Source organism: Epinephelus lanceolatus, chromosome 5 (genome assembly GCF_041903045.1).
Source record: "Epinephelus lanceolatus isolate andai-2023 chromosome 5, ASM4190304v1, whole genome shotgun sequence".
NCBI lineage: Eukaryota > Metazoa > Chordata > Actinopteri > Perciformes > Serranidae > Epinephelus > Epinephelus lanceolatus.
In genome coordinates this window covers 37358662-37426330 of record NC_135738.1, presented here as the reverse complement: position 1 = coordinate 37426330, position 67669 = coordinate 37358662, and the positions used below count along the sequence as shown (strand labels likewise).

At 40.8% G+C, this 67669-nt stretch overlaps 3 protein-coding genes, 2 long non-coding RNA genes and 1 pseudogene across 5 annotated transcripts; 3 read left to right on the top strand and 3 right to left on the bottom strand.

Moving 5' to 3' along the window:
• Positions 1-3455: 3455 nt before the first annotated feature.
• LOC144463518 (P2X purinoceptor 7-like) lies at positions 3456-5297 on the top strand (annotated as a pseudogene).
• Positions 4823-11024, bottom strand: LOC144463517 (uncharacterized). Its single transcript, XM_078168187.1, has 11 exons — positions 10663-11024; positions 9497-9620; positions 9120-9357; positions 8709-8985; positions 8421-8598; positions 7448-7524; positions 7185-7365; positions 6573-6821; positions 5916-6087; positions 5688-5836; positions 4823-5456 (listed from the first exon to the last, which is right to left on the bottom strand). The coding sequence occupies exons 1-11, from the start codon at positions 10954-10956 to the stop codon at positions 5275-5277; spliced, it is 2121 nt and encodes a 706-aa protein (XP_078024313.1). The 5' UTR covers positions 10957-11024; the 3' UTR covers positions 4823-5274.
• A 22023-nt stretch (positions 11025-33047) lies between these two features.
• On the bottom strand, positions 33048-34323 carry LOC144463612 (uncharacterized). The gene is made up of 3 exons (XR_013491672.1): positions 33916-34323; positions 33723-33793; positions 33048-33422 (listed from the first exon to the last, which is right to left on the bottom strand). It is a non-coding gene; the product is annotated as an uncharacterized LOC144463612 (long non-coding RNA).
• Positions 34324-35725: 1402 nt separating this feature from the next.
• Positions 35726-36598, bottom strand: LOC144463611 (uncharacterized). The gene is made up of 3 exons (XR_013491671.1): positions 36512-36598; positions 36079-36235; positions 35726-35835 (listed from the first exon to the last, which is right to left on the bottom strand). It is a non-coding gene; the product is annotated as an uncharacterized LOC144463611 (long non-coding RNA).
• Positions 36599-46599: 10001 nt separating this feature from the next.
• LOC144463610 (uncharacterized) lies at positions 46600-47724 on the top strand. Its single transcript, XM_078168378.1, has 3 exons — positions 46600-46871; positions 47005-47122; positions 47259-47724. The coding sequence occupies exons 1-3, from the start codon at positions 46649-46651 to the stop codon at positions 47359-47361; spliced, it is 444 nt and encodes a 147-aa protein (XP_078024504.1). The 5' UTR covers positions 46600-46648; the 3' UTR covers positions 47362-47724.
• A 675-nt stretch (positions 47725-48399) lies between these two features.
• Positions 48400-56363, top strand: LOC144463609 (uncharacterized). Its single transcript, XM_078168377.1, has 3 exons — positions 48400-49752; positions 54942-55112; positions 55281-56363. The coding sequence occupies exons 2-3, from the start codon at positions 55020-55022 to the stop codon at positions 55560-55562; spliced, it is 375 nt and encodes a 124-aa protein (XP_078024503.1). The 5' UTR covers positions 48400-49752; positions 54942-55019; the 3' UTR covers positions 55563-56363.
• The last annotated feature ends 11306 nt before the right edge of the window (positions 56364-67669 follow it).

Here is a 67669-nt window from a genome sequence, read left to right as displayed (position 1 = left end):
TGTGCAGATTCAATCAGCAGAAACTTGTTTTCAAAATTTGAAGTTTTTTTGAAGATACAGAAGATTGATTAGTTGGTTTGTTTGTGTCGTTGTATCTTCTACATGTCAACGTGATGAGGGCACACAGTAGGCCAAGAAGCCTTGTGTCACATGAATGCAGACAGCACCGATGCAGACTTTGTGGTCATCACAACCAGCTGTGATGAGGCCTCTTGACGTGCACACAGTCCTGGTACCCGAGGCTCCTCACACACAGACAGTCCAGTCCAGGTGCAGCAGCCAAACACACAGACTGCAGCGACTGTACATGTGCCTGTGCATCACCTGCCACAGCTGTGTGAGGTCAGCCCTACTTTCACGCTGGTTTCCTCAGAAACAGCCTCCATGTCGCTGGCCTCACCTGCTGCACTGACTCAACCAGAGTCCACCAATTACTAATGTTTTTTTTGTTTTTTTTAAAATTTGATTTATGTGTGGGTGAAGATGCTCTGTCATCTGATGATTTATGTGGGCATTTTGCCTTTGATTGTTCGGACAGATATGTCTGATATCCCCCCTAGATATGATGCTTTGGGGCGTGGGGATGACACGCAGCAAAACTGCATTACATCTGCGGCTGCTGCAGCAAGGACACAGTCTTGTACATGGGGCTCCTACACTACCCACAAAACCACCAGCCGCCCCAACTACTGAATACTGTAAATAAATAATATGGAGAAAAAAGGTCATATTTTCAGGCAGTGTCTGTGTGTAACACTTCAGTGGTGTGAAGCTGAATTTGGCAGCTGCATCCCTCACTGACACACAACCAACAATAAGTTATGCTGCAGTGGTGCTGCCTTTTTAACATGGCAGCTAGAAGCAGTGACGACCAACCTGCAGCAGGAATTACACTAAGATAGAATTAATAAAATTAGTTCTTACAGGTGGTAAAAGAAATGACCTGTGTGTCCCAGAACAGGACAGCACAGAAACCCCCCTCACCCAGTATATTAGTAATATCAGCATGTATGATGTCTCTGCTTTTTGCCAGCACACTGTGCCAGATGTGTTACATTATTACAAAAAAGTTTTATAGCGAAGTATTGGCAAAGCTTGACTCACGTCTGAATCATCTTGACTTTGTGGATCATCCTGTATTATGAGGAACCTCTAAATATAATCATTTGAAGAGACACAGTTAATAACTAGCTGGTTGAAATATCCATCATGCATGTAAGGACATAACAGATGACTGTTACAATATGGAAACATTATATCACTTTCTTAAACTGACCTTTAAATGTAATATATTGAACTTATGTGTGCTGGCAAACTGTCTGAGAATAGCTTGTGAAGATACTCACAGTATCTTACTCACTCGTTCCGTAGGGAACAATAAGTTACTTATATAACCTACCTAAACTGTCCATTTTATCTCTAGTTAAGCTTCAATTTGAGGTACTGCACTGAACATGCAGAGATCATGTCAGAGATCAACCACAAGGTGGAGGCAGATACTTAGTCTTTCTCCAGTTTAACTGTCGGGGCTCCAGTGTGTCTGTACAGACCTGTTATTGAGAGTTGAAGAAAAAAAAAAGTCACTTTGCCACAGGAGACAATAAGCGTCACGGGAAATGTGTTCTATAGATATGAAGTAGACACATGTTTTCCATTTTCTGTGGGTGGCAAGAAAGGTACTAGACGACATCATAGTGACAGAATACTGGCTGATAGCATCTCTGCTCATCATTCACCTCTTGTGTCTTTGTGTCTGTTACCATCCTCTCCCTCTTCTTCTCTCTCACACCAACCAAAAAAAATCACACTTAAGAGGAACCAGCAAATGCAACTAAGAGCAGCATGTTGATCACATGATTTTACAATGTGTTTAAAATGTCTTGAAAGTGTCTGAATCCGACCGGACCTCTTTGACCCCTGCGGTGCATCACTCCAGCAGCGGAGTCAATCTCTCTTCCTCTTTCTCTCTGTTTGCTTTCTTCTGTCAGAGCACGTACAAAAAAATGAGGTCATGGGGAGTTTACATACAACTATACCACCTGTGTACTGTATCTATGGGTCGGAGTTCTGTAGTTGTTTTGTCTCAGAATAATTTGATCTCACATTACACTGAGTCAATGCACACACCCAAAACCACACAGGGGGTTTTAGTAATTATTTTCCCATTGTTCTTGTTTGAATACTCATCAGTGATGAGTGATGACATCACAGATCTGCTCTAGTTCCACAAAGATTGCATTGCAGATTATATGACTTTCATTATTTTTTTTTTATCAGGCAAAATGAGTCTAAACACTTTAATTTGCCTAATGAGGCTGTAATTTAAACAGCCCACTTGCCTACTACCATTACTCAAAATTATATGTTTCCCTCTGCATCGTTCATATGCATCAGTATGGCAGTCTTACTCATTTACTCAGGTACAAATTTGTGGTGCAGATTTCTAATAATATGCATTATATATCAGTTAAAAACACAAGATAAAGATGCTTAATGCAAAAATAAACTTTGTTTTGTGTTAAACATAAAAAAGTTAATAATGGACCAACCTATTTTTAGGGCTTGGACTTTTAGGGTTTCGATGTGTAATCAATAAATGCAAAAACAGGCCATGTGTGATATGTTTCTGTGTTACAGGGTAAGTAATTGTTTTGGTCAAAGCATTTTAGAGCTGAAACTGGGACACGACTTTATCATTTTCACACTAGGCAGTGATATTGTTACAACAGTTTATTAGCAAAACAGAAATTATCTATGCTACACAAGGCAACCATGCACCACTGTTCAAAATAATCATTAGCACATATAATCATTATTATACTGTAGTTATAATCATAAATAGACTTAACAAACTGCCATCATTATTACTACCAGTTCTAGTATCACAGTGTACTGCAGTTCTGCATGTGGTTTGTGCAAGTGGTGTTGTCGTACCTGTTACGGCTGTGTATATGTTCTGTGTTGCTGTCCCTTCTCCCACCCCTGTAGATCTGCCCAGGTGTGCTGCATTACTTAACGAGGTGCAGCACACCTGGCATGGAGGAGGTGTTTAAGAGCTCCTGTGCCAGCAGCAGAGGGGAAAGGCTCTGGTGTGGGGACTGCTGGTCCTGCTGCCTCTCACAGAGGGATTTTGTTGTCTTGTTTGCCTGTTTTAATTCTAATAAATCCCATGGATTTGAGTGTTTTAAAGGTCCCATATTATGCTACATTTAAAAATAAATAATATTTCAATGAGGCCCCCAGAGCATGTATTTGCCGTTTGTGCAGGAAAATTCCTCTCAGATTAGGCATACAGCATGTACCTGAAACCTCCTGATTCAGCCCTATTCTGGACAAGCTGTTTTGGTGCACTGTGGCTTTAATGCAATGAGCTGCTGCTTTCCACGCCCCCTCCCTCCCGAAGGCCGTGCCCCCACCAACCCGCAACCATGACAACCCAGTCAGAGTCTGTAAAGATGGCGGCTAGAAGGAGCGCGATAGTTCAAACTGATGTATTTGACCCTGAATCTGAGGTTGAAGAGGGAGAAGAGCAGCAAGAAGAACAAGAGGAAGTAGTGCGAATGCAGCAAGAAGTTTCTGAATGGTAAGTTTTGATATTTTTAAACGTTTTTGACAATGTTTTTTCCAACGGAGAATAGTGTCCTTTTGTTACGCCTATTGAAAGGGTAAAGGTTCAAAACGCCAATACAACGCGATATTGCCTCGTTTTTTCTTTTTCTTTTTTAACTTTGTATATAATGTATACGGCTCTTTCTTATGCCCATTGAAAAGTACAAAACCTGAAAACGCCAAGTGTTTCTCAGAGAAACAAAAAAACAAATCTAATGCTGGAGAACAACACACAATTCTAATGTTTGAGCAGACGAACCTACGTTACGCTCCATTACCCACAGGCTTAGTTATTACAACGAAATAATGACACTATAATTCAACATTGCGATGTTTTATCAATATATTATCTAGTTGTAATCATCCACCTCTACTCATTTATCAGAATTCAAGGCAGTCTGCTGTGTTTGTAGTTTGCCCTGCTTCAAAAACCAGCAATTTGTCCATACATACTCTCGTGGCTATCTTACAGTAATTATTGTAGCTTACATCTGTTTTATGATTACTGCAAACGCTATTTCCACTGTTCTCTTCAGTCTCAATAAACTATCATTTCTAATTCAAAATAATGTGCTTTTGAAATGTTACTGAGTAGCCTACAATAATCCAGTTTTGCATTTTCTTGTTTAATATTTATTTAATATTTTTATGGTGTGTATTACAGGTGCTCATGTGGAAACTGTGCAAAAATGCCTACAGAGCAGGAGAATGTCTGCTGCCGGGAAATACCACAGGTAATATTGTTTTGGCCACAGTTTGACTTATTACATCATTTTATTGTTATCCACATTAACACTTACCTTATACATTTTACCCTAGGTTCTAAGACGGATGCAGCGGGTAGATGACCATATGACCTGCATGTTGGACCACCCTGGTTTAGAGCCTGTTTGCCTGAATCCCTACTCTTTACAGAGGGAATTCAACCACTACAGAGCAAATTATGGCCGTTTACAGATCAGGGGAATAGAGAAGTAAGTTGGCTTGTTTTATCTGTATGATCTCTGTCAATGTCCCCCATGAAAAATTAAGTATTATTGTATGACATGAAAAATATAAGCATTATTGTGTGACTTCATGCTATCAAGTCATATTTCAGTGGGCATAACAGTCATACCACAATAGTATAGTAATAGCTAAAATTCAAAACCATCTTGTTCATACAATATAGCTTTGTTTGCATTCATATATATGATCTTTGAAATGAAACAAATTTGTTGAGTGGTGCTTTTATTTGCAAAAGACAAAAAAGCAGCATCAGTGTTCTTTTTCTCACAATCACAACATAAATGAGTATAAAAAAAGTGATCAAATCAAACCAAAGTTATATAAAAATAGAAAACATGCAAATATTTTAAAAATCCCAAATAGAAAACAAAATGAAAATATATATACAATATTTACAGGAGATTACAGTTCAAAATAAGATGTTAACTAAAAGTTGCCTTTGGGCTTTTAAGGACACCTGAATGTAAAAAATGTTGTAAAATAATTAATGTGTTACAACACTTGGTTTTTTCAAGCGTTTCAGGTATGTGGGATACCGAAGCTTTGTTGGATGGTGTTGGGGCTTCCTTGGACGAAGGGTACGGGTGGTTGTTCCAGCATGTGTGGTGCTACGTATACGCCGTGAATTTCCGGATCCAGAAGGCAGATACGTAGGATTCAAGCTGCCCCCTCTTGATTGAAGCGAGAGACATAGCTTGCGATGACCTCCTCCTTGTCTGGTCGCACATACTCTGCTCGCAAGTCTCTTGGGATGGGAATCTTCATTACCTCCTCCTTGTAAGGCGCCGGGTCCACAAAGACTTTTTCGAAGATCAGGTCCATCAAGTCCTGAACATAGTCTGTGCAATATTTAGATAAAGCACAAGGGGGGAAAAAAAGCTTACATTTTATTTGTGTGGGCACATGTGACAAAAACAAACATTTTGAAAGTTATTTGCATTTCACTTTACATGATTGTTTTCTTTTTATATTCTATAAATAATTTATTGTGTTTTGTAAGTTATGTAAATAAGATGGCTAAAAGTTTGCATTTCTGTATTTGGATACAAAATAAAGTATTTTAAACTTACGAAAAGTTGGCTCAGTCTTAACTGGTTTAGCCACACACTCTCCCTTCTTGGCCTTTGGGAAGTGCACCTTGAAGACTGGTTCTCCAGCAGAAGTTTTGGCTTGTGGTCGGTCAGCATTCTCATTGTAGTAGAGTACAGCCAAGTAGAGTCTAGAGATACAATAAAAATGTTACATTGAAAATAATTTGCACATGCTAAAATTTATCGAGTTAGCTCCGTTATCTTTACCTGCACAGCATTCCAAGAAAAGGAAAAACCACGTTCTTGGGTGCAAAACGAAGGATGACACTGTGGAAAGCCTCCACAGATGATGTTTGGTGGTGGGGACTGATTTTTTCCACAGCTTTCAGGATTCGCTTGTTCAACATGACCTTCTCCAATCTGAAGAATTCTGGTGTTCCTAAATAGGCGGGGAAAAACATAATACCAAATTAATTACATAGTCTTCTTTGATTACTGTAACATTTCAATTAACAGTCTATTTTCAGATAAACCCCTGGTCTGTTATTAGTCCTATGTGACTATGTGTTTTTAAGCACAGAAGATGGCTCCAAAAACAATTTTCTGACCGGCAAATGCAATACTTTATTATTTCACACTGCAGTATAACAGCGATAATATTAAATGTAATCCAATTCAAATAATCACTTTGATAGTGTTTCCCATCTCAATTGTGAAAGAATATTAGTGTAAAAATAATCAAAGAGGCCTGTCTTATGTCAATGCCTGTGCCAAATACAGGCCTATTTCCTTTAGTGACCACGAAAATAGCGGCCCAGGATATTGTTTTTCAGAATTCTTTAAAAGACAAAAAAGGAATGAATGAATACAATTTTAAATTTAATAATACACTTAATACTAATGTTTTCTATGCATATAACAAACCTGCTTTCAGCCATTTCTTTTTGTCCCTGGTTTTGCGCAGTTCATGTTGGCAGTTAGGGAAAATGGGGTCCTCATGTGTGTGGATATTCTGCACATGGTTCAGGATGGAGTTCCATTTTGCCACCCTCTCAGGTCCAGTCGTGGATGATGCTGCAGTCCAGTAGATGTGATTTTTGATTGAACGCATCCACTTCCGTAACCTCTCACAGTCTTTCATCTTGGCGTACTTGTCTAGTTGCTTTGAAATTCCTGAAGATCAGAAGAAATACATTCGTCTTCTGTAATAATAATCACAAACATAGGGGCCACTGAATGATCACTCGCTATGCAGAATTTATTAAAAAAAAAAAAAAAAGTGAATCACACTTGTAGAGAAAAAAACATTCATGTTTAACAGTGCAACAATGTTACATTATGGACACCTGATTGTGAGAAGCATGAAAGACAATAAGTGTAATCATGGAATTTAGCTGCACACATACCAAAAAAACTGCTGTGTGTGTTTAGTGGTGACTGCTTCAATGCACTTTCTAGAATTCCAAATTTATCACCTATATGGTGAGCGTGCTTCTCTATATTTGCTACACTGTAAATCATCATCAGGAATAATACCTTTCTCAATATGCCAAACGTCAAAGAATTGGGTGATGTTGCTTTCCCTCAGGAATTTCTGGATTTGTGGATGACGGTCAGTAACAATACAGTCCAGAGTCACACCCCGTTCATTTAACAAGGTCAGGCTCCTCTGCAGCCCCTCTTTTCCCATGTGGTAGCTTCCACCAACCTCGTTGCTCTGTCAAATCACAAACAAACATTTATATAAAACTTGTATATAAATATGAAAACACATTAAAACCTCATTCAATCACACTCACCTGAACCAATTGAATATCAATAACTCTGTTGGTTTTGAGGTCCATCATGGTGTAGCTTCCAAACTTTGCGGAGTGCCCTAGGAAAACATTGTTACAATCTCTAAAATATAAATCATAATACATTATACTACACACCTTTTTGGGGGGGTAGAAATTTGTTTTTACTGTACCTTTCCCACACACACCCATACCAGTAGAAGAATTTGTGAAGTTTTGTCAACATCCATGCTCATCTGACATCATCTAAGAGTTTATCACTAACCTCATTAGTTGTGTTTGAATTTTTTTTCAAGTGGGCCCTGTCACATTCACACTTTCATACACAATGTGTATATTTCGATGGTGGGAGGAAACCAGAGCATCTGGCGGAAAGCCGCACAGACATGCAGAGAACATGTAAACACCATAAAGAAAGGCCCTAGTCCAGATTGGGAATCAAACTTGGCACCTTCGGGCTGAGACAACAGTGCCAACTATTATGCCACCATGTTTGACTAGACGCTTATTTTTCACAGAACTGCAGAGTACAGTTACTTAGCTTCAAATGTACTAAAAATATCATAATTTCATAAAAATGCTGGCATGTTGCTCATCTAAAGTAATCAAAGTGTCCTTCAGCTCACACAAGACAAGACTTTTGTAAAAAAAAAAAAAAAAAAAATGCCATCAACCTTTTCTTTTTGCTTTGTTTACTGAGATCGATGCAGCATGAACGTACATACACAGACTTATAAGTATGTATGCATGCGGCATCAGAAGGAGCGTGCAGACAAAGCGCAGCAGAGCAAACAGCTAAAAGCACAAGTTTGTGGTGTATTTTTGAAACGTCTTCGCATGTGCAAGTTGACAAAACTTCTAGTCCTAGCAGCATGGGAGTGATGAGATAATGACAGAAAATTCATCTTTGGGTGAACTATCCCTTTCAGATAAACACATCTCCCATTTTCACAATTTCAGTACAACATAAAAATACCTGGAGAGTCAGCCCTCATGTCACCGCCAACAATGGCCTTGCCCTCCGTGCTGAGACGTTGTAGGATGTCATTCTGTGAAGAGGTCCACTGGTGTACAATCGCTGGCTCAATGAACATACGGGCATGTCGACGAAAGGTGTCATATTGGAACACCTGCAGTTGCATAGCTTTGAAGATCTGAATTTAGATAAAAACAAAAACATTTTTGATGGTAAATAAAGATCTGCTATATTTACTGCTATTTGCCATGTTCTACTGTGAGGATATACATTTTGTTTTCCTCTAACCTTTTCAAGTTTGAAGAAAGATGCTCCACTGATGTACACCGCTGCAGAAAGTTCGATGTTCCCAGCTGGAGTACTCCCTAGAACAGGCTGACTCTTCCAATGCCGGGTGAACTGACAATGTGGACACAGTTGGTCCACGGTTAGGAATGTCCCAATCGTCCTGGTCCGAACCTCACACACACACTTGCAAATAGGGCACAACTCAAACAGCTCCATAATGCAGGACTCATGCACAATATACTTCTTGGTCTTGTGCGGGGCGTTTGATACTACACCACTTTCAAGAAAGAAAGAAAAAAAGAGGAAAAAATTAACACATAAAGACTGTAGCTGCCAAAATATTCACTCTTTGTATTTACAATGAAGTCGCATAATATTTGGCATGCATGTAAGGACATTAGAGCAACTTACGACATGTCTGTTGAAAGTGACAGTGAGACAGAGCTTGCAGGATCATAGGTGACATCCTCCCCTCGTGACTCTGCCATTGAAGATGTGCCGTCAAATGGATCCTCCTCTTCCTCCTCCATTTCCTCACGAGGTCTTTTTGCCGGTCTCTTTATAGGTGTGGAAGTTAAAAGGGGGTTGGTGGCTGCACTAGGAAGTGTGGATGTACAACTGTCTTTGCAGGACACAGAGGCCTGGACAGCTGTCAAAAGATTTTATTTCACTAGTTAATCCAAGCAACAATGTATAAAGACACCTCAATAAAACAGCATGAGTTACAGTGAAATAATATGAGTTTTCATCACCATGTAAATAAAAAAAAATTACACACAGCTACAAACCTGCACTTCTGAAGTGTGGCTGTAATGTCCTCATAGACAACTGAGTGCCAACGGTGCATGTGGTGGGGGGATCAGTCTGGCAGGAAACATCTCTTTTTCCTGCACTCATTTGTGGTGTGCTCACCTGAGGAAGTAATCAAAGTTATCTATCTGAAATGGGTCATGTCAGAAGGCAAAAAAAGATTAATCAATAAACCATCTACTCTATAAATAACACTATTATAAAAAAAAACAACAGAAGAATGATGTACACGTCTTATGACACATCTTGTAGATAAAATATGTCAATGTGAGAAAAAAACAACGGACAGGCCTACTGTACCTATTGGCTAAGTTTGAATAAAGTCTAATTACTTGAGAGCAAGACTAAAATAGCCATGTAACAGAGCCATGTTACAGTATGTTTTCTATGTAGTAAAGTACACAAAAAGCTTTAGTTGGCATAGTAGTCTTGCGCACTGTGTCTGTGCTGTTATCAGTTGAAGCTCCAGAACAGGCAAACTGTATCGTGTGCACTACTTTTTGAGCCTACAGCTCTGCCCCATTAATGAGCATTGATTAGCAGCAGCTGCTGTTGCATGAACTTCGCTATCTTGGCATTACAAACTGCAACCAAGTGTGCGGACCAGCCGGAAAGAACAAGATTAAGTTTCTTTCCAGCGCTGCCACATTTTACTAATGTAGTTCAGTCTCTCCGTCAAAACCCCCGCAACCCCCACCGCTCCTCCTCCGTTCTCAGTAGCAAATATAACGTCAACATATTAACATGTTAAACATTAAAAGCCTTTTCACTAATGCCCAATGGTGACAGCATACATGTCAAAAAAGGCTACAGCTGCTGTGACCTTTCTATACTACGCGTCAGTGGTATAATGAGACAGAAAGTTTCCTTTCACACACAGCTACAGCTACATAGGTAACAGCTAACGTTACACAGCTAATAGCTACAGCTACACAACTAACCTTACACAGATAACAGCTACAGCTAACGTTACACGGCTTACAGCTACAGCTATACAACTAACCTTACACAGCTAACAGCTACAGCTAACGTTACACGGCTAACAGCTACAGCTACACAGCTAACAGCTACACAGCTAACGCTAGGCCTATATTGCCAACACATCACTCACATTGATTAAACATGGTAAAACATGACAACTTACCTCCTCCGATGTTGAAGGCGGCTCACGGAGAGTTGGTATGGCTCCAACATTCAGCCACAGTTTAGTGGCAAAGCCTGACTGGAACTGAAATAGGTTACTGAAAGACTCCGGTGTAAAATGCTTAGCACATACATATAGTATTTTCGGGACTGTTCCAGGAGGGTTTCCATCAAAAATAAAAGATATCCACTGGGTCCTCACTTCTTCTTCTGTTGGAACTGCAAAAAGACTTCTGTCTTGGTTATTGCAGCTTGCAACAGAGCAGCTGGCGTGTCGTCCTTTCCCACTCGGCATTGTCGGGGGTGTGTTGCTCAATGTGGCAGACGGCAGTAGCTTAGGGGAGGGCTTATCTTCACCAGTGAAAGTGGGATGGCCTAGTAGGATGGGCCAGGTCCTCTACATACGTAACTAGAGGACCTAAATAGAAACAGCTTGTGGGAGGGCTGGTTCACAGAAATGCAGGGAAGGAGAAATACTGAGAGGACGCATTTGCAAACACTTCAGGGGGTCTCCACAGACACCGGTAACTTATAATTATGTGTGAAAAACATGCAAAAGTGCATTTAGCATAATATGGGACCTTTAAAGGTGTACAGTGCTGTTAATTATTGGGTCAGTTTTTGGAGTTTTGTTAGCCACATAGGGCCGCCTAAGGGTGGGGCGTAACAGTATCCCAGCACTCCATTTCATTAATTTCAAATGTATTACAGAGTGGAAATCCAAAATGTTATGTAAGAATTACGTCGCCTATATCACTGTCAGTTGTTAAAATTTTTGTAAAGTGTAAGTGCATCATAAAAAAGTCATAGTGTGTGCACTTTTCCTGTATGGCCCTCAATCATATGCTGGCTCCCCCCCAAATTTTCAGAACCCTTCATCATTGCTTTAAATGGTCTGTTTAACTGTCAAAAAATCTCTTGGGGAGGATTCCCTGCAGACCCGCCTGTAGGGTTGGGTAGCAGAAGCTGGAAATGGTTCCTCACCTAATGTTAAAAAGGTGATTAGGTGTTTTTTTTAATTTTTTTTATTAAACACTTTTTCTAGTTTATCTCAAAACCTAGGCCACATTCAACAATACTCACAAACACAGCACTTCTTCAAGCTCCCTTGTTGTTCTCTTGGCTCTACTGAAGTGGATAATTTTCATGGTTAATGTTTCATATAACATAGTGTCACTCTAGCACAAAATATAGGCCTGCTGAATGTAGGCCTGTGAGTATTAAATGACTACAGATTTAATTTATTGTAATGACGGTGGTTGTCCAAATATTAAGCTAAAACATTTCTAAGAATTGTAGCTCAATTATGCATGCACACACGCACACACGTTAGCTAGCTCCGTGTTATTTTAATATCAGGCAAACCAATGGCAGTGACAATATCTTTGCAGACTTATCTTAGCCAAACTAATAACCAGTGCTTAATTTCTAAAATTATCAGTAGTACCACTTTTGGGAGTGGGGGAACACTTTTTTAAGCGGCACCCGAGCCGCCTCACTGCGCGACCCCGAATGGAATGGTTGTGACATCTAGTGTTGTCACGGTACCAAAATTGGGACCCACTGCACGATACCAGTGAACCTTCTGAGTTGTACCCAGAGGTGGAAAGAGTACTGAAAACTTGTACTCAAGTACAAGTACTGTTACATTGCTTAAATTTTACTCAATTACAAGTAAAAGTACTGGTGTTTAAAAAATACTTAAGTAAAAGTACAAAGTACTCTTCCCAAAAACTACTCAGAGTATTAATTACTTTTAACCGATGGATGTTTTATTGCGTCGTCGATAGCAGGCATTCGATTCGATTCACCTGTATAAAATATCAAAAACAGCTCACCTTATACAGTGAAATTACTGCAGTGATGACTATTATGAAGCAAGAGTGTAAACACATGGCACACACATGAATACATGGGGCTCACTGACTCCACAAGAGTCACAGCTTTCCAGTCAGCCCCAAATTATCTAACTGTAATACTGTTTAAGGACCCCAATATGCAGGAATAATAAAATAGAATAGGCAAAATTACATAAATACTGCACGCAAAATAATCGCGTGGGTTTTGCACAAAACTGCAAGGGATTAGAGTGAAGTGGACGTGTCTGTAAAGGGGTAACGCTTATCATACGAAAACATTTTCATTCAGGTATCTTGAAGTAAGAGAACAAGGGACCCCTTGCTTGTGCCCTGTTTTCCATGCTAAACGTTAGCCTAAATTTGGAGCACTATTTACCCCCCTTACCGACAAGCTAACATGGCATGGTTAATTTTCATCGTTAATGTTTCATATAACATAGTGTCACTCTAGCACAAAATATAGGCCTGCTGAATGTAGGCCTGTGAGTATTAAATGACTACAGATTTAATTTATTGTAATGTTGGTGGTTGTCCAAATATTAAGCTAAAACATTTCTAAGAATTGTAGCTCAATTATGCATGCACGCACGCGCACACGTTAGCTAGCTCCGTGTTATTTTAATATCAGGCAAACCAATGGCAGTGACAATATCTTTGCAGACTTATCTTATATCTTAGCCAAACTAATAACCAGTGCTTAATTTGTAAAATTAGAAGTAGGGGAACATTTTGGGCCTCTGAGAGAGCAGTGTTCCCCCTCTCCCAAAAGTGGGGGAACACTTTTTTAAGCGGCACCCGAGCAGCCTCACTGCGCGACCCCGAATGGAATGGTTGTGACATCTAGTGATGTCACGGTACCAAAATTGGGACCCACGGTACGATACCAGTGAAAGTATCACGGTTCTGAGTAGTACCACGATACCACAGCAAAAATGAGGCAGATGTGCCTTTTGTCATTTATAAAAAGATAAATCACTTTTCTATAATACATCAATGATATTTCAGTGGAATAAATTACTTATTGACTTATCATACTTCAAAAACAGCATCAATAAGTAATTAACATAGGGGGGATCAAAATAAAATAAATAAATAAATAAAATAAAAATCAACCAGCCACCCTCCTCCTCTGACAGTCCCTTCATAAGTAAAGAACAGTCCCTAAAGTGTGGTGAGGTTTGTGGACCGTTACCTGCCACAGAGAGAGAAATGTGAATGGCTCGTTTTTACTCTGACACGCCACATACCTGTGTGCCTGTGTGCCTCGGTTGTCCAGGTACTACTGGGCAGTCATGACGCCAACGAAAGAGGAAATTACTGGACCTGGAGTTGGACTTCTCTGTCGCCGGTAAGATGTTATGTTGCCGCGTGGAGCTCTTTGCACGGAGCGCATGGACACTCACCCTTGGCTTCTTTGTCTCCAAATCTTCAGTCCATGAATTAGTCTCTACTCTGCTGTGTAGGTATGTTACCGCCAGACACCTGTGCCTGCTGCAGCGGAGTTGTCCTTTCCTTATGTCATAGATTAATTGGCGCGGTCGCGATCGGACAGCCTTATTGGCTACAAAGATGCAGATGAAAGGTTTGAATATTAATTCAAATTGTGGGCATACTCAGTAGCGACTTATGATTTTAAAAGTAGCGAAGTAAATTACATGGTGTAAATTGTACTCAAGTAGGAGTAAAATTACACACTTGAAAAAAATACTCATAAAAGTACAAGTACCCAAAAAATCGACTTAATTACAGGAACGTGAGTATTTGTAGTTTGTTACTTCCACCCCTGGTTGAAAGTATATATTAATATCTGATAGTATGTATCAATAATCATATGTGTATAATAACAGTAGAAGAATGACTAATGATAACAGCAGCAGCAGGAGGCATCTGGCAGGACCATGGCAGCAGCACAAGCACACACGTCACACTATCCAGGCACCTCTGTGATATGAGTTAACCTGCGAGATAGTGGAGCACAAAGGCTCCAGAGACGAAGCCGAGTTAGTGACATGCAGTATGGCCAAGTTAGCAAGATGCAGTAACAGGACAGAGAGAGAGAGAGAGAGAGAGAGAAGGAGAGATGGTGCCCAGTGTATTATAGGGGGTCCCCCGGCAGACTAGGCCTAAGTCAGCCTAACTAGGGGCTGGTACAAGGGAAGCCTGAGCCAGCCCTAACTATAAGCTTCATCAAAGAGGAAAGTTTTAAGTCTAGTCTTAAATGTGGAGATGGTGTCTGCCTCCCGGACCACAACAGGAAGATGATTCCACAGGAGAGGAGCCTGATAGCTGAAGGCACTGGCTCCTGATCTACTTTTGGAGACTTGAGGGACCACGTGAAACCCTACGTTCTCAGAGTGCAGTGTTCTGGTGGGATAATATGGCACTATGAGCTCTCTAAGATATAAGTGCTTTATAAGTTAACAGTAGGATTTTAAATTCAATTCTGGATTTTACAGGGAGCCAGTGCAGAGAAGCTAAAACAGGAGAAATATGATTGTTTCTTAGTTCCTCTAAGTACACGTGCCCCTGCATTCTGAATTATCTGGAGAGTTTTAAAAGACTTACAAGAGCTACCTGATAATAGGGAGTTACAGTAATCCAGTCTAGAGGTAACAAAAGCGTGGACCAACTTTTCTGCATCTTTTTGGGTCAGATGATGATGATATTGATGGGGGCGAGAGTGAAGATGAGAAAAACCCTGCTGCGGACAGAGCACTGGACGAAGATGCTTCTGATGAAGTTAATGGTATTGAATGCCAAAAAAAGGAAAATGTTTCAGTGTAGAAGCACATTTTGTACAGAGTTATGTCAGTCGGCTTTACATCCAGCACCATGACCAAAAACAAAAGTAAGAATGAATCATCTCAAGAAACAGAGACACAGACAGACAGACAGGCAGACAGAGAGGCACATACAGGCTGACAGACAAACAGAGAGACAGATGCAGAGACAAAGACAGACAAACACTACCAGCTCTGGAGGGTTTATAGTATGAAGTGAGTAGGTCAGAGATGTCTTGAGAAGCTAGCGATTCCTAAATAGTGAGCAATAGTCTATTTTAAAATCAAGTCTCATATTGGAAGCCTGTGAAATTATTTATGTACAGGAGTAATATGTTGTCACTGACTGAAGAATTACACCAGTAATGTGGTTTGTTAAATTGAGCTTTGAATCCAGAATAACACCCAGATTGCTAACCTGCTCACTGAGTTTCAGAGATTAGTTTGGAATTGACCTCTCTCTCTGACCTCTAGCGCCTACCACTAGGATTTAAATATCCCAAAGTTTTGGGTCACTCTGAGTTTAATGTTGATGATACATTTTATAAACTCATGTTTAGGGCTTTAAGGGATAGTGCACCCAAAAATGAAAATTCAGCCATTATCTACTCACCCATGTGCTGAGGGAGGCTCAGGTGAAGTTTTAGAGTCCTCACATCACTTGTGGAGATCTCAAGAGAGAGGAGGTAGCAACACAACTCCACCTAATGGAGGCTTATGTTGCCCCAGATTTCAAACGTCCAAAAACACATAATTGAAACCACAAAATATCTCCATACTGCTCGTCTGTAGTGACGAAGTGAAGTGTCCTAAAGCCCTGACATAAAAAGTTGTTTGGAAAAACGTCATTTGAACTCTGTTTTTAGCCTCATTGTAGCCTTTAGCTCTCACTGCTTCCCTGTGCACCAGGCTCACGTATGTGCGCTTGCGCAAGACCATGAGACATGGGCACCGCGTTCATATGTGTTCACGTGCTTTCGCTGGTCTCGCGCGTCTATGTGTGTAACCCAGTAGTAGTAGTAGTTCTGTAAAGTTATTTTACTCCCAGTGTTATTTTATGTATTACTTATTTCATTCCAGCACATTTTATTTTCTGTTTGCTAATCAAGGTGTCAATCACAGGTATCCTACCTATACTTGATTCTTATTGGTTCAATCAGCCAATGCAGACTTCTGATTGGAGAGGAGAATCAAGTCCCACCCTCTTTACATAGCAGGCCGTCAGTCAGATACCATGGAGATGACACCAGCAGACAAAGCAGACATATCCTAAATGAGTTGATAACTAGCAAAAGTAAAACTAGTGGTTTGTATAAAATTAAGCAGAAGTCTGAGTGTGAAATGACCAACCGGATCAACGGACCTGTGTGCCAGGAGTTTTAACAACTTTTGGCAGCGTCTTGGTGAGTTGAGCCGAGCTAAGCTAATGTGGCTAACTGCAGCTAACAATGGTAGCAGGTCTACGTGCCAAGTTCAATGTGTCGTCATGAGCATAGACATAGGCTGTATCCGAAACCGTATACTAACGTACTGCATACTACATCAGTATGTACTACATACTGCATACAAAATGTGTATGCAGTATGCCATTCCAGCAGACCGTTCGCAGTATGCAGTAACGTTATACAGCCAAGTATCCCAGAATGCATATCGCACCAGCCGACAGCAAAAGCGGAGTTCAAAGCAGGCTAAAAGCTGCGTTAATTTTCGCTGTAGCGCTGTTAATATGTCACTTTATTAAGTTTTAATATTTTTTCAGGCGTAAAAGTAACCGTTTAGATCCCCAACATGTGGTCAGTTTATCCAAATGGGAATTCGACATCCCATTGGTTCGACATCCCATTGTTCCGACCATATTAAACTCATTGTTCCGAAGTCCGTTCCGAAATCATCATGATGCCCTGTGGTTAAGGTCTGGTTAGGTTTAGGCACAAAAACCACTTGGTTAGGGTCAGGAAAAGATCATGGCATGGGTTAAAATGAAAAAGAAAGTGACAAACTCATAAGCCGTGAGCCTGCTCCGCCTCAAGCCGGTCGCGGCGCACCATACGCCCGCCGCGAGCCGTTCAGCACCGCGGACAGTCGGACTAATGGGATGTCGAACCAGTGGGCTGTCGAACCAATGACATGGACCCATCCAAATAACGCCTGTTTGGAAATTTGCTCTGACGCATTCGGGGATGAGAAGAGCCGCTGTGGGAGCCGCTGGCCGGGAGCAGCAAGCAGCTCGCAGCCGGAATAACGCCGGTCAACCTCAGTCGTCATCCTGGGGAGAAAGCAATCCGATGAACTGACCTGCTGCTCTTTGGAGATTTACCGCTGGCTAATATAAATCCTTTTGGAAGATAAATGTTGGTTTCATAGGTGAAATCAATTGTAGCTGCCACATTAGTTTTTCTGAATATAAAGTGAAGCTTCATGTTTAACTGGACAGAAAAGCAGCGCTGCCTCTGGGGCTGTTATGTACAGACATCACAATTTCAATAAATATAAATGTATTAAAATGAACAGATCAGTCTATATTGAATTTCATTTGATCTTATTAAGCTACACAAGTTTGGGTTTTTATTATAGCTACATTACAGACAACATGATTTAGTGCATCTCGATGTATGTTAAGTCAGGTAGGTATCAAAGATTTGGCATGACGCTTAATAAAATAATATTATGCGCACAGTACAGTATGGGATGACGCTTAATAAAATAATATCACACGCACAGTACAGTATGGGATGACGCTTAATAAAATAATATCACACGCACAGTACAGTACGGGATGACGCTTAATAAAATAATAACATCACGCGCACGGTACAGTATAATAGGCGAGCAGAGGCGGGAAAAGCTGAGGGAGATAGACAGTAGTAGTAAAACAAAAAGAAGACATGTCGTATCTGTCGGTTGTTAATGCCAGTAATGTGGCACAAAGGAGGCGAAGGAGGAAGGATGCCAACAGGCGAAATATGTTGGCCATTCTTTGTGCGTATGAGTCCTATGTAAGTACATATCAAACTTTATTTAAGGGTTAAGTTGACTAGGGCTAAGTAAAGCAGTAGGCTCTTAAGCTAACAGGTATATACTGTCAGATAAGTCAATAAATAATATTCTGTGACAAACACGTTTGTTAGAAGGCTGTTTATTTCTTTGGAAAAAGTGAACTTAATGAAAAAATGAAACCAGTACAGTAAAAAAAAAAAACTGGCTACAACGTAAAACATCTTGTCCCTACTCCTACAGGGTGCAATTCGAGGGCAATATTTACACTTGAATATTGAAACCCCTGTAGTGCGCCTCTACCTGGGAGAGGGAGACCTAACAAAGGGACTTCCGTCTGTCAAGGCAGAGTGTTAATTTCTTGATTGAGTCCCTTGGCTATAGCAAGGAGCACGGCTGGGGGAAAGTTCTGGAGGTAGCCATTTACTTATATTGGCTGGCCAGTGCCACCTCTTATCAGGTGGTGCCGGGGGCCTTCGATGTCCCCACCAGCACAGTGTGTGATGTTGTGCATCGGGTCGGCGAAAACATAATGGCCATCTACAGGAGGGTGGTCCACTTTCCTGCTGCAGATGAGCTGGAGGGGATAGGGGAGCTGGCTCCTGTGCCTTCCATCGCGTGGCTGGCAGCATCGATGGCACTCACAGCAGGATCAAGCCACCTGCAGCAAATAAGGAAGACTACCTAAATAGGTACCCTGCATACGAATTACCCACTTCACACAAACATATAATGGCCTGCTTTAATCCCATACTAATGTCAACTAGTGACTACATTTTTTTTGTAACAGGAAGCTTTTCCACTCAATCCAGCTGCAGTTGGTCTGTGATCACAAAGGTCGCTTCCTGAACACATTCACAGGTATGGATGGAAATCAGTATTGTATCAACAGGTTGATACAATATTGATTAGATTCAGATAGTATTGGTATATTAGTATTTAGATTTGAATAGTATTTTTCATCCAAGTGAAACTGTGATCGCATATTACATTTATTTGGGATTTGTGGTTACTTTTTATTGTTAACTGTGGTGTTATTTTCAAAGATATTCAATCATCATAAGTAAGTTTCTAACATGACAAGCAATGTATCTCAAAAGTGTTTATGTGTCAGGCGTTTAACATAATCAATTGTTTAGTGTGCCAACTAAAATGAAACATTTTAGAGCCATTTTTGCAAATAGTGATTTTCTTTTTTGTAACAATGATTATTTACAGGCCTACCTGGTGCAGTCCATGACGCACGGGTCCTACAGTGGAGCTCCCTTCATTTTCAACAGCTGTACCCACCTCCTGGCTGGATCCTAATTGGGGATGGGGGATATCCCTGCCTGACCGCTCCAATCAGCCTCATGACACCATACAGGGAGCCGGTGCAAAACCCTGTGCAGGCCAGGTACAACCGGCATCACGCCAAGGCCAGATGTGTGGTGGAGAGGGCAACTGGCACGATGAAGACCCGGTGGCGCAGCATCTTTCTCAAGGCTCTCGAGGTAAAAAAAAAAAAAAAGAGCATAAGATGTGTGATGTGTGTAAATGTCACTACATACACAGTTTCTGACTGCTGAGCAGCAAAGCTGTACAAGGAAGAACATTTTGAGATCATTAAAAACAATACATTCAATGATTTATATAGCATTCTAATTAATAAGGATTAAAAAAATAATTAAAGTTTAATAACATGCAGTTACATGACACATCTCTTTGGTCCTGTAGGTTAGATCTACCTTTGTGCCAGTGGTGGTGTCCACCTGTGCCTTCCTCCACTACCCCTGCATTACCAATGGTGACATGGTGGAGCCAGATGTGGAGGAGGGGGGCGTCCATGGCGATTACCAGGAAAACCAGCCGGAGGACCGAAGGCCAGGAGAAAACCTGCGGAACACACTGGCAGCAGAGGTTTCTGCTCCTGGTGCCGCCATCCCTACACTGCAGGAACATGACTACTAGTCAAGTCACCTTTTTTTTGTACATAGTTCCTACATTTGACATTTTTTGTAAATAGTTCCTGCAATAATTGTTCTTGTTTGATTACAAAGTTCTAGTTCTCTTTGTATTCATTAATTCAGGTTCAGCTGGTTTCTTTCATCAACCGTATGATATACATATATATGATTTATATATAAATTTAAATAATAATATAAAGAATACAATCTGTCATTTAGAGGTAGCATGATGCAATAAATCATATATATGTTACATCTGACCTCTTTTTTTTCTATTCTGTATTTCTATGGTGGAAATACTTGTTTTACAATTTTATAACACCAGGGGGTGCAGTCATTGCTATGCTGGACTAGTTGGACCTGTTGTCTTGGTATGACAAGTAGTTTGCAGTTTACACCATCTTCAAAAGAGTTACTACCCACCTTGTTAATAAAAAGTATTATGCGTGTTCACTCAAAATCATATTTCTTATGATTATGTGAAAATTAAACCAGATGTTGTGTTGTTAGATGAATATGCTCTCTAGGATAACATGATAATTAGGATACAATATATCTGTCTACATTATGAACAAAGTAAACGATAGTTATGTGAAACAAACAATGACACTATAAGAAACAAAATTATCACTAAAAAAATAAGAGCACAAACCACAATTCAATTCCTTTTATTTGCCACTACTTTTTCAATATTTTTTCAACCAATGACATAAAATCTCTGTCTCCTCTCCTCCCTTTCTGCATTCTCATTTTCTCTCCTCTCCAACCACTCTCTCCATTCTCTCTTCTTCTTCTCCTCTCTGTCCAGCCACTCACTCCTTCTCCTCTCTGTCCAGCTGCTCTCTCTCCATCTTCTCCTCTCTGTCCAGCTGCTCTCACTCCTTCTTCTCCTCTCTGTCCAGCTGCTCTCTCTCTATCTTCTCCTCTCTGTCCAGCTGCTCTCTCTCCTTCTTCTCCTCTCTTTCCAGCCCCTCTCTCTCCTTCTTCTCCTCTCTTTCCAGCCCCTCTCTCTCCTTCTTCTCCTCTCTTTCCAGCCCCTCTCTCTCCCTCTTATCCTCTCTCTCCAGCACCACGCTTTTTCTTCTTTCCTCTCTCTCAAGCAAATCCTTCTCTCTCTCTCTCTCTTCATCCCTCTCTGTGACCTGCCTAAAAAGGACCCAGTCTGGCTCCCTCCTCCTTTTTGCAGGGGTACCTGTCTCATTCCAGGGTTCCCTGGGTGAAGAAGGTGAGACCACCACCACATCCTGGTTGGATGAGTCAATGGTGACCGGAGGCGTAATGCTAGGCCTCTGGCCCAGTGACTCATCCATTAATGTGAACCACTTCCAGGATGCGGCAGTGGCCTCTCCTCCCTCTGTGCTAACCCCTGTCCTTGAGACCTTCAGCTCCTACACAACACACACACACACACACACACACACACACACACACACACACACAAAGCATCTGGCAACTGCATCTGTTCTCATGTTTGTCAAGCTCAGCAGCAGATAAGTAGTGGCATTGTAGGAGGTCTAACAGAATTTTAGGATGCAACAGCTTCTGCTAAATGGGCAGTATAGCTAGATAACTTTTTTGCCCACCAGCCCTTTCTCCCAGACGAATTCTCTGTCAAAAAACAGCAATGAAAAGTAGTTATGTTCATGAAAATACAACGAACTACCGATATACAGTACAGGCCAAAAGTTTGGACGCACCTTCTCATTCAATGCGTTTTCTTTATTTTCATGACTATTTACATTGTAGATTCTCACTGAAGGCATCAAAACTATGAATGAACACATGTGGAGTTATGTATTTAACAAAAAAAGGTGAAATAACTGAAAACATGTTTTATATTCTAGTTTCTTCAAAATAGCCACCCTTTGCTCTGATTACTGCTTTGCACACTCTTGGCATTCTCTCCATGAGCTTCAAGAGGTAGTCACCTGAAATGGTTTCCACTTCACAGGTGTGCCTTATCAGGGTTAATTAGTGGAATTTCTTGCTTTATCAATGGGGTTGGGACCATCAGTTGTGTTGTGCAGAAGTCAGGTTAATACACAGCCAACAGCCCTATTGGACAACTATTAAAATTCATATTATGGCAAGAACCAATCAGCTAACTAAAGAAAAACGAGTGGCCATCATTACTTTAAGAAATGAAGGTCAGTCAGTCCGGAAAATTGCAAAAACTTTAAATGTGTCCCCAAGTGGAGTCGCAAAAACCATCAAGCGCTACAACGAAACTGGCACACATGAGGACCGACCCAGGAAAGGAAGACCAAGAGTCACCTCTGCTTCTGAGGATAAGTTCATCCGAGTCACCAGTCTCAGAAATGGCAAGTTAACAGCAGCTCAGATCAGAGACCAGATGAATGCCACACAGAGTTCTAGCAGCACACCCATCTCTAGAACAACTGTTAAGAGGAGACTGCGCGAATCAGGCCTTCATGGTCAAATAGCTGCTAGGAAACCACTGCTAAGGAGAGGCAACAAGCAGAAGAGATTTGTTTGGGCCAAGAAACACAAGGAATGGACATTAGACCAGTGGAAATCTGTGCTTTGGTCTGATGAGTCCAAATTTGAGATCTTTGGTTCCAACCGCCGTGTCTTTGTGAGACGCAGAAAAGGTGAACGGATGGATTCCACATGCCTGGTTCCCACTGTGAAGCATGGAGGAGGAGGTGTGATGGTGTGGGGGTGTTTTGCTGGTGACACTGTTGGGGATTTATTCAAAATTGAAGGCACACTGAACCAGCATGGCTACCACAGCATCCTGCAGCGACATGCCATCCCATCCGGTTTGCGTTTAGTTGGACGATCATTTATTTTTCAACAGGACAATGACCCCAAACACACCTCCAGGCTGTGTAAGGGCTATTTGACCAAGAAGGAGAGTGATGGAGTGCTGCGGCAGATGACCTGGCCTCCACAGTCACCGGACTTGAACCCAATCGAGATGGTTTGGGGTGAGCTGGACCACAGAGTGAAGGCAAAGGGGCCAACAAGTGCTAAACACCTCTGGGAACTCCTTCAAGACTGTTGGAAAACCATTTCAGGTGACTACCTCTTGAAGCTCATCGAGAGAATGCCAAGAGTATGCAAAGCAGTAATCAGAGCAAAGAGTGGCTATTTTGAAGAAACTAAAATATAAAACATGTTTTCAGTTATTTCACCTTTTTTTGTTAAGTACATAACTCCACATGTGTTCATTCATAGTTTTGATGCCTTCAGTGAGAATCTACAATGTAAATAGTCATGAAAATAAAGAAAACACATTGAATGAGAAGGTGTGTCCAAACTTTTGGCCTGTACTGTATAACGTTGTCATAACACTTTAAATGTCTACCTAGCAAGCACGCTAAGATAACTATTTAAAACCTATCTTACTCAAATCTTTTTTGGGCAGCATTTCGCCACCAACTGAAGAGGGCTTCGTTGGCAATCCGCCAACGGATGAGGGCCTCGGTGTCCTGCTCTGTCCCTAATAACAAAAAATATAACTTAAAGATAGATTTTAAGTTATGTAACGTTATGTCGTGTTGTTTTCTTCTTGACAGCTCGCTAATGTTAACGTTAACGTTAGTTTAGCAGACTTAACATTACGTTATGGCTTTGTGTTAATGTTATTAGGACAAATGTAACGTTAGCCAAGTTATACGTTCGTTACAAATAGGCAACGTAGCCTTGTCACAATTTTGAATCGTTGTCCTTACACAACACTGAATAAAAATGTTATATGTGGTACTCACATTTATGTTCCTCCTTCTCCGCTGTAATCCCTGCTTGATCACTCTTGTCCGCCATTACGACAATTGACTGGTCCCGGTCAAGGGCGCATTGCATTGTGGGAAACAGTAGGCGAGGTAGACTAATCTGATGCATACTGTGGAATTTTTCCAAATCAGTACGACATCCGGGTATTTTTTGCATACTGCAGATTTTGCTTTTGTTTGCATACTACATACTACATTTTGGTAAAATCAGTACGTACTTCTAGTATAGTATGCGGTTTCGGATACAGCCATCGTAGACACCGCATCGAGTGGGTTTGCCCGCTGCTGCGATACATCAACGTTGCCGCTATATTGAATGTGGCAAGGCTGTGCTGTAAACTAATAGAAGTGAATGTACTTATTTTATGTTTTTATTCCCACAGCTGGGGAAATCACAAGTTTGCACCATTTTGGTATTCCTCTGTTTACCTACAGCAGCTGACGAGGGTGTGTCGTGAGCCTGAGCTGGTGTTCGTGCTGTAGTAGTAAGTATATATAGGGCTAGTACATCTTTTTCCTCACTAATAATAGCCTACTGGTTCTCTGTTGGAAACAGCCGATGAAATTTTCGTTAGCCGTTGCTATCCTGCGGGCCTGCACGGCGGAGTGATACTGGCCAGAAAATAGTCCCAATTGATAGCAAGGTCTGACGTAATGCGGGGATGTTTTAAAATTATTTAAATAGTCTAACAAAACACATGCATACTTTTTTGTAGCTTAAAACCTTTTGGTTACGTGTCCGGCTTATATCTTAAGAACTACTTTTTCTCCGGTAAGCTACGGGCCATTTCTCAGAGCAGGAGGTTCGTTGACAGTAGTGACACCGTCACATCAGAGCTACAGATGGTCAGCATTTCACACAACTTCATGTCCAAAAACCCGAACTATCCCTTTAATTATCCCGATTTTAATTTAGGTTTCATTAGGTCTAAATGAATGGCTTTGCGCATTATTTCGGTCCCCGTTTATCATAGAGGCTGTTACTCTCCCACTATCGCCAAACTAAGCAAATCAAATGAGTGTTACTTCTCATTTCATTCATATATATACTGTTAATTTTGTGTTGTGTCATATAATCATCATTTGCTATTCATTTACTCAGTGTTACCCATGTAGTTAAATAAATCTTCATTTATCGCCAAGTCGTTGTTTGTGATATACAGTACAGGCCAAAAGTTTGGACACACCTTCTCATTCAATGTGTTTTCTTTATTTTCATGACTATTTACATTGTAGATTCTCACTGAAGGCATCAAAACTATGAATGAACACATGTGGAGTTATGTACTTAACAAAAAAAGGTGAAATAACTGAAAACATGTTTTATATTTTAGTTTCTTCAAAATAGCCACTCTTTGCTCTGATTACTGCTTTGCACACTCTTGGCATTCTCTCAATGAGCTTCAAGAGGTAGTCACCTGAAATGGTTTCCACTTCACAGGTGTGCCTTATCAGGGTTAATTAGTGGAATTTCTTGCTTTATCAATGGGGTTGGGACCATCAGTTGTGTTGTGCAGAAGTCAGGTTAATACACAGCCGACAGCCCTATTGGACAACTATTAAAATTCATATTATGGCAAGAACCAATCAGCTAACTAAAGAAAAACGAGTGGCCATCATTACTTTAAGAAATGAAGGTCAGTCAGTCCGGAAAATTGCAAAAACTTTAAATGTGTCCCCAAGTGGAGTCGCAAAAACCATCAAGCGCTACAACGAAACTGGCACACATGAGGACCGACCCAGGAAAGGAAGACCAAGAGTCACCTCTGCTTCTGAGGATAAGTTCATCCGAGTCACCAGCCTCAGAAATGGCAAGTTAACAGCAGCTCAGATCAGAGACCAGATGAATGCCACACAGAGTTCTAGCAGCACACCCATCTCTAGAACAACTGTTAAGAGGAGACTGCGCGAATCAGGCCTTCATGGTCAAATAGCTGCTAGGAAACCACTGCTAAGGAGAGGCAACAAGCAGAAGAGATTTGTTTGGGCCAAGAAACACAAGGAATGGACATTAGACCAGTGGAAATCTGTGCTTTGGTCTGATGAGTCCAAATTTGAGATCTTTGGTTCCAACCGCCGTGTCTTTGTGAGACGCAGAAAAGGTGAACGGATGGATTCCACATGCCTGGTTCCCACTGTGAAGCATGGAGGAGGAGGTGTGATGGTGTGGGGGTGTTTTGCTGGTGACACTGTTGGGGATTTATTCAAAATTGAAGGCACACTGAACCAGCATGGCTACCACAGCATCCTGCAGCGACATGCCATCCCATCCGGTTTGCGTTTAGTTGGACGATCATTTATTTTTCAACAGGACAATGACCCCAAACACACCTCCAGGCTGTGTAAGGGCTATTTGACCAAGAAGGAGAGTGATGGAGTGCTGCGGCAGATGACCTGGCCTCCACAGTCACCGGACCTGAACCCAATCGAGATGGTTTGGGGTGAGCTGGACCACAGAGTGAAGGCAAAGGGGCCAACAAGTGCTAAACACCTCTGGGAACTCCTTCAAGACTGTTGGAAAACCATTTCAGGTGACTACCTCTTGAAGCTCATGGAGAGAATGCCAAGAGTGTGCAAAGCAGTAATTAGAGCAAAGGGTGGCTATTTTGAAGAAACTAGAATATAAAACATGTTTTCAGTTATTTCACCTTTTTTTGTTAAGTACATAACTCCACATGTGTTCATTCATAGTTTTGATGCCTTCAGTGAGAATCTACAATGTAAATAGTCATGAAAATAAAGAAAACGCATTGAATGAGAAGGTGTGTCCAAACTTTTGGCCTGTACTGTATATCTTGTGTACAGGAGCTGAGATCACTGTCTAGATTCATTATTGATAAGCGTGCTGACGAATTCGTAAGCAATTTACGGAGTTTTGACGGAATTTGATTAGTCGCTTCCCTCGTTAGGAGAGTGGTGCCCCAAATTCATTATTACGAGTGCAAATATTTTAAGGTATATATAATATCCTGAGGTATTTCCCCTACATCATATACTCATTACTTTAGACATGTTGATCTGATACATATGAAACATAAAAAATGTACCACAATTCTGGTTTGCAGAAATATATAATCCAAAAATGTTCTCCTGGCGACTGGGTGGAACTAATTAAAGGAATTTGATTATGTCCATTATTAATATTGTTTTGAGCTATTTCAGTCTTGATGGTTAATGAAAGGTTTTACAGTTTATATCTTCGGCTTTTGAGGGAAAATGCGCTTGCGCAGTAGATGATGTATTAGCAATGATGATGGTTGCTTGATGTCAATAAAACAGCTGTTCTTGTCATCATGAGCAGTGATAACATTTTGTCTGAATTTACACTCTGACCTCAAGGAAGGGCTGTCCAAAGCTCAACACCATAAAGAAATGAAAAGGTAAGAAACTCATTGATTACTACTTTTCCCTCCTCTAGGGTTTGTGACTGGTTTTGACAGGGTGCCTGTTCTTGACATGGAAAAGATCAAGATGACAATCAAAGTCAGCCCAGCCCAGGACCTCTCCTACGACCAGCAGTACCCTGAAACACATACATGTTTCTCAATCCTGGAGCTGCCCTTATACTCAACCAAAGAGATCATGAAAACCATGCTGACAAAGGCCCTGAGCAAAAACAGAAGAATCTGTAAGTGATGGTGGGACTGTACTGTGACTGTCGCTGTACTGAACAGAGGACTTAACATGTAACACAGCAGTGCCTGTGTATAAGCAAACACCAAGGGTTTTAAACTCTCTACAATAATCGCGTGTTTGGGTGTAAATCAAATCAAGCTTAACTCTCACGTGACGTGAAGGTGAACGGCTAGAATGACTGAATGGACTGCAGAGAAGTAAAACTTGTAAATTGTGGGGGTTTTGCCAGTGTACGGACGATTACCTTACAGCAAATTAATGTTAAATGTAAAGTACTCCTTATACTATAAAAAATCATCTCTGGGAGACCTCTGAAGGTGAAAACATACTGTTGTTTGAAAACGCTACTGACAAGGGCCTCAACAAATGGCGTAGGCCTAACAACAAAGCGACACCTGGAGGATGTCAGGCCCAGGAGCGATAAGCAAAGCTACCAGACTACAAACCAAGAAAGATCACCACGCTCGATCCAACTCGGAAAAGAATTATGCCGAGGCTCTAGCAGCTCCCTCGCAGCGCAAGAAACCGAGTAAAGCTTCAACTGGAGTTTTTCTATCTAACCGCTATGAGACGAGCGAGGAGGATAAAGTTACCATGAAGAGCATGAGAGGTGAAGGTGAAGAAGACAGTATGCACGCGGACATAATGGCAGCGGTTGAGGCCGAAACTGGGTCAATTTTGGCCAAATTCGGTACTGAGGACTTGACCAAAATAGTACTGATTACCATTAAGGCAGCGGTGCCTGCTATTGTTAAAGCTGTGCAGAAACAACTGGATCTATCTGTGGATAAGATGAAGGTCAACAACAACATCCTGGAGTGTAAATACAAGGAGGATGAGCTGGAACAATACAGCCACAAGGAGAACATCAGAATCAACGGGATGGAGGAGCAGAGTGGTGAGGAGAGCGAGGATCAGCTGATAGAGAAAGTGTGCAGCCTCACTGCAGCTCCTGGCTCTGACATGAAAGAGGAGGATATCTCTATGGCGCACCGGCTGGGTGGTGTAAAGAAGCAGGGTAAGATGCGTCCTGTGATTGTTAGATTTGTGAGTAGAAGAAAGAAAGCTGATCTGATAAAGTTGAAGGAAAATGACACATACAAGAAAGTTTTCATCTGTGAAGACCTCACAAATATGAGATACAAGCTGTTCAGATATGCAAAGGGTAAGTGTGATCTCACATTCGTCAGAGACGGCAAAATTATCTGTAAGAAAGATGGTAAATACATCACAATTGACAATCCGGATGACCTCTTTCTGATAGGGTATGTTAATGTGGACTACAAAGACTTTGGAATTGACAAATCTGGAGTACAAAAAAGCCACTGTGATGACCTGCTGATTATCACCCTTAACGTATGTGGCTTAAGAAGTAAAATAGAAGTCCCTGACTTCATTGAAATGTGTAAGAAATATGAAGTCTTATGCTTCTGTGAGACAAAAACAGATAATATAGATATACCGGATTTGACTGAAAAATTTAATCACATGGGCTTTCAAGTGTTCAAGAATCGACATAATTTAACAAACTGGAGATCAGGGGGAGTCATGATTGCAGTGAAGAATGCTATTGGACATAAGTGTGTCCAGAGAGCAGTTCATAGTGATGCTTGTGTGTGTGTGTACAAATTAACAAAAATATGTTGAACTATGAGAAAGACTTGGTCATTCTGGCAGCATATGTCCCACCGTACATGAGCAGATACTCCAATAGTGGTATCTTGGATGATCTGACACAAGTCATTATTGAACTTTCTGTGGATACCAACTATATTCTTGTTTGTGGAGACATGAATGCACACACTAATGAAAGGGAAGACTGGATTATTGATGAGGAAGAAATTGATGAGGAAGAGTATAATGAAGAAACTGTATGCACTGCAAAAATGCTGGAACTGGCTGACATACCATTGAGGAGAAAGTCAGTGGACATTTGTAAAGACTATGGTGGTAATGGTACTGTCCTTCTAGATATGTGTAAAAATCTTGTTCTTTGTATCATAAATGGTAGATGTGGGGAGGATAAATATGTAGGGAAAGCCAGCTCAACTGATCACACTGTGATTGACTACATGATTGGTTCCCTCTCAACATTAAGCAGAATAAAACAATTTTATGTGCATGACTTTGATTGCCTGCTGTCAGACAAACATTGTGAATTGTTGTGAATAAACTCAGTACTGTTTTTCAAAACATATATTGTTTTGTCTTGATTCAATGTAGTTAGCACATATTGTTATTGCGCCATTGGTTTTGGCCTTGGTGCCCCACATTTTGGCCGTGATGCCCCAGTAAATTTGTATTTATCAAAGGCCAAAGTGGCCTTGCCCTAAAAATGACTTAATTCCAGGCCTGTAATTGTGTATTTCCTCTCCTGTTTCTGTCCTCGGAGGGGCCAGTTGCAGTGTGCTGCTTTTTTATGTGCTGCTGCCTCCATTGGCTGAGCGTCTCTGCTGACGTAAGATATGTCATGAGCGAAAATATGCACCACACAGCCAGAAAAAGAACCTCTTAAGCAGGGCAAGTAAGAATTTAGATGGGGCAAGTAGATTTGAGAAGTACTTGCCCAGCAGGGCAAGTAGGAAAAAACCTTAACGTCGAACCCTGCCTAATGGATTGCTTTGAAGATATTAGGTTTTAGATCCCTTACTGTCAGCTTAATCAGCAAAAGACTGCATTAAAATGTTTGCAGATGATTAAGTCCTTTTTTAAATAGGTGCTGATTATAGAGTTACAAAAGTAAAGACAGATGAAATGAAATGCCAATTATGACTGATAATGGAAAAGTTACTTTCCCTAGAAAGAGGTGGATAAAGAAAACACCTGAGAATATGAAAAAATGGTTTAATTCTGACCGTTATTGTAAAAGACAGGCATATCTTAAAGCTAAGAGGATGTACAACACATGTAAAAATGTGGAAAATGAAGAAAATTTAAGGGTCAAAAGTAAAGATCACAAAAAAAGAATTGATTAAGGCACAGAGAGCATATAGAAAGAAATTTAATAATGAACTTAGAGAAATGAAGGTAAAAGACCCAAAGCAACATTGGAATATACTGTCTGATAACGATACAGGTAAAGAATGCACTGTTCAGTTGAAAGACTTTTATGAGCATTTTAAAAGCCTGGCAGATAGTGAACCTTACAAGGATCAGTTACCAGAGGAGGTCAGTAGTGATGATATTTTTGCTACTGGGGAATTAAATGGTGATTTTACAGAGGAAGAAGTTGTAAAAGGTATTGCAAGCCTTAAAGTCAGTAAGGCTGCTGGTATAGATAAAGTCTTAAATGAATACATTAAGAGTACAGCCAGAATTTTTTTGCCTGTTTATGTTAAATTGTTTAATATGATTTTAAGTTCAGGGGTAATCCCTAGAAACTGGGTCACCGGTCTCATTGTCCCAATCTATGAGAAGAACAGGAATATTGAGGACTGTAACAACTACCGGGTATTACACTTTTGAGTTGTTTTGGCAAGCTTTTTACTAATATACTTGATGCAAGGTTGTGCAAGTTTTGTGAAAATAATAATATCCTGAAGGAAAATCAGGCAGGTTTTCTAAATGGGTACTCCACAACTGACCATATTTTTGTCCTTAAACAAGCTGTAGACCTATTTTGTTTTAAAAAAAAAGGAATCTGTTTTGTTCATTTATTGACTACAGCAAAGCATTTGATTTATGGCGAACTTGGAAGATACCCATTATTTGTTGATATCAAAAAAATAATTATTGGTTATTGGGGGAGTTTAGTGATGGGGAAGGAAACAAAGATTAGTAGGGTGATGTATGATTAAGCAATATCACATGAGAGGGAGTGATGTTGTACTGTATATCGTCACGACAGCTGTGATGTTATGTAGCTCTGCGAAAAAAAACCCAGTTCCCCCAGTCAGTTGCCAGGCAACGCAGCACACACGCCAGGAACTCACAAGCTACTTTGTATTTACATTGATCTGCAACTGTGTACCTTCGTCTAGTTCAGCTGATGAAATGTTGGCAAACCTAGATGTTGGCATGGCCGGATTCAGCTTCCTCGTCCTCTCCTGATGACCACTCATAATTTAATTCAAATGTAATTTTGTGGAAAATATCCACCTTCTTGGTGTAGCGCTATAGTGTGCGTTTGTGTCAATGTAGAGAGTGTGACAGTTTGTTAATTAACGGTTGTATTTATAACACCTGTGAGCAGAGTGATTTTACTCTTACAAGTCCCAGTGATGTTATACTCTACATCAGCACTCACAGAATGCCTCTCGTCCAATCAGATTACTCGGTCGGAACTAACTGTTGTATAAGTGTCTATTTAATTTATATATTAATGGACTATATGTATCACCATGGATTTCTTTTGTTCAGCAAATATTAGATGAATGCGGTTTTTCTTATGTTTGGTCAGACCAGAGATGTGATAACATTAAATGGCTGAAGATGGCAGTTGAGCAGAGGTTAAAGGATCAGTTTGTGCAGAAGTTGCGTTATGAACTCCAGAGCATGTCCTCATGTGATTTATATTGTGAATTTAAAGAGGATTTTAAGTTTGAAAAATATTTACTCTGTGAAAACAAGAAGTATAGTCATGCTATCTGTAACTTTCGAATTTCTAATAATAGACTCCCTAAAATAACAGGTAGGTACAAGGGTCTGGAAAGGAATGAAAGGTTTTGTAATTTGTGTAATGATGGCCACCTGGGAGATGACAGTCCTGGACAGTCTGGTGATCTGTCCAGGTCGTATTCAGCCTCTTGCCCAGTGTCAGCTGGGACAGCATAACTTATTGTTGGTTGTGTGTCAGTGAGGGATGCAGCTCTCAAATTCAGCTTCACACCACTGAAGTGTTACACACAGACACTGCCTGAAAATATGACCTTTTCTCAAAAGTTTTTTTTCATATTATTTATTTACAGTATTCATTAGTTGTGGCGGCTGGTGGTTTTGTGGGTAGTGTAGACGCCCCATGTACAAGACTGTGTCCTTGCTGCAGCAGCCGCAGATGTAATGCAGTTTTGCTGCGTGTCATCCCCACGCCCCAAAGCATCATATCTTGGGGGGGATATCTGACATATCTATCTGAGCAATCAAAGGCAAAATGCCCACATAAATCATCAGATGACGGAGCATCTTCACCGACACATAAATCAAATTTAAAACACACAAAAAAAACATCAGTAATTGGTGACTCTGGTTGAGTCGGTGCAGCAGGTGAGGCCAGCGACATGGAGGCTGTTTCTGGTGGGAGCCTGGTGGGAGCCTTGCTCCTCTATCTCTTCCTCTTTTTGCCCTACAGAAAATCAAACACATTAGACTTTCCACCTGATATCAGCTGATAAAAAACTGTGTTTCATCACTTCTATTCAGTGTGTATTGATGTATGAGTTGTGTGTGAGCAGGTTGGACTTACATTCTGGGTGTCTCTGGGCGTGGAGCACTCTCTCCATCTCAGCCTGACGGAAATATTTGGCCTGCTCCTCTTTGGTCGGTGCAGCAGGTGAGGCCAGCGACATGGAGGCTGTTTCTGGGGAAACCAGCGTGAAGGCAGGGCTGACCTCACACAGCTGTGGCAGGTGATGCACAGGCACATGTACAGTTGCTGCAGCCTGTGTGTTTAGCTTCTGCACCTGGACTGTCTGTGTGTGAGGAGCCTCAGGTACCAGGACTGTGTGCACGTCAAGAGGCCTCATCACAGCTGGTTGTGATGACCACAAAGTCTGCATCGGTGCTGTCTGCATTCACGTGACACAAGGCTTCTTGGCCTACTGTGTGCCCTCATCACGTTGACATGCAGAAGCTGCAACGACACAAACAAACCAACTAATCAATCTTCTGTATCTTCAAAAAAACTTCAAATTTTGAAAACAAGTTTCTGCTGATTGAATCTGCACAAGGAACATTTAAATACTGATATTAAATCAAACAAAATTTTATTTGACAGGGTCACGAATTCTATTGTAATTCTGTCAAGTGTTTAACTAACTTCTTTAAAAATAATTGACATTAACAGTCGATGATGTAATGTAGTCAAATATAATCCAGTGTTGTCACATATCACCGTTCACATAAAAACACACTGTCACAGTAAAGGTCTTACCTTCAGTCCTGGTGGGAGCCTGGTGGGAGCCTGGTGGGAGCCTTGCTCCTCTATCTCTTCCTCTTTTTGACCTACACAAAAACAAACACATTAGACTTTCCACCTGATATCAGCTGATAAAAAACTGTGTTTCATCACTTCGATTCAGTGTGTGTATTGATGTATGAGTTGTGTGCGAGCAGGTTGGACTTACAAAGTTGTCACTGGGGGACCATTCTGGGTGTCTCTGGGCGTGGAGCACTCTCTCCGTCTCAGCCTGACGGAAATATTTGGCCTGCTCCTCTTTGGTCGGTGCAGCAGGTGAGGCCAGCGACATGGAGGCTGTTTCTGGGGAAACCAGCGTGAAGGCAGGGCTGACCTCACACAGCTGTGGCAGGTGATGCACAGGCACATGTACAGTTGCTGCAGTCTGTGTGTTTAGCTTCTGCACCTGGACTGTCTGTGTGTGAGGAGCCTCAGGTACCAGGACTGTGTGCACGTCAAGAGGCCTCATCACAGCTGGTTGTGATGACCACAAAGTCTGCATCGGTGCTGTCTGCATTCACGTGACACAAGGCTTCTTGGCCTACTGTGTGCCCTCATCACGTTGACATGCAGAAGATACAACGACACAAACAAACCAACTAATCAATCTTCTGTATCTTCAAAAAAACTTCAAATTTTGAAAACAAGTTTCTGCTGATTGAATCTGCACAAGGAACATTTAAATACTGATATTAAATCAAACAAAATTTTATTTGATAGGGTCACAAATTCTATTGTAATTCCGTCAAGTGTTTAATTAACTTCTTTAAAAATAATTGACATTAACAGTCGATGATGTAATGTAGTCAAATATAATCCAGTGTTGTCACATGTCACCGTTCACATAAAAACACACTGTCACAGTAAAGGTCTTACCTTCAGTCCTGGTGGGAGCCTAGTGGGAGCCTGGTGGGAGCCTGGTGGGAGCCTTGCTCCTCTATCTCTTCCTCTTTTTGCCCTACAGAAAAACAAACACATTAGACTTTCCATCTGATATCAGCTGATAAAAAACTGTTTCATCACTTCTATTCAGTGTGTACTGATGTATGAGTTGTGTGCGAGCAGGCTGGACTTACAAAGTTGTCACTGGGGGACCATTCTGGGTGTCTCTGGGCGTGGAGCACTCTCTCCGTCTCAGCCTGACGGAAATATGTGGCCTGCTCCTCTTTGGTCGGTGCAGCAGGTGAGGCCAGCGACATGAAGGCTGTTTCTGGGGAAACCAGCGTGAAGGCAGGGCTGACCTCACACAGCTGTGGCAGGTGATGCACAGGCACATGTACAGTCGCTGCAGTCTGTGTGTTTGGCTGCTGCACCTGGACTGGACTGTCTGTGTGTGAGGAGCCTCGGGTACCAGGACTGTGTGCACGTCAAGAGGCCTCATCACAGCTGGTTGTGATGACCACAAAGTCTGCATCGGTGCTGTCTGCATTCACGTGACACAAGGCTTCTTGGCCTACTGTGTGCCCTCATCACGTTGACATGCAGAAGCTGCAACGACACAAACAAACCAACTAATCAATCTTCTCTATCTTCAAAAAAACTTCAAATTTTGAAAACAAGTTTCTGCTGATTGAATCTGTACAAGGAACATTTAAATACTGATATTAAATCAAACAAAATTTTATTTGATAGGGTCACAAATTCTATTGTAATTCCGTCAAGTGTTTAATTAACTTCTTTAAAAATAATTGACATTAACAGTCGATGATGTAATGTAGTCAAATATAATCCAGTATTGTCACATGTCACCGTTCACATAAAAGCACACTGTCACAGTAAAGGTCTTCCCTTCATTCCTGGTGGGAGCCTGGTGGGAGCCTGGTGGGAGCCTTGCTCCTCTATCTCTTCCTCTTTTTGACCTACACAAAAACAAACACATTAGACTTTCCACCTGATATCAGCTGATAAAAAAATGTGTTTCATCACTTCTATTCAGTGTGTGTATTGATGTATGAGTTGTGTGCGAGCAGGTTGGACTTACAAAGTTGTCACTGGGGGACCATTCTGGGTGTCTCTGGGCGTGGAGCACTCTCTCCGTCTCAGCCTGACGGAAATATTTGGCCTGCTCCTCTTTCGTCAGTGAGTTCCACTGCGGACAGACGTCAACACACTCTTAGCACACGCACACACTAACACACAACCACGGTCTAGCTAGTGCACGTACACAAATGCTAGCATAAAAGCACACAAACAGATACAATGCTCAAAATCCTTTAATGTTCGGTTTCTTCTCTGATCATGAGATAGTAAATGAAAAGCACAAATCACCGTAAAGTTGACAAGATTTAAAGTTACACTGAGTGTCTCAAATATACAGAGCGAACACACTTACAATCTGTCCCAGGACTGTGTTTATGGACGCACTTCCTCTGCCTTGAAGCTCAGCACCAACATTTGCTCTGTGCTCCTTTAGGAACAGCATGAAGGCATTTAGAGGCTTCTTCACGTACGGCCCCTCGTTTGACTGCTCTTCCTCACGCTTTCTTTTTCTACAGGAAAAACAGAGTAAGAGGTCATGTTACTGATGTTACTTTAGAGAGAAACATTAAGATAAGCTGAATAATACAAAAATTAATCCTGTCTGTGCTGTGTTGTTAATTTAAACTCATAAAAAGAGACCAATAATAATAATATTCATGTAGGCATTTTGGTGGATGCATTAAAGACATCTGAAATCAAACTACAGCTGCTAGATATTAAATATAAGATGACTGTGATCCGTTCATGAGTCTGGCGTATTCATAGCCTGTGGGGAGAAAACTTACTTTGAACTGGAGGTGTTCAGTGGAGGAACAGCAGGAACGGGAAGAGCAAAATGTCCCTCTGGCACCTTGTACAACACCCCTCCATTCCTACACAGATAAAGAGAGACAGATGAGCACATTAGATAACAGACAGAGTGTATGTGACAACACAAGCAGAAGCTCAATAACTGTGTACACTTGTGTTTGTTTGTTCTATTTATGTGTGTGGTACTTACAGCACTCCAACGAAGCGCAGGCTCTGGCCGTCAGGGAGTCTAGGCACTGGCACACTGTTATACTGGAGAGTCAAACACACACACAGTGCAGGTGATGAGACAAGCTGCAATAATGTCATCTGACCACCAGGTGTCAGGATTTACACTGCATTTAAATTATAAAAACTGAAGAATTCTGTGAAGTAAAATCACATCTAAAGAACCTACACCACATAGTTGCTGTTGAGGGTCACAGGGGTCAGGAGTATATATTCATGGTTAGGTCAGGTGACCACATTTCAAAACACAAGGGCCTAGTTAATGCTTTTATGCAAAACCATATCTTTGAGGCATTGAGAGGAAGTGGGAAACATACAGTAGGGAAGTAAAATTCTGCAACATGCTACAAGTGAACCTCATTCACAGTCACAGTGTGTGCGGTTAACCGGGGTCTGTTGTCAGGACATCATCAACAGGACACTGATACGGCAATTGATAATAATCCAGCATTGATAATATCCTTCTGCTACAAGGATGCTACTAAACCTGCTACAACCAAACAGTGAGGATGTTCAGAGTGTGTGTGGTTAACCAGGTGTCTTACTGAGTGTGCAGTAGCAGTAGCAGGCTGACAGATAACTGGTGCTGTCTGTGGCAGAGGACCAGCTACTGCAGGCTGACTGACAACTGCCACGGCTGGGATGTTACCAAAAGGCCAATGATATGGCAGGTACTGTGGAGAGAGAGCCATAAAACACACACTCAATATAGCATTTCACAAACCAACAGTCAAAACACAATACTGGAGATCTGCTTTATCAGACTGTCCAATGAAAATCATATCGAGCACCGCAGAAACAGAGATCCTGTTTGCTTGTGCGTATCATCCTTGAGTGTTCAAATCCTCATAAAATCACTTGCATGATAATGAGGAGACTGTATTAGCGATTAACATAATCAAGGATGGGAAAGTCACCATCACCATGTGGGTCATCTACATAAAACTTGTCTGGTTTCTTGCTTATAGAAAGAAACATTCAAATTTGCCTTTTTTCTTTCCTTGTTTTGGCATGAAGCATCAACTATTGACAAGTATCCGTATCAATACTGATCTGATCCTAATGAGTCCTGTCCCTGACCTCTACTTAGTATCTTACCTGTCCCTGGCTATATGCACCGGCCTGACCATGCAGGTGGACTGGCTGCATGATCCCCCCCTGAGGCAAAGGTCCAGTGTACATTGTGGGAGTAGCCGTCCAAGAACTCTGCTGCTCAACCGTATGAGGAATTGCTCCCAGGGGCGTACAGTCACTGTGTCCTCCACGATGTCTCTCTGCCAGCTGAGGCTGGGTGATGAGCCCAGCATAGACAGGAGGAGGAAGTGAAGGTGGAGGAGACGGAGGGTTGGGAGCATTGGCCCTGGCAAAGATGTTGTTTGCCGTCTCCATCAGAGTGGGCATTAGCTCTCCTCTCTCCATCTCCTCAATGACTTGCTCCAACTCTCCAATAACATCCACTTTGGTAGTGGAGATGTTTTGTGGAGGAGGAGCAGCAGCAGGGTGACCAACTGCTGCTGTGGTTGGGACGCCATTTACAGGCTGCAGATTTGGCAGGTGCTGTGGGGAAAGAGGAAGGGTTGATAAACACAGTCAATATACCATTTCATAAACAAACACTCATCTTTAAATGCCCGTAACAGCACAATCTTTACTGTGAACGGACACAGAACACATAACAACACAATACATCAGACTGTCCAATGAAAATCATACAGAGCACCACAGGAACATATTACTGTGAGTGTAGAGAGATTATGTTTGCTTATGTCTATCATCCTTGAGTATTCAAATCTTTACCAAATCTGCTCCCAGGGTGATGAAATCCCCATATTCTTCACCCTGTGTTTCAGCTGACTGAAGCTGGGTGTTGATTCCCAGCTCAGCAAAGACAGGGGGAGGGGATGAAGGTGGAGAAGGTGGAGGGTTGGGTTTGTTGACCCTGGCGAGTGTTTGGTCCACGGTCGCCATCAGAGTGGAATGTTGCTCTCCCTTCTCCATCTCCTCGATGATACGCTGCAGCTCTCTTATGACATCCATTTTGGATGCAGGGAGGTTTGGCGCGACGCCTCTCCTTAGCTTGTCACTGGACCTCGTTGATGGTCACAGGACTCCTGACACACTATTACAGAAAGCTGGTTCGGAGACAAAGAGGAGAAACATTACATATTATAGCCTGTATTGTATTATACTCTTTCAGGGATTTGTTTTATGTTTTAGTTCACTACATTAATGTGACAGTTTCTTTACAAATATGGATTTTACACACAAAATATATGATCTGTTAGGAAAGATTTAACTACTAGCCAACATATAAAGTTGTTATGACTTCACCTGGAGTAACTACATCATTAAACTGCTCATTACATACAAATGCATCAGCAGCTATGTTTCCATCCAGAACTGATTTGAATAATTGGGAAATGCGCATTAAAAGAAATACGAATCTTGTGTGTTTCCATTAAATGTACGGACTTTGGTGAAAACTACGAACTCGTTCAACAGCGGTTGGCAACCAGCTTGTAAATGCATTACCGCCTTCCCGACCCGGAGTGTGTATCACCATGGAGGGAAGTGCGCAATGTCAGACTTCGAACATAACTGTTTCCATCCCCCATTTTGCGAATCAACATTTTTTTCAAATCAACCAAAACACGGCTAAAGCGAGCGTATTTTAGTTTGTGCGAATCAGGGGATTTTAATTCGAGTTTTGGCGTTTCCATCATAATTTTCCTATTTGATATTTTTAGATGCGCATCTAAACAGACTGATGGAAACATGGCTAATAATACTCCAATATTTTAATGTAGCCTAAACAATTCAATGACTCCTCTGTATTTCAATTCAGTAAGATCTGAAGGCAGCTGTAGAATTGCAAATAATTCAAGTGGAACATCTGAATACAAGTGGTGTACATTTATTCAAATGTTGTTTTAAGCTATTGGAGGATTTCCATGTTTGCGCTACCCTGGCTTATATTTAAATTTCAGCACATTTCAGAGGTAACTTAAATGTTGTTTCCCCCCAGACCCCCCTGAAGGGTCACGGAGGCTGGCCATAGAAAATGGCGCCCTAATGTTGATTACAGCCCTGAGCTGAAGGATAACGTTACGTTTCTGTCGTGAGTAAAAACAGCATTTTTAGCTTACCTTAGCTGTGTGTGTTAGCTAAAAGTTAAAAAATATCCCAGCTAGCCTTAACTTTGCGCACCCAATCTGTTACTGCAAGTTGACGTTAGTTAACGTTAGCTAAAACATAACGTTACTGTAACATTAGTCTACCAACTCACCTGTTGGCCGCTGCGTCACTGACGGTGCAGGTCGCTGGCTTGACTTTAAAATGGTATCGACAGTTGAATTTAAGGTCTGTGAAAATGTCTCCGTGGTTTACTCTGTGAAGGTCGGACTGGTTCTGATGAAATGATCAGATACTTGGGTATTTATACAGTTTCAGCGTTCTATACCAGAACCACCGTCGTTGGGGACAATTCAAACGTTGCTTTCTCTGTTTTCATTCAAATGTTCTGATAACCAGTGGTGCCATGTAACTAAGTACATTTATTCAAGTACTATACTGAAGTAGCTACACTTTGAAGGTAGCCTACCTAACGTTACTTGTAGACTGAGTATTTCCATTTTATCCTACTTTATAGGCGACATCTGTACATTTATGTCTGTTTTTTATAATGTGTTACTAACGGATTATTTCCTTTAGACAAACTAATTAGTCAGTGTTTGATTAACAACAAGGAGGCTTACAAACATTATTTCTGTTAATATTTTTTAGTAGGTTAAAGGCTATTGTTATGTTTCCTCTCAAAAACACAATGAACACAATCATGCACTGTAAACTTTACATTTGCTCCCCCTCAATCATTCCCCCATCCAGTTACTATTTCCAAATTCCCTCAAACCAAGGCAGGAATTATGATATGCTACATGTTATTGCCCAATTGTACATATTCGTATTCGCATATAGTTATGATTTTTTAAAATTCTCTCTGAACCCCAGACCCCCCGGCAGATTTGGTCACTAAATCCCTCGAACACAGAAGAATTTGGTGGATGAGGTGACATACATTTCATCAGGATTCTCCTACCTGTCGAAAGGGTTGAGAAAGCAACTGTTTTTGTGTTTAAGCCTTTATTTAAAGTTTGATCTTTGTCACCCTGAACACCACAGATGCACCTCCAGGCACTGGGTTGAAGATTTAGATTAAAGGACTCTGATAAGACTTTGAATATTGTATAGGCCCTACCAGTAATATGTCAGTGATGGGCAGAACCAATATGTGTGTAATATCTGCTGAACTGTGACATCTGTTGCAGCTATCCGCTTCATCTGAGTACATTTCTAAAAGACCTTTTGGTGAACTATATTAAATATTTATATATATATTTAATATATCATACAACAAATTCAGCTTGAACCTTACAGTCCTTACAGAGCCTTACCAGTCTAGTTTCCACTGAGCTAAACAGCAGAACTGTATAAAATCAGATGCACATCTGTTAACCTTATGTATTTATTTTTTAATCAATTTGATTTATTGACTTCCTTGTGGTCACTGACTGTGCACTGACTTTTCTTTGGTATTAAAACATTTGACACAAGAAAATTAATAATGCTTACCAGAACGCCATTGATTGAGCTGATGCTGATGAAATGATACAAAACCAAATCAAAGGTCTGAAAATATGTAACTATGCCCCTCATATGCAGGTGGGATCCTTTGCTGGCCACTGTTTTAGTAAAGCATCCCTTCTGGCTGTAAGGGGCAGCAGGGGCAGACAGTGGAGCTGCAGGTGTCTTCCAGAAATTGCAAATGAAATGTGGGTCTGGGATTTACTGACCGGTGGGTGCTGTAGGTGCAGGTTCAGGCCCTCAGCAGTCTGCCAGAACCTGAAGGTGGAGGAGGCTGCATAAACACTATTGACTGTGATGCTGCCCATATGGAAAAGATATAGATAAATCTTATAAAGTTTGTATGTCTTTTGTCTGAAACTTGTAAGTAATGCATACGACAGTGAAACCAGATATAAGATCCTTATTAAATTTGTACAAAATGAAACTTGTATGATTTGGGTACTTATAAGAACATTATATGACAGTAATTCCACATACAGTATCCTTAGTAGAAAAATGTAATATCAAACTTATATGAGTTGGACAATAATCAGTGAAACTAAACTCTTGTAAGTATTATAGAAAACACTTAAAAGATTTACTTGTGGTGCCACAAACATGAAACAACATAATCTGATTATAAAATTGAAGGGAAAAGCATATGAGTTGACTGAAAGCAGGTTTTCAACATGTAATGACAAAGGACTGTTAAAATGTTGCTAAGTTTAGCATTTTTGCAAAACCAGGCATCATGTTCTTCTCTCTAAACTAATTAATTTTCCTTAAATTATTACATGGGTAATATTGTTTAACATTTTAGGAGCAATTATATCCAATAAGTTAGGAAAAATGATTAAATCAACACAGCAAATATTCAAAATCCCTGTCGAATGTATTCAATGTAACGAAGAAATTGAAAAAGTCTATTCATCCCATTCTTGTAGAAATAGTTATATATATATATATATATATATATATATACTGTAGATGCAACTCTCAAGAGGTGGCAGGGACCCAACCCTCCAGCACTGGCATCACAATCAATGCCAAGATCACAGAGCTCCGTGCCAAAAGTAAAGCATCCCCTTAAATTGAGCTTTGTTGCTGTTTGTTGTTTGTTGTGTAATTTCAGTACTCAGATTGTTGAAAACAAACGCACTGTTCCATGTGAAATGATTATTGTTCAGCAGTGGTAAATATTAGTCAATATAAGTGACTATGCCTAATTTGTTTTGCGAATAAAGTTCGTTGAATTAAAAATTTGCCTAACAGCCATTTTTTCAATATTACAGGTACTGAAAGACAACATTTATAGACTGCATTTATGTAATTTGAATGGTAGAAAGTAGTTGTTCTGGGAGCTGACCAAGCAGTTAGTGCATTGCTAGTTTGTTACACAGTTTGATCCAGTTGCAGTAGTAAAGGGACAAATTAAGTCTTGTCACTTTCATATGTGAGTCATGTGTTTCTTATGACAGAAACTTATATGAAACTGACTGTATAGATTTGTATATATAAAGTATGTATTTTTTATAATCTTATTTCAAATTTCATAGGCTGACATTTAAGAATTCTTATAGAAAAAACATAAAGAAAACATAGTTTATCACGACATTATATCCCTTAACATACAAAAAAACTAAATGTAATGGTACATATTCATATATGTTTTTATAGCCTACTGGTTTTTATTAAATGACATATAATGAACTTATATAAAGCATATAAATAAAGCATAATTCCCCTGCAAAATATATTGACTTTACATACAGAAAACATATATATAATGGTATTTGTTCATATATGTAAAGCATATGTCTTTAAAACAGACATATAGGAAAAACTGCAAAAATTATATGTAACATGTATGGAAAACATACTTACATACCGCATACATAGATTTCACATGATTCTTATGTAATTCTTTCAAAAACATTTGACACAAGAAAATTAATAATGCTTACCAGAACGCCATTGATTGAGCTGATGCTGATGAAATGATACAAAACCAAATCAAAGGTCTGAAAATATGTAACTATGCCCCTCATATGCAGGTGGGATCCTTTGCTGGCCACTGTTTTAGTAAAGCATCCCTTCTGGCTGTAAGGGGCAGCAGGGGCAGACAGTGGAGCTGCAGGTGTCTTCCAGAAATTGCAAATGAAATGTGGGTCTGGGATTTACTGACCGGTGGGTGCTGTAGGTGCAGGTTCAGGCCCTCAGCAGTCTGCCAGAACCTGAAGGTGGAGGAGGCTGCATAAACAATACTGACTGTGATGCTGATCTTCCAGAATGAGCTCTTCTTCCTCCCACTCGTCTGATCTCTGGGTGGATCAGGCTGGTGTACAGCAGTATGAGATATTTGTAGTGTCTCAGTGTCTGGCCATAAATGTGCAGTTAATCTGATGTTTGAATGCATGTTAGAAATGATCAGGCCTCACCGAGTGAGAACTTGGATGTTATATCTGTGTAACGCAACATCTTTGTGGTTTTCTCCAGGCTCTGTTGGACTTCACAGACTTCCAGAGGCACCAGGAGCTGATGAAGGGCCAGGAGGATAATTCCTTTTATAAGAGCTGTGTACCAGCGATGCTTATTTCTCCTCTCCATGCAGAGACACTCCACCTGAGAATCTAGTGTTTTACATTTCCAACCATGCTCCCTTAAAAAGTCAGCCACTTATCTTGTTCTTCTTCTAGTACTTTGTACTTGTAAGCCACTTTTGCTCAGTAAAGTCTGTCAGTCTCTGCAGTCATTAGATCACTCATGTGACTCCACTAGAATTAGCATAAAACAGATACATCCATATCTGTGATCCTGGTGAATTTGTGTAACTTTGAAAGCTGTTTTCTTTTCACACTTTTCTAAATCATTATCTTTTTTATTTCAGTTTGCTAGCAGACATCTATACTCAGTTACTCTCTGAAATGTCACCCTTTATGAAGGGTTTATATGAATTATTTGCTTGTGTGTCTTTTAATTTCTAATAAGTCATCATGTCTGCAGTTAGAAATGTTAGTATGTTGATGAAGGATTGGCATACCAAAATATAGTATTATTAATGTCTTATGAATTATCTATAAGGAAAAGTAAATGACCTTTTTACCAATACTAAAGCCATTAATTAATGTTTGAAACCCCTTTACAAATGCCGAGTCACCAGAAAGTGGGACCAAAAAATTAAGCTATTAGTTTAATTTGAGAGATGCCACATAGTATTAACCACTGTAGATGACAGAGGCCTGTTTGGGCAGAAACTGTTGAGGCTGATTCATTATTAATAAAAGGAATCCAGGAAAAACTGGTTTAGATTTTTGATCTCATGTTTCAGGATTGAAGATACAAAATATTAACTACATTATAAATGACCACACGGGGGAGCTGTTCCATCAAAAATAGTCTTGTTGTCTTTCACAATAAACAGGCATTTTATATGTTAATATTAAATCAATATTGAAGTTATCAAGTTAATTTCACAATATTTTACTTTCTATGTGAACAGCCACAGAGGTTTTTGGGTTTTACAAATGACCAATCAAGTTTCTCTTCCAGTTTACATCCATGTCTGTGCAAACATGAACCCTACACACACTTTAAGTTCTTTACAATCAGCACAGTTTCAAAATTAGTGTCACCAATTCAGTATCTGACCAGATGTCTCTCCTTCAGGTCCTAAAATGTGATGTTGAGTAATGATCCAGTGTTTTATGCAGAATATTATGATGTCACAGTCAGGTTGACCTTTGACCTTTTGGATATAAAATGTCATCATCATGATTAGCGAAGGAATTATTGAGTTATATCCAAAAACATGTTTTGTGAGGTCACACTGACCTTGAACTTTGACCTAGTACCACCACATTCTAATCAGCTTATTCTTCAATCCAAGTCGAAGTCTGTATCAAATTTAAAGAAATTTCCATCAAGTTCGTCTTGAGATGTCTTGTTCACTAGAATTCACAATGTGACCTTTGACCTCTGATCACCAAATCTCATCAGTTCATTGCTGAGTCTAAGTGCCAGATTTGGAGAAATTCCCTCAAGGCATTTTTGAGAATGGGACGTACGAATGGACGGACGACTTGGAAACATAATGCCTCCAGCTATAGCTATCGTCAGCACAGAGGCATAAAGATAGTGACATTTAATTTGGAGATGCCTCCAGATGTTGTCACTCAACCTCTGAACCTGTATGAGTATTATGTGATGTGCAGACTGAAAAGATTAACATAGCAACATACTGTAGCCTTTATGCTCTGTGGATCCCAATAGAGGATCACTCCTGATTGGTTTAAATCTCTCCTAACATGAAATACATTTAGCCTACAGGGACAAAACTGCTAAAAACAACAAACAGTAGGACAACCCAACAACCTTGGATGGGCACATCCATCAACATGTCTGCATTACATCACAGGCATGATGGAAATGTAAAGAACATGAAAGATATTTGAGTTGGTATAAATAAAGTCTGATTTAGCCTCATCTCTGCTTAAAACACACAAAACAGCACCATCCAGTGTTCTTTTGGACTGCTGAATAAACAGTGTGTTGAATAGTCTAGTTGCCAGCCTGCAGATCACATCACACTAACTAACTATTTTGATTATTGTCAGAATGAGCTACCCTGATTTAAGCACATTCGGATGTCAGTTTTTGACAGACTATATTTCCCACTGAACAAAATGATGCAAAGTCTCTTCATCCTGACTGCCCTCCTCTGTGCGCACATGGGGGAAGTTTGCCCCTCTCTGAAGGAAATCTCTTCATTTTAACCCAAACCTCGACTCTTTCCTAAACTTAACAAACACAAACACCCATCTCTGATAGCAACTTCTCTAGGACAGTGTCTCAGTACCGCCCTCAGTGCTCTTTCTCTGCAAATGAAATGAAACTAGAAGAAAAGTGGATGACTGTCACTTTCTTTCACCAAAACATACAAATCAGCACATTCAACCATATGCACCCATAACCACCTGTGACGCCCACAGATGATGACTCTGATGTAGTGTGACACAAAACACACTTTTATAAGTTTAATAAGCATCTATATTCTATAGCCATCCGCAGTTTCATTTGTCTTCATTTAAAGGTAATAATTTATGACTAGGTGTGTCAGCGTGACTCTGCTTGTTGCCGTTTTTCATCATGCTGCCGTGTTTAGGTTTAATTTTCCATTCCTCCCAGCAGACTTTGTGTTCACTGTAAGTTTCGTTTCTGAGTCCTACAAATCAGCTGTCGGTGCTGCAGAGCACTGTGACAACATGTTTTCATGGGGAGAGGACAGTCAGCGGGGCTTTCGGTTAAAGGATGGCTCACATATCGACAGTACAACAGATGATGGAATCCGTCATGTAAACCTCGGTTATCACATCACGGTTCTGTCGGCAGGACACAATGTGCTGGCTTTTGTCAAAAGTAATGGGAACTCCTTCATCATTCGCACAAATGAGAGCAAAGATGGGAGAAGAGTCAGAGGAAAGCAGAGTGAGTATCAGTCTTGATAATCTGTTATTGCATGTATTTATTCACATAAGTTAAAACTCTTGGAAAAGTTTCATTTGCAGTAATGATGACACATAAGCTGCTGCATCACTTCATGTGTCCTGTGTTCTTTCAGAGTTTGTGAAGTTTAAGGAGAAGATTGAGGCTGTGAGTTGTGGTGATGATCTGGTCACACTGCTGTCTGAGACAGGGAAAGTTCTCTGTGTGGACACAACTTGCACTTACATTCCTAGGTAAGGAGAAACTAAAATTATGTGTCAGCAATTTTGTAAAACATGACTCTTAAAAAAAAACTTGACATGGATTCATGTTAATCAGCTCTGAGTTAAATATGTGCGCTCTTTTGTTTTCTGTCTCTGTTTCTCTCAGGCCTGTGGAAGCTTTGTGTAACATAGTGGTATCTCAGGTTGCTTGTGGGAGCCAGCATTCAGTCGCCCTGACCAAAGGTACAGTAGTACCGTATTATATCTGAGCATTGTGTCTCCACCCAAAAACAATGGGGATGAATACAACTCTATGTGTGGTCCTCAGAGTATTAAAGGTCCAGTATGTATGATTTAGGCAACACATTCTCACTCCGACCTTGTCACATATTGACGTTCTGGTCATGGACTTTCCAAGTCCACATACGACGTGCAAGGCACCCTGGGTGCATTAGTTGTTGACGTTCTTGGACACCGTGTCAAGTTCTGCCTGTTACATGCATTGTCTTCTTTCAAGATACACTTCTGTTTTCACAGGAAATTTAATGTTTACATACAGTCGCTTTCAAAATCAACTCACTATGACGGTACAACACTGCAAATTGGCAATTCTTTTCCTTCAACAACAAACACATATGGTCAGGTTTGGGCAACAAAGACACATGGTTAGGTTTAGGAAAAATGAGCAGAGTTTGGCTTTTTATGGGACGTATTCCCTCCCTCATCCCTCCCACCCACCCCAATAGGACTTTCGTCACCATAGCTTTCCTCCTTGTCCTGCTGTGTTTCCCCCGATGCTGCCTGGCACCATTAAACTGTTACAGCAACTGGCTGCGTTTCATGCCGACGATAAAGGGTGCCCTTTTTTTTGATATCTGACGCCACGAGTTGCTGCCGACTCTGACAACTTCAGAGTGAGACCGGGCTCAATTTGGGTGGATATATTGGCGCAAATGGAATATCAAATTTACACCTATGATTTAATTAGTGTATAGACACCTGAAAAAAATGTGTAATTTCATTACCTTAAAATGAGACTTTTACATCTACACACAGAGGGGGTCCTCTTGTTGCATGTTGTTTCAACAGTAGCCCAGAACGGACAAACCAAACACTGGCTCTATATAGGGCCATTCGCATTTTTCGCGTCAGCCACTCCTGTCCTACATGCTCACAGGGGAAGTTTCAGTTGGTTGCAATCTGCAACATCGCCACTAGATGCCACTAAATTCTACACACTAGATCTTTAAACAGTTACAAATATGTGTGTGGATTCGTTTTTTTTGTTGTTTGTTAGATTTTTTCAGAAAAAGATGTTGCTAGATTTTATATAAAGCTGTTTTTTCTCACTTAAATAAGAAATGCTCAGTGCTTAGAGGTGTTTTTTTAGTGTAACTTGGGTGTAGTGACCCTTTAAAGGTCCAGTGGTTATGATTGAGGGGGATGTATTGGTACAAATGGAATATAATGTTAATAGCTAGGTTTTCATAACTGTATAATCTCCTGAAACTAAGAATTGTTGCGTTTCCCTTACCTTAGAATGAGGCGTTTATATTTTGTCAAAACTTACAAACCAAATTCTAGCTCCAGACAGGGCCATTCACATTTTCCCATCAGCTCCTGTGTTCGTAGCCCCTCTGCAACAAGCAGAGTTTCACTGGTTTGTAACGTGAAGCTGCTTTTAAATCACTTGGTTTCGGAGAGTAAGAGACCTCTGCAGATAATTTGGCTCCCAAAAAAAACTCCTGAACAATTAACGCTGACTGATCTTCTAGCTGGAAGAAGTTTAGCTGGATACAATCTGCAACTCACCACCAAACACCAACAAATCTTCCTAAATTTACACACTTCACCTTTAAAGGGCCAGTGTGTAAAATGGGTTGAAAACCGTTGGAAACAGTGACATCAGTGGTCAAATTCTAGATTGCAGGGCTCACTCGCTCACCCCTCCCGTCGGGTAAATGACGGTGGCCTCGTAGGGACAAAAAGCCTTGCTCACGAGTTTTTCAGGAGTAGGTCTATCTAGCGACGAGGTGAATGTTTATTTAGAAATCTAAACCATGTTACGATATTGTAATGAATCCCTCACGAGCAGGAGACCAGAGGAGCGTTCGGGAAAAAGGCCCATTTATTTGAGCACTCCAGAAACTCCGGTAACACTCCACTCCGTCCCAAACTCTGACTCTTCTGGCGTAACAGACACACTTCATAACAATACACACATACTTGTTTACAATACCTAGCGGGGACCCCCTCCCCTCTCTGCTCCGCCAATCTCCAGCCCGCAGACTGACTGACAGCGTAGCCGGTAAACAGTGCTCAGCTGTTTATTTAGCCTAGCAATATCTCCGGACTATAGTAGCTGCAATGGACGACTTTGAATGCGATTTTGAAGAGTTTCTCGTAGCGGACACAGACCCAGAGCCATACCTGTTTGAGCCGGAGCACACAGAGGAGAGCCAGAGTACACTGAGCGGGCGAGAAGAGAGGCTGAATCCTCCGCTCCCATTTTGCTGCACAGAATGGGATTTGGTGCTACCATCTTTGGGGAGATATATCATCAGGAGGAAAAGCGCAGCAGAGAGTGCATCACAAGGAATGAAGTTGCGTCTTCTTTTCCTCGCAGATGAGGGTTCGGATTCATTCTCTCCTGTTGCGTGGTAAGTGTGGTCCATTCGCAAACTTTATAACTAAAAAAACTTTTCACTACTCTCCATCGACGAACTACTAACACTCTCTGCTGTTTCCTCCTCCTTCTTCCTTCCTCCCGCTGTCTTCGTTGGTTTATTTATACACGCGAAACGCGTTCTCTGGCTGGCTGGATTGTCCGCTCGGGCTGCCTTACATACATGGTGGCGCAAGATGGCGACCTCTCTAAAGCAAGGCCCTTGCTATATATATATATATAAAAGCGTAATTATAACGCTACGAAAACCAAACAAATTTTATTTTATAGCGATTATACACTTATATAAACATATTAATGGGTAGAATATTCAGATTCAGATTTGACAATAAACCATGCCAAATATTACACACTGGCCCTTTAAAGTTTTGAGTCAACAAAAAGGTCATCATTCTTTCTCTTTTACGTGCCACCCCTTGGACACATGATTAGTAGACATAATAGCTTTTCATTTCTATGCAGATGATACACAATTGTATCTTCCAGTCCTAAAAACTCTTCTTATAGTAGCAGTTTGGCTGCCCTAATGGATTGCTTTGAAGATATTAGGTTTTGGATCCCTTACTGTCAGCTCAATCAGCAAACGACTGCATTAAAATGTTTGCAGATGATTAAGTCCTTTTTTTAAATAGGTGCTGATTATAGAGTTACAAAAGTAAAGACAGATGAAATGAAATGCCAATTATGACTGATAGTGCGAGACTTACTTTCCCTAGAAAGAGGTGGAAAAAGAAAACATCTGAGAATATGAAAAAATGGTTTAATTCTGACTGTTATTGTAAAAGACAGGTATATCTTAAAGCTAAGAGGATGTACAACACATGTAAAAATGTGGAAAATGAAGAAAATTTAAGGGTCAAAAGTAAAGATCACAAAAAAAGAATTGATTAAGGCACAGAGAGCATATAGAAAGAAATTTAATAATGAACTTAAACTGAACTGAAAACTTGAACTGAAATTGCACTACAAGTCCCATCTTTATGTTGCCTTTGCATTTTATACAGAATCAAACCACGGTGGCATCATGCTGCTCCACTGTGTTTAGACAACATGCTGACATTGCCGAAGCAAAAGAGGCATGATGGGCGTGACGTGTAACACAACAGTGTCAGCCTGTAGTGTACCATATAATAGGCACGTTTGCAGTACTTTATAAACAACAACAATGGCATTAACATGGCATTAACAGTCATTTACCATCCCTGTTATATGGCCGCTGATCTCGTCCTCTGCTTGGAGGGCAAGGAGCTCCTGGACCTCATTGTTTTCCTAATTTGTGGACATTTTCAGGTGCTGTTCTTCTTCTTTTAGTTAGCTGCTAACTGCTATCAGCTGCTTTTTAACTCTCCGGTGATGGGTCGCACACAGAACACGTTGTGAAAATGTCACATCTGCACCACTAACGATCCTGTCCTACTGGCTGTCCCATTTATACTGACTTCCTGTTGGCACTGTATCTCTGCTGCTGTTTTACAAGAGAGACAACTCTGTCCCCCCAATTCTGTGACTGTACCTCTTGTGCAGAGCGACGAGGTAGAATAATGGTGTGAAATTTCGGCCTCAAAGAGCCATTGTAAAAGAGGCTTATGTGTGACAGTCTGGTGATCTGTCCAGGTCGTATCCAGCCTCTTGCCCAGTGTCAGCTGGGATAGGCTCCACAACTCGTAATAGTATAAGCGGTTACAGATGGATGGATGGAAAGTATTGATTTGCCCTCTAGTGGTTTAACCCAGCCATTCTGTTGGTAGTGGCAGTGCACTAATTTTGATGTCTCCCTCACTTACAACTGGTTGCCACCTGCTGTGGAAAAAAAATCTAATAAAAATGCAGATTTAGTGTCTGAGTAGAAATGAGAATGAGACAAAATGTTAACAATCTGAGCATTTTCCTAAGCTGAAAGACAAAAAAAAGATAAACAGATAAACAGCAACACCATGAAAGAAACCAGCAGCAGAACAGGAGAGAGAAGAGAAACTGGGGGAAAGAGTAAAAGACAGGAAAAAAAACACAGATACGTGGAGAAGGGGAGATGATACTGTGGATGTTTAGGTCCTGGTACGGCTCAGCACAACTCATTCCCCCGAAGCTGAATACACACACACACGCACGCGCGCGCGCACACACACACACACACACACACACACACACACACACACACAGAGCTGAAAGTGCTTTGTTTCTTGAGGGACTCGATCTGTCACTTACTGTCAAAGACTCAAGTTTCTTCAAGAGGATAAAAATCCTGACATGAGTACAGCAAAGCCACAGCAGGATAGATTGATATTAAAGTGCAGAGGAAGAGCTGAGTAAACAGAAATAATAGCAGGAAAATACAATCATTTATCATTTAGTTGGTACTTGACCTATGATTTTCTGAATTTTTACAACCTTGTTTTAACATCTGTGACGTACTAATTGCATCATCAAGGGCCAGTTTGCAGCCTCCACAGCAGCGGCTCTTCCTTGTGTGGTCGCTGAATGTGTGAGCCTCTACCAGCAGCTACTCTGTGTTTTTCATTTTGTTCCTCCGGGTAGGATTTGGAGGGAAATCTGTTTTATTGATCGATGGCACAAAACAGGAAGAAGGCGATGTTCTATGGAGCTACATTAGGGTCAAATGTTTTGTACTTGAAAAAAATAAAATTTGAAACTGAAAATTCATGTGTTGATCTTGAATTTTGAAAAATACAACAATGTATTCAAAATAAAAATAAGTGTATGAAACGTTTTTTCAGGTTAAATATAATTTTGATTCACTTTGGTAATTCTTTTGAATAAATAATTTATTTTCACTTTTCACTTCCATATATATTTTAACATTTGAGGGTCTTATTTTTTTCAGTTGCATGTTTTATCTTTTCAGATTCAGATCTTATTTTTTTCAGTTTCAAATCTGTTTTTTTGAGTTTCAGACTTTTGACCCTGATGTGGCGTGGGGGGCGTGGCAACAACTGAGAGGGGTGTGGAATCATGAGTGACAGTGCCTTCTGGGAACGTAGGAACTAAAAAAATTCTGACTGACAATTTATGAGATTGTGATATTAAACTGATGTCATCCTAGATTTAGAGAAAAAATTGTGATCAATTTTGCCACACTTACATCCTCACAGAAATAGCTCCAAACAATTGATTCAGCTGCGGCCGCACTGCCTGCTCCTTCCACTTCGACTGGTTGCTGGATGGGTTCGCTGCTGCTAGGACTGAGTCTTCCTGCTGCAGTTGATATCCTCTGGAAGGTCTCATCTGCAGTTTTGGCATCAGCGAAAGCCATCCTCTTAAATCGAGGGTCAAGAGCAGCAGCATCTGCAAGCATGTGGTTTGATTCGATTCGATGGAATCTAGCCGACATGTTTGCACAAAGACAGTTGACCATGTCTTTTGCTGCCTGTGTTGTTGCCCTCCTCCGGAAATCGTCTGTGGCTCTCTGCAGTCCCCTGGCCAGCAGTATGACTTTGGAAGCCGTTACATAGCTAGTGAGAAAAAAATAAGTATTAGTATTAGGTAATTTGCATGCATGCTATAGAAATCTACTGCTGACCATGTTGAACTACATACCTTTGTGCACTGAGTTCAACAATGACCTCTTCAAATGGCTTCAAGATGGTGCACATCTCCTGCACTGTAGTCCATTCTTCTTGGGATAAAAGGCGGACTGGTGCATTGGTGACGGCCAGGGTGGACACGATGGGATTTTTGTTGGTCAGAAAACTCTGCAACATGTAATATGTTGAGTTCCACCTTGTGACACAGTCCTGTTTGGGTCGGAGTTCACCCATCTTCATGTGGAGCTGTCTTTCCTTCAGTTTTTGCGCAGCCACTGTGCTTCTGTGAAAGTATTGCACTGCCTCTTTAACTTTATCGATGATAGATTGTGGACCTTTGAGGGCATCTCTGACCACAAGATTAATGGTATGTGCCAGGCATGGAAGGTGGGTCCATCCTGTTATTTGAATGGCCTTTGTAATGTCTGCAGCGTTGTCGGTTAAGCAGCACACCACTTTCTTATCAATCCCCCACTCTGCTGCAACACTACGAAGCTTTTCTGCCAGGTTGTCTGCTGTGTGCCGTTCATTGAATTCAAAACAGTCCAGTAGGCAGGAGGACATGTGAAAATCTTCAATAAAGTGGCATGTTACAGACATGAATGAGGTTGTAACCCTTGACGTCCAACAATCCGTTGTTAGGCATACTGCTGACACTTTGGACACCCTTCTCCTAAGTGATGCTGCTTCTCTCTCATAGATTTCAGACAGTTTTAAATGGCTGAAAATCAGTGGCTATCATCTTTGCCAGCTCTTCATCTATCTTCCCCTGTCTCAATGGGGTCAAGACAGGAGCTGTATAGTACTGACTGAGCGATGTCTGCTTTGTTTTTGTGGTAGCAGCAGGAATGCTTTTTCCAGGTGCCTGGTCAGGCAAAGATGTGGGCCCAGTGGTGTCAGAGGCTGCTGTAGCTGTAGCTGTGGCTAGAGTAATAGTTGCACTGGTATGATGTCTAGCACTACCTGATGCAGAGGCAGGGGAAGCACTAGCATTTTCAGTGTCAATGGAGACTTCATTGTCACTATTGCCTGAGTCAGTTGGCTCTCTTCTCACCTCTGTCACTTTCACTGTTGGGTGTTGTGTTTTCAAGTGTCTATGCAAATTATTTGTTGAACCGGACTTAAAAGAAATATTTTTCTGACAAATATTACATTTTGCCTTACTGTCTTCCACAAGAGAAAAGTGCATCCAATTGCTGCTCTGTTTCCTTTGGCTCATTTTCACAAACGACGACGTCACGACACACGATAGACTGACTGTCCTCCTGCTAATTAAGACCGCTGCAGCTGCTCTGCTCTCTGAGGCAGGGGCAGTCACGTGTTTCTGTTTTTTTTTTTTTGTTTTTTTTTTATCAAAGAACTTGGTTTGGAGGGAACAATCACCCCACAGCAGGTTTCCAAAAGTGGGAAAATTTAAAGAAAAAATACAAGGTAATCAGAGAAATTTGTTTCTAGCTTACAGAGTTGCATGACAGTTCATGTTTCCATGTATTCTTTAACCTATTACAATTACTGAAGGTCTACTGTAAAAAATAAAAAGCCTTACAGCATCATTTGTAATTCTTGTCATTATTTGTAATATTGAGTTTTCACCATGTGTGTATGTGTGTGTTTATTGCAGGAGCTCAAAACCACCAAAACAGGCTCAGGAACTGATGGTGGGGAAGTAACAGCTGCCACCCGGCAGTTCTATGGGGACATGCATGAGGTGTTGGGTGCCAGGCCTTCAATGGACCCTCCTGTTGTGGTCGCATCTTATGGTCCTGATGCTGATCCCACAACAATTGTTGCAGTAAGGTTTTAAGATTAGCTACAATCTACAATCATGTTTACATAAATACATACATTCACATTGACATAAAAAAAAGAAATATATTGTGAACATAGTTATTATATATTGTATGCAACAAATAGCCATGTCACCCAGTTCCGGCAAATAATTTCTGTTCTCTTCTTTTAGGAGATCGTCAAGCCCACAATTTGTGCCACAGAGCCCAGCCCATCCACCTCAGGCACATCTTCTGAGGCACCCTGTACCTCAGCCTCTCCCATGGCTACCCCAAGCTCCCCAAGCCCTCCAACCCCTTCTCCTAAAAAGAAGAAGAGGAAGACAAATCCCATAGTGGATTTCCTTATGGCAGAAAGTGAAAAGGAGCAGAAACGCCATGAGGAGAGTGAGGCAAAAACGGAGAGATTCCTGAACCTGTTTGAGCGCCTTGTCGACAAGATCCCAGATAATTAAGTTCACGTTGTCATGGCTGTTACGTGCAATATGTTCATAACAGATCCTGTTTTTGTGATGGTTGATTTGTTCATATGTTGATTGCACTATTAATACATATTTTTATACTGTTTAGAATATTTACTTTAATACTGTACATAATTAGTTTTACGCCGTTCATATTTATTTTTATACTGTTTATGGTATTTACTTCTTTACTATATTATATTTATGTTAATGTTGACGTCAATGGCATAATAAAATGCAATTTTTGTTTCTAACAGAATGTGAGCATGAATGTAGCAAACCCATTTTGTTTTTGTGCTTGCTGTTTCTCGTTTTGTCCACCAGAGGGCAGCTTGCATTGTTTGCAGGTCAATTTTGAAAAAACAAGTATCTGCTTTAGATGCATTTTTTGACATGATTTCTTTAAAATATAAATTCCATGATTTGTGTTGCTATTAAGAAGATGTAATTTCATTCATTTTTATATGTATATTTTTGCCCATTTTGGAGATAATGGTTCCGTTTTTAAACAGTGAGATTTTATTTTGAAGACCATTACTTCCTACTTCCTTCCTGTGTTGTACTGCCGAACAAAACAAAGCCACTTGACTACGGAATGAATGGTAAAACGGTAAAAGTTCAAGGTAAACAAAGGAAAATAAAACGGCAACTTAATGATAAAAACGTCGAAGGCTGAGTGTATTTTGGTAACCCCCCGAGGAGGCATAAGGTTGGTGTATTTTATTATTTATTATTATTTTCTTGATGATTTGTGTCAAAAAGTATGTTAACTCTTTTGCCCATCTGTTTGGTGAATTGGCGGTGTATTGCTTGGTATAATGTTGAGTTGTCTGAGAAGGTACTGTGATCATTTACCATTTATTATGGACAGAAGTGGAAACAGAAATGTGATTGCTTTGTTTTCTTTGTTTTGTCAGTTCTCACGTTGGTTTATGGAGCTGGTTTTGTGGAACAGCAATAATTGTTAAAACCATCAGTCGAGTCTCTTACCATCTTTCAGAGGGTATGCTACAATGAATAACACTTTTTCTTATGTAATCATAACACTTTTCCACCTGGCTAGTAGTGACATTCCTGAGACTGACAACCATACAGTAAAATTCCTGAGACAGATAGTTAAATATGAAAAGATTTATTACACAAAAAGTAAAGTGTTATTTCAGTAAACAAACTTAGAAATCCTCTGTGTGCATCCAAGCACAATTATAACATGGCAAATGGTTTTAAACATTCAACAACAAGTTTCCAAAAAAAGTTAAAGAACAAACTATATACATTTATGGGGCTTGCACATGGCCTGAGGCCAAGGCAGCCAGTCCATCCCTTGTAGCATTCCCAGAGCTCTCCTTATCTGCTAGGGGCTCATGGGGAGGTTGGGGGTTAAGGATGTCCTGGTCAACATCTTCATCTGGCTCCAGCATGTCCCCATTATCCAGACACACATTGTGTAGGAAGGCACATGACGCAACAACCAGAGGTGCAAATGTGGGTTTAACCTCCACAGCTCTGAACAGGGTGGATCTCCATCTGGTCTTCATCATTCCAAAAGCTCTTTCAATTATGCTGCACCCCCTGGAATGATAATAATTGAAGCGCCCCTGCATGTGTCCAATGACGGGCTCCTTTTAAGGTGTGATGAGGCAGATTGGTGTGTCCAAACAAGGATAGCCACCATCACCCAGAAGGATGTAATGTGTGGGAGGTTACCGTCTTGCCCTGTAGAAGCTACTGTTCTTCATGATGCGAGTGTCATGAACTGACCCTGGGTAGCCAACAAAGATGTCAAGGAATCTTCCATCTGAATCACAAATCGCCTGCATGTTAAGTGAAAAGAACCCTTTGTAGTTGAGATAGTCGATTCGGTGCTGTAGAGGGGGTTTGATCCTGATGTGGCAGCCATCTATTGCACCCACAACGTTGCTGAAGGCAGGGCTTCCTGATAGCTGGACAAATCCTTGTCCAACTGCATGAAGCTCTCCTGCCTGGGGGAAACAGATGGCACGCTTCAGGTTGTGCCATATGTGTTGTGCAACTTTGTGGATAATGCGGTGGACGGTGGATTTTGGCACATTGAAGACGCTGGATACAACCCGATAGGACAGTCCATGAGCCAGCCAGTAAACTTAGATCAGGACTTCCAGATGATTTTCCCAGCCATGGTCCTGATCCCTCTGGAGTAGCCTCTGCAGACCATGCATTTCTGCTGAGGCGGAAGTCCTGCTTCAACTCGGCCTCCACATTGAACCACAAATGCAGGATGGGCACGTCGTGATTCATCTTGCAATAGGACGTAGGATGACCAGTCTGGAAATAGCAGTAAGTTCACATTATTTATTTTGTGTGAATTGGAAGGACTTGTATTTTGTTAAAATGCGGAAAACGTCCCCCGAACCAACTGCATATGGCATAAACACGTTAGTAACGTTAGCTACATACAATGTATGTGTACGGTATTCACACAGTTAACACAAAAATCAATAAAGCCAACGATCGTTTGTTTGACATTAGGGCTGCCACTAATGATTATTTTCATTGTCGACTAATTTGTCGATTATTTCTTCGATTAGTCGACTAATCATTTAATCAAAAAATGTGTTAAAATGTTGAAAAATGTCGGTCTGTCTCACCCAAACCCCAATATTATGTCATCTAACATCTTGTTTCCTACTCACACCAAAGGGTTTTAGTTCACTGTCAGGGGAGAGTGTGTAAAGCTGCCAATATTTGAATGTAAGAAGCTGCAGTGAGACTCAAACCCATTAGTCGACTACTAAAATAGTCACCGATTATTTTAATAGTCGATTAGTCATCGATTAGTCGACTAATCGTGGCAGCCCTATTTAACATTATTATACAAACGGGTTGATCCAATACTTACATTACTTACCACTATACTAGCTTGCTGGCATGTTGTGTAGCTAACGTTGGGCTAACTACAACAAAACTTGTTTACGGTCTATCATGCATACCTCAAGCTGATTCACCAGCGCTCCGAGACGTCGGAGACTAGTCTTCTCCTTACATTCTTCCGATTTGCTGCTGACAACCGCAACAAGATGCCTATAGCCCACGCAAGAGAAATCACCACAGCTGAAGACGGCATTTTGAGGTTTCCCCGGCAACATACTCGTCGCGTCTTTTTATGACGTCACTGACGACTAATGATGACGTTTCCGGATATGAAGGGTTGTCCCATTTCATAGGAGAATATTTTAACCCCTACCCCTTGTAACTTTGTTGCAAGGGGCAAGGGGCACTCGAAAAAGAGGGGTAGGGGTAGGGGCGAAAGTGAGAAATGGGATTGGGCCTAACTTGTAGCTTTTTTTTTGTTATCTTTTGAATTTATTATGAATTATGGAGCTGCTTTTGTCAATGTTTGTTTCCCCCGTTATGTACAATAAATTATTGTTTAAAGTTTCAACAAGTTTCTTTTGGAGTGCGTGACACACTTGTGTTTGGAAAACGGCTGCGGACTGTCACCTGCTCAACGCATCAGTACCTTCGGATGCCATGACAGTAATAGCCAATAATGTCAAAATATCATTTACAGACCAATTTAACAGACGATCACTGCTGCCCGACCTGCAGGTCCATTTGCGGGTCCTGTGGGTTACGGGTCGACCCGCGCATCACTACTCAGCTCAGTCTATAATGCTGTACACAACAGTAAGGCTATAGACATTATATTCTATTCAGGCCGGCAGAACCGGCAGCGCATCGGCTCTACAGTGCACGGCACTGCTGATTAACCATTTTATTGCAGCACAGAGTGTCTGCCAGCAACCAATTACTTGCAGAGGCTTCCTACAACTTGTTTCAACGGTTCTGATTTAATCAGAGGACAAATTAAACAGGATGACTAGCCAATGTGAAAATCAAAAGAAAGCATAGAATAATGTACTGAAGGAGACTGTTGTGCCATCACATTTTTTTGTGGTTTGAGAGCAAAGATCTGGTTGTCGCTGTGCAAAACTCCGCAATACAATGAGGTCCAAAAAAATCCCGGATGAGTGCTTCGCAAAGAGTCTTTGAAAGGAGCCGAGCCTGGCATAAAACCGGAGACAGCAGGCAGCACAGCCGCAGCACGGCCTCAGCATTTGATTCATGTCCCTTATTTTTTAAGTCTTTGAAATCTCGTTATTCTTTTATCTCCTAGTTATTAAGAAATTATTATTAGAAGAAGATTCTTTATTGTCCTTTCTCAGCACATTACATACATTGAAACGAAATTTGACCTCTGCATTTGACCCATCCTACTGCATACACTAGGAGCAGTGGGCAGCCGCAGTCCAGCGTCCGGCGACCAACTCCAGTTCTTTTGCCAATGCCAGTGGTCAGGGTCACTGACAGGAGTATTCACCTAACATAGCCTATATATCTTTAATTATATAATAACTTGTAATATGTCTCTATGTATATTTTTACATAAATCCCCGATATTTTATTTGCCTTTAAAAAAATCCTCTTCCTTCATTTAATTTGACAATGTTTATTGTATTGTATTATATGTATTAATTCTCTACAGGATCTTGTATGTTCTTTAATGTGTGTTCAATTTATTAAAAGAAAAAAACGTTTTGGTGAACCCTGCAGCAAAGTGAACCCTCTTCCTCAGAGAGGATCTTTGCCTCCCAGTTTGTTCCTGGCGGCAGAGCAGAGCGAACCGTCTTTCTTCTCAGAGGATCTTTGTCCCATGAGAGCAGGCAGCATGCTCTCCACATCCGCGTTTAAAACAACTTTCACTGGCGATTTGACAGTCACTAGAAGCACATTATGACCGTTTGTAAAAGTTTCTGTGTGGTACCTGTGTTGTACATGAGCTAACGTTAGCGGCTAAGGACTGAGAGGCTGTCCGGTGTGTGTGTGTGTCCGAGTCGGTGCTGCTTGCCCAATCGGGCATGTCTGTGCAGGGTCTGCTGGCCCGCCAGCTATTTTTACTTGCCCCGGGCATTCGGGCAACCGTTAATGTCGGACCTTGCATCATATAAAACCTAAACTCTTATTAGGGATGGGCAAACGATCAAAATTCATTATTCGATCATCAAAAAAAATAACGATCAATTATCGATTAATTGATAAGCAAGTATTTCAAAAGAGAGAAAACAAAAGAGCGCACTGCAGACTGTCGCCGCAAGAGAGCGCAGCTGCCCCAGTTTTGAGCTTCAACCCCCCAGGCCAAAGAGGAAGAATGGCGCGCATGCGCAGTTCACCCCTGGGTGTTCACAACCGTTGGCAGCCAGAGTTACAGGCTTCAGTTTTCAGCAAAACCTCCGTCTTTCAATGGCGTAGTGTTTTCAGAGGCCTCAAGGGAAGCCGCCGAGACTTTGGAGAGCGATGAGAGCCTCCGTCTGTTTCTGATTTTTTGCCTGGCAGAGCTCCTGTGCCAGCAGAGGGGAGAGGCTCTGGTGTGGGGACTGCTGGTCCTGCTGCCTCTCACCGAGGGATTTTTGTTGTCTTGTCTGCTTGTTTTGATTCTAATAAATCCCATGGATTTGAGTGTTTTTAAAGGTGTACAGTGCTATTAATTATTGGGTCAGTGTGTGGAATTTTGTTCGCCCCATAGGGCCTCCTAAGGGTGGGGCGTAACACCTATTAGAACATAAATACCTCCAATTTTGTCCAGAGATTTTCCTTGTAGCTCATGCACGTTTCCCCTTTCCAGTGCAAGAAGCAACTTTGAAATTTTTGCACTTTGAATGGTGGGCTAAGACAGCTGGTAGACTGGTCTGTGTTTAGATATGTCACGTCCTAGGAAATTGGCAAGCTGATCCAGTTCATTGTTCCTTAAGTTAAGGATTTGTGAAGTGGTCGCCATTTCTCTGCGCAGTTGAGTAGATCATAAGTAACCAGGCTTCTTTTCACCACACTCATCTGCAAACCTTGTGAGACTTTGATGTCCTCTGAAGTAAGTCAGGCATTTTGGCATGGCAAACAAGTACTCATTTTCATCTGGCACACCACATTCCTTTCTCTTCTAAATCACCAGATTGAGTGCAGGTGTTAACAATGTCACGACCGAACAAAGGACCTGAACCCACATGCATGACTCGAGAGGCAAAGTACAAAATCAAAGTTTATTTAACACGAAATGAAAATCACTCGAGAGAGGAAAAACCTACACAAAATCTAAGAACAAAAAATGATCTAGGAAATAAATGCTAGACTAAAAAACAAACAGAAAATCACTCTACTGAGGCTGAACTATCACTATGAAAAATCAAACAGAAAACAAACATGAACAAAGTATCAAAATAACAAGACCTGGCAATGGCAAAATGGCATGGATACGACGCTGGTTCTCTGACACGAAAGAAAAAAGACGAACTAGCGCAGGACAAAGGGAGACACAGACAATATATACACACACGGTAAGGGCACAGGTGGAAACAGTCAGGGGCGAGGCAGACAATCAGACCAGCGGGAAAACATACAGGGGAAGGAGCAAGTTGCCTGAAACGAGAGGAGAGTTAACTTTCAAAATAAAACAGGAAATCACGAGACAACGTAGACACGAGACAAACTGAAATGACAAACTTAAATTAACTTAACAACGTTTCTTGGTTATGACAAACAACACTGCTACCTTTCCCCTTCAATTCAGAAGGGGAAAATAGCAGCACAGCTTCTGTTCGTATTCTGACAGCCCCATTTCTTCATGGGTGTTTGAGCAATCTCGTTCCAGAAAATTTCTCAGTTTCATCTTCGAGACTTACCCAACACGTCTTCTGTTGAATAGGACTATCTTAGTCAGTGTTGTTTTTGCAAATTGGAATAGATCTGCACCGTTGCCCGCTCCTTCAGTGCCGTAGTTGCCGATTCTGCATTCTCATCAAGATGTTTGTGAAGTTTTGTGATGTCCTCAGTGAGTGATAGTTTGGGTGGTTTGTTGTACTTTAAATCACTAATGGTGCTCAAGGCAGAGTGTGATATGTACTATGACCACTTTGCTTGGTAAAGCTTCTGCAATGCCTCCAAGGTTTTAATGAGATCCTCATCTCCAGCCATGAGAGCATGGCAATGATGAATGATGAATGATGTCACTCACTTTTAACAGGGAATGTCCCATTTTCAATGCAAGGCTTGGAGTTTTGTAACAGTTCTGTTTCTTGTCAAATCCAGCTGTCTCTTTAACTGCCTTAATCACATGCATGACATTTTGAGGTTTTATAGCATCCTCTAAGATTTGGACTGGAGACGTTTTGGGCATTGTCATTAGGAATCTTCCAAGCTGACAGACTTTTTGGTGTATAGTCGTGCTTTGCAGGGTCATGTTCATGTTTGCTGTAAAGGGACTCAGCAAACCGTAGAAGACAAAAGTCATTGCAAACTACACTTGCAGTGCCATCATCATGCATACGACTTAACATCTTTAGCACCCCATCACCAACTATGCCTGAACATGCTGACTTGACCACTGATGCTATGCCAAGCACTCTTTTTCTGCCCTGGTGTTCCTGGTCCTCTGGCTTAGAAGAGCACCTCCTCATATGTCTCCAAAGCTCAGTTCACAAAAACATACCTCTACAATGGATGCAGTATTCATAGTTTTTATCCTCACCCTTAGCTCTTCGCTTGACTTTAAGTGAACCACTTCCTTTTTTCAGAACTTCAAAAAGTTTCCTCTGTTCCAAAGTTTCTCAAGCAACTCCTTCCTTGTCCTCGAGCCTGCAGGGAGACTTGCTATGTCAGCATCCTCATTCACATGTGTTTTGAAGTGTCTAGCCATTTTGAAACAAGCCTTCTTGCAAAAAAGCAGAAATTCTGTCCTCTAGCTACAGTGGTTGGTTGGACTGTCTGAAGCTTTGTCTGCTGCTTTTTCATTAGCAGGTTTTTCGCTGAAGACACTGTTGGTGTTGCCCAAGTCCATTAAGTCGTCCATTAGTGATTCCTCAGCAACAAAAGGTTTTGATTTAGTTGTGCGGTTTGTTGGTTCATCTTCTGTATCCGTTTCTGAGGCTGGAACATATTCTGGATCGTCATATTCATCATCTGGTTCCTCCTCTTCACTGGTTTCTGATTCGTTCTGATCAGAGTAGAAAGAAAACAGAATATTAGGCAAACAAACAATAACAAGCATATAACCCCTACATAAGCACGACATGATAGCTAACAAACAAATGAGATTGCTGTTCTGTGCATACCTCCATTAATTCAAAAAGACAATTTAGAGCTTCAGAGGGGTATTCCAGAAAGGAGGTTCAACAAACTCGAGTCTATCCCTGAACTCTGAGTTGACTTACTCTGAGATGGGAAACTCTGAGTATGCGGTTCCAGAACAGCTGATCTGAGTTAGTTCAATCAACTCTGAGTATGTTCACCTGGAGTTACGCGTGTGCACAACCACTATAAAAAGCCATCATCAATGGAGCTCCGATACCACGAGTCACCATGACAACTAAAAAAAAAAGATCCAGTTATTTTACCCTGATGGAGTTGGAGGTTCTAATGCAGGCCTATGGAGAATATGACCACATATTTCGCCGTAAATGTAACACTGTTGCAGCAGCAAAGGACAGAGATACGGCATGGGAGAAAATTACTACCCAATCAACGCATAAGTTTGAATGTACCATTCCACTGACTTAACATTTAACCGTAAGATCGTAGCATAGTTAACTCTCAGCTCGGCTCGGCTCAAAAGACGACAACGAAAAAATAAAGAACACCCGAAGCCAACTGAGGGAGCGTCTGTAAGTATGAAAATCAGATTTAATTCCTATTTATATTCATAAATAGGAATTAAATCTGATTTTCATTTAGGTGCAATCCAACAGGGGAAAAACGGACTTGGAAGCAGCTAAAAATGAAATAAAAAAACATCATTCAGAAAGGTAAGGCATATTTTGCTAGGCTATGATTGCACCTCACTTTGATTTTGATTTTATTTTTTTTAATTGACTTAGGCTATTAAACAAAGTAAATATTAATTCAGTGGCTACTTCAAATAGTAATTTAAACCCCTAACAAAATGTTGTTTTGACACATTCTCTCACTTAATACTCCACTTAGTAGATTAACACTTGATACAATGTTTACACATTTTTATTTCATACGTATTGAAGTCATTTAAAATGTGATGATATGTACACGAACACTCAATAAAATACTAATTTAAAAAAAAATTAACATTTGAGTTTTGCTCAGCCAACACAAAGAAGGCAGAGGCCCGAAAAACGGGTGGAGGGCCACCTCCACCACCTCTGACAGAGGCTGAGGAGCTGGCCCTCAGCCAAAACTGTGGTCGACAGGTGGCTGAAGGCATCCCCGGGGGAAGCTCATCTGAGCATGTCACCCCCAGGACACAAGTGCCTACATCAGATGCAAGTATACACTTGTGTCTTTTAAAAAAAATAAAACTAATATATAAATATATATAGCCTACTTTTTAATAAATAAATATATATATATATCCACCCACCCAACAGTTGTGGATGGTGTCATCTGCCTAGCTCAGCCTCCGACTACTGAAACAATTGAACACCCTGCAGCTGTAAGTATTCCATACTCAGATCTTGCCTCAGATGGTAGTTCACAGTATTCTGAAACAGTATCTTTTCCTACATTTTGATTTGATTTGATTTGATTTCTTTATTTAAGTGTCATGCTTCAAAGAAGCCCAGCCCTTATGGGCTTATAAGACACTTTATCTCAAAAACAGAAACAATGATCAAACATACAAGTTGGAAACAACCAAGATACAAAACAAATGTGCAATAATACAGATGTACAATAGTAGAATGTAAATACAACAGTCCTCATGATTAGGACGGTGAACCCTAATCTAATCCATTGATATATCTCACTTAAAGAGCAAGGATTGCCTTCTATTCCAGGCTTTGAAAATAAAATTAGCAGTCTTAAAAACCTCAGTCTTAAATAACCACTCCAACTTCTGACCATCATCCGCCCAAAATAAATCAGCTTTTTGTTTTTGCATTTCATCAAACAAGGGAACCCTGAAATCCTCATACTGTGAACAATAAAACATAAAATGAAATTCATTTTCAACCTCTTTCAGATCACAGACATTACATATCCTATTGTCTTCAGGTACCGCAGTAAACCGCCCCACTTCAATAGCGAGGGGTAGGATACCAGCTCTCAGCTGAGCACACAGTGACCTCTGGCTTCTGGTTAGAAAGGAAGTAACGTAGGGTTCAGGGCCAAAACTCTGCTTCATTTGAACATATGATCTAAGCTTGGGCTTTAGCCATATGTGATTTAACCATTTCTCTTTATATTGGAGAATTAACCTTTGTTTCAACATATTGACGTTACAACAGAGCATGTTATGAAAAATGTACGCAAGGTCAGCCTCCCTAAAAATACAAAGAATTTCCTTTGTCCAGGGGTGACTGTGAGCCTTATCCCAGTTGAAAACCCTTTTTGTTAATCTACTCTCTGGCATATTAATAAAGCGATTCCACAGCCGTATCATTTCTCCCTTTTGTTTAATTTCCATAGGCTCCCACCCCATATCTCCCTGTATTGCAAGACTGGGGGCAAATGTATGTACCCCGAGGAAACATCTTATGACTCTGTTCTGAATAGAATTTACTTTTTTAGCATCCTTGTTACCCCATACTCCAGCTGCATAAATGAGAATTGGACATACACAAGCTTCATAAAGCTGCGAGAATGTGGAGTAACCAATATCTTTACAGAATTTCATTTTACTAATTACTGACCCTACAGCTCTTCCCCCAGAGTCTGCAAGTATTCCAATACCCACATCATAAGAAATGAATTCATCCAAAGTAAAGCCCAGGTATCTATAAGAATCAGTAAATTCCAAAGGCATACCACCCAGTAAAAAGTTCTGTGGGGATCTTGCAGTACCCTTTTTTCTGAAGTGCATAATCTGGGTTTTAGTCTGGTTGAACACAAGCCTCCATTTAGAGCACCAGAGATGAACAACATTCAACATCTTCTGTAAGGTGTCACCTGACTCTGCCAGAAGAATTAAATCATCCGCATTAAGTAAACAACCCAAAACAACATCGTCCAGAGTTACACCTAGTCCAGAGTCTTTAATCTCTAGGGCTAAATCATTTACAAATATGGCAAAAAGAGTGGGAGATAGTCCATCCCCCTGCTTCACTCCGTATGGTGTTGGGAACCAACCTGTAGTCGAGTCATTCACTTGGACACATGCTATAGGAGCCTGATATAATGACTTTATGGCTTTATAAAATTTTCCATCAACACCATACTGGATTAGTTTAAAGAAAAGTAAATCTCTATTAACCCAATCGAAAGCCTTTTCGAAGTCTATAAAGCATGCATAAGTCGTTTTTTTCTCTTGAATTCTTGCTCTAATAACTGTGGTCACTGTATAGATATGATCAATACAGGACCTGTGCTTCCTAAAACCATTCTGTTCCTCGACAAGTAAGTCAGACATCTCCAAATACTGCGAAAGCCTATAATTAAGAATACATGAATATATTTTATAAACCGTACTCATGAGACTTATACCTCTATAGTTTAAAGGGACTCTCGGGTCATTTTTGGCAGACTTAGGTATTGGCTTGATAATAGATTTATACCAGAGAGATGGAACAACACTGTATGAAAAACATGTCTGGAATAAACTAAACAACACAGGCAAAACCTTAGGAGTTTTAAGTACTTCATTATAGAGGCCCTCTACTCCTGCTGCTTTTCCATTTTTTGCTTCATCAATAGTTCTTGCAACTTCTTCTAAGGTGAGATTACCATTTAAAAATTGATTAGCAGGATACCCATCTTGATCCACCCCCCTCTCAAGAATGTCTTTGGTTTTGCATATATTGATCAAAGTGTTCTCATCAAAGACTGAAGGGATACAGTCTCCTGAGAACAAATTAGCAAATTCACATTCCCATATCTTCAAAACATTTTCATTTCTATTATCCAGATCACCATTAGGTAATTTTACTTCCATAGGTATTTTAACCACTTTCTTGGGTCCCATTACTCCAGAATTGTTGTGGGTTATGGGACTGAAGCTGTTCTAAATGCATTGCTTGACCCCTATTGAATCTTTGCTTAAAGAAGTGCAATCTTTTATCAAATATGTGCTGACACAGTTTAAACTCATCCATTAAACATTTTTTCTG

Excerpts from the sequence above, each read along its gene's own strand:
- LOC144463609 (XM_078168377.1), top strand. The coding sequence starts at position 55,020 with ATGCATGAGGTGTTGGGTGCCAGGCCTTCAATGGACCCTCCTGTTGTG. Across the intron at positions 55,113-55,280 it reads ATCCCACAACAATTGTTGCA|GAGATCGTCAAGCCCACAAT; the intron begins GTAAGGTTTTAA and ends CTCTTCTTTTAG.
- LOC144463517 (XM_078168187.1), bottom strand. The coding sequence starts at position 10,956 with ATGCCGAGTGGGAAAGGACGACACGCCAGCTGCTCTGTTGCAAGCTGC. Across the intron at positions 7,525-8,420 it reads CATGAGGGCTGACTCTCCAG|GGCACTCCGCAAAGTTTGGA; the intron begins GTATTTTTATGT and ends ATGTTTTCCTAG. Across the intron at positions 7,366-7,447 it reads TTGATATTCAATTGGTTCAG|AGCAACGAGGTTGGTGGAAG; the intron begins GTGAGTGTGATT and ends GTGATTTGACAG.
- LOC144463610 (XM_078168378.1), top strand. The coding sequence starts at position 46,649 with ATGTTTTCATGGGGAGAGGACAGTCAGCGGGGCTTTCGGTTAAAGGAT. Across the intron at positions 46,872-47,004 it reads AAGAGTCAGAGGAAAGCAGA|AGTTTGTGAAGTTTAAGGAG; the intron begins GTGAGTATCAGT and ends GTGTTCTTTCAG. Across the intron at positions 47,123-47,258 it reads ACTTGCACTTACATTCCTAG|GCCTGTGGAAGCTTTGTGTA; the intron begins GTAAGGAGAAAC and ends TGTTTCTCTCAG.